Source organism: Dendropsophus ebraccatus, chromosome 5 (assembly GCF_027789765.1).
Source record: "Dendropsophus ebraccatus isolate aDenEbr1 chromosome 5, aDenEbr1.pat, whole genome shotgun sequence".
NCBI classification, from domain to species: domain Eukaryota; kingdom Metazoa; phylum Chordata; class Amphibia; order Anura; family Hylidae; genus Dendropsophus; species Dendropsophus ebraccatus.
In genome coordinates, this window is record NC_091458.1 from 58,560,190 (window position 1) to 58,626,430 (window position 66,241).

The 66,241-nt window shown below is 43.6% G+C and overlaps 3 protein-coding genes across 4 annotated transcripts; 1 reads left to right on the forward strand and 2 right to left on the reverse strand.

Annotated features, from left to right (window-relative positions):
• Window positions 1–17,378: 17,378 nt before the first annotated feature.
• GTF2H4 (general transcription factor IIH subunit 4) lies at window positions 17,379–37,545 on the reverse strand. The gene is made up of 14 exons (XM_069972225.1): window positions 37,454–37,545; window positions 35,809–35,928; window positions 27,711–27,815; window positions 26,159–26,290; window positions 25,573–25,669; window positions 24,506–24,594; window positions 20,888–20,996; window positions 20,331–20,399; window positions 20,148–20,231; window positions 18,926–19,058; window positions 18,601–18,731; window positions 18,421–18,468; window positions 18,265–18,343; window positions 17,379–17,964 (listed from the first exon to the last, which is right to left on the reverse strand). The coding sequence occupies exons 2-14, from the start codon at window positions 35,925–35,927 to the stop codon at window positions 17,795–17,797; spliced, it is 1,365 nt and encodes a 454-aa protein (XP_069828326.1). The 5' UTR covers window position 35,928; window positions 37,454–37,545; the 3' UTR covers window positions 17,379–17,794.
• LOC138793304 (uncharacterized) lies at window positions 30,591–34,405 on the reverse strand. Its single transcript, XM_069971827.1, has 4 exons — window positions 32,900–34,405; window positions 31,604–32,758; window positions 31,401–31,498; window positions 30,591–30,776 (listed from the first exon to the last, which is right to left on the reverse strand). Exons 1-4 carry the CDS (start codon window positions 33,954–33,956, stop codon window positions 30,591–30,593), a joined length of 2,496 nt encoding a protein of 831 aa, XP_069827928.1. The 5' UTR covers window positions 33,957–34,405.
• Window positions 37,546–37,586: 41 nt separating the features above from the next.
• Window positions 37,587–57,038, forward strand: LOC138792630 (E3 ubiquitin-protein ligase TRIM39-like). Of its 2 annotated transcripts, none has more exons than XM_069970273.1 (7): window positions 37,587–37,653; window positions 42,051–42,472; window positions 45,475–45,570; window positions 49,055–49,285; window positions 51,386–51,408; window positions 52,637–52,737; window positions 53,652–57,038. In XM_069970273.1, exons 2-7 carry the CDS (start codon window positions 42,053–42,055, stop codon window positions 54,170–54,172), a joined length of 1,392 nt encoding a protein of 463 aa, XP_069826374.1. In that variant the 5' UTR covers window positions 37,587–37,653; window positions 42,051–42,052; the 3' UTR covers window positions 54,173–57,038. The 2 variants fall into 2 exon arrangements, with proteins under 2 accessions (XP_069826374.1, XP_069826373.1); XM_069970272.1 differs by having other exon boundaries at window positions 37,617–37,653; window positions 42,034–42,472.
• The last annotated feature ends 9,203 nt before the right edge of the window (window positions 57,039–66,241 follow it).

The window sequence follows — 66,241 nt, forward strand, 5'->3', positions numbered from 1 at the left end:
GCCTCAAAATATACTCCTTTTAACTGTCTGACTGTAACCTAATACTAATATATCAGGAAGACACATGTTCCATCTGATTTTGACTGGCTTTATTAATGGAATTGTGTAGACATATTACTCTGGCTGTCTCCTAAAATCCTAATTTTTGAGTGTGTTTGGGGAAAGTATTTCAGATATTCCTGGCTTGGTCTATATGCACCAGCTTAAAGCGCTGCTTCCTGTGGCACTGTTCCAGTGAACTGACCCCTAACAACCTTTCCCTTCATAGACAGTAAGTTAAACACAACTATACACCACACTTTTTCCACTCCCACAATATGACTAAAGTTCTCTGCTCTTTTAACCAGAAGGCTTTTCCCAACGTGAAATTTCAGATATTCACTCTGGCAGCTTATTTAAAATCCCCAGTGAGTAACTTCTAAAAAAAATGAGAAGGTATGTCCAGCATCTCACACAATACTTACCACTGTGTAACCAGAGCTAGTTTATACAAGATCAGCCAAGCCCCTCGTACTATACATTTACACTCTAGCCCACAAAACGTCAATTCAGATAAAGAATGAATCACATCAGATACATTAGAGTGTTATTCTAGATGACTGATTGAAAACAACTGTTAGAATTTCATTACTTAATTGTATTCTTTTTTTATTATTTAATATATTGTTATGATAATGTTCAATATTGTGCAAAGTTAGGGCACAGATACTCTAGGCCACGGCCATTTGACACGGGGCTGCAAGTTTAAAAGTTATTTAGGACAATAACTGCATCACCTGTCGAACGGACCCCAGAACAGATCTTGGATTAAAAGCAGCTATCTGAAGGTACAAGTGGTTTGGGGGGGTCAGATTGTGGGTACAGAGTCGCTTTAAGATCTCAAAGCCACAATAAAGGCTGGCCAATAAGCATGCATGGAGTGAACATATTATGTGTGCATTGTGCATGGTGAACACAGATGGAGACAGACCGGGCCTTTCAGTACACTGAAGGAAGCGGAAGATACTGCATCAAATGCAGGTAGCCAAATCTCAGAGAAAAGCGGTCATGTGAGCACTGTACAGATAAAGGGAATGGCTGAGCAGGCATATCCATGTGCTGACCTCACACCCAGCAGTGCTGCACAGCTGGTACCAGAGCTCTCTCATACTGGCAGTAGGGAGGGGGACAAGAAAGGTGAGTACACCACCCCTAGACATCTCTGAATAATACAGCGCGTTCTATCTTATGCAGGATAATGAAGGTATTCTCACCTACACTTACAGCACTACCGAGGCTTGATACAGCATTATATGAAGTGCTCAAAGCTCTATAATATTGAATCATAGTGCCATGTACATAAAACCTTACACATACAGATTTCTGTATGCTGATTACACAGGTTTGTAGTTGAGCAGATCACCAGCTTAATTTATTCCACAAGGAACCCAATATTCTGCAGGCTTGCTAACAGAGTACCCAAAAAGTTGATTCAGTGATTACACACAGGTTTGTCTGTCAAACATTACACTTAAGATGAAAAGCCAACCAAAGGCCCTCCAGCTCCACCCAGTGCCCAGCTCAGGTGCCACACTGTTAGTATATGGTGGTAGGATATGGGCACTTTTTATCCCACTGCCTTTTCAGGTTAGTAAATGCTCAGATTTTTACATTATCAGTGTATAAATTCAATTTTTACAGTGGACTGTTTGCTTCAAGCTCGCTTCATGGAACTAATATGTACGCAGGTTCTGTGTTTTTACTTTTATGTTTTTAAAATTCTTTATAACTGTAATATAACTTTATATAAGAAAATGTCGTTTTGCTGCCACCAAGTCCTGTCCTAGCACAGCTACATTATGCTGACACTGGCACTACTGATACTGAGCCACCTTTGATATCTATTCTAATGCATGTTAGCATTAAAATAGACGTTAGATCTGGGATTAGGGAAGCAGCCCGTGTCACTAATGCTGCAGCCGCAGTACAGTGTATCAGAACAAGCAGGGACAACTGTCAATCACCGCTCGCTCTTCTACATGGTGCTGCGGCTGACATACACAGCTTCCACAAGTGTGATGTCTATTCTAATGCTAAAATGCACTGGAACACACATTAGGGAAGGTTCAGTATTGCTAGCAATATGTATGTGTGGTGTACCCCCGGAGATGTTATATCGGAGGGACGGAGGGTCACTTGCTAGGTGTTGTGGTGTGACGCCACTCCTGTGGTGGATGGCCAAGATACAGCCGGACCTTATTATGTTTGCAAAAGAACACTGCAGAGACACCATCACATGTCTTGACATCAGTGAACTAGCCAGACCTTCCTCCGGGAAGGAACAACCAAGCCAAGGAATGTCTCCAATTAAGTAAACCACCTAAGCAAGGTATCCATCCACAGACAGCTGTTTCGGGGTTTTTGCTCCTCATCAGTGTGGAGTAGGCTTCTGGCTAGTGGGAGCAATGACTAGTAAGTGCATGCAAAAGGACACTGGTTGACCTCAGAGAGATCAACCAAAACACCGCAGAGACACCATCACGTGTCTCAATGTCAGTGTATTCTAGAACATTGCCCCCTGGGAAATCAAATATGCAAAAGAACACTGCAGAGAAACCATCACGTTTCTCGACGTCAGTGAACTAGCCAGACCTTCCTCCGGGAAGGAACAACCAAGCCAAGGAATGTCTCCAATTAAGTAAACCACCTAAGCAAGGTATCCATCCACAGACAGCTGTTTCGGGGTTTTTGCTCCTCATCAGTGTGGAGTAGGCTTCTGGCTAGTGGGAGCAATGACTAGTAAGTGCATGCAAAAGGACGCTGGTTGACCTCAGGGAGATCAACCAAAACACTGCAGAGACACCATCACGTGTCTCAACGTCAGTGTATTCTAGAACATTGCCCCCTGGGAAATCAAATATACAAAAGAACACTGCAGAGACACCATCACGTGTCTTGACGTAAGTGAACTAGCCAGACCTTCCTCCAGGAAGGAACAACTAAGCCAAGGAATGTCTCCAATTAAGGAAACCACCTAAGCAAGGTATCCATCCACAGACAGCTGTTTGTGAGGTCAACCAGCGTCCTTTTGCAAGGACCTTATTATGTTGTCACATGACGCCAGTGCCTAGTGGGCACACAGGTGTGATGGCACAACTGCTTTTAGTTTGTAAGGCCGGTTGTACCCTTTTCCCCTGTGGTCAGTGTCCTGCCGGGCTGCTACCGGGTCTCTTGGGATAATGTCACAGATGATATAGTCACAGGTGTCGAGAGCGGTGTAATGACCCTCCCGGATAGTAGGACCCGCCACCCATAGAAAGGGGGAGTGTCCCAAGGTTGCGGTGTATATGCTGTGTGGGTGGTGACGAATGATCACAGACTCTTGAGATAATGTTGAGTTAATTTACTACTTAATTTACTATAAGTGTACAGTAGGAAATAGTCGTGTCGGTAGAGTTGTGCTAAGGTAGAATAGCAGAGAGGAGGATGCAGTAAGAGTCTCAACCCATTTAGTAGTGTGCTCTGTCGGGATGTTGGAGGATAAAGTAGAATACTTGTAGAAGAAGAAGAACACCTGTGCCTGTGTATTGATCCTTGCCTGTGTATTGACCGGTGCGAGATGGAGTTCATAGGCTTACTGCAACTTTTCTCTGTAGTGGATACTGTCCTGCTCTGTGACTTCTCCTAATCCACAGCATGGGTTGAGGTTGTCTGTTGGCTAGTCCTCTCCTGAGAGGTTTAACACTGTATAGTGCTTTGTGTGGGTACTTGTAAGAAGGTTGGTAACAGTGTGCTGTCCTGCATCCTATCCATGCGGGGTACTGGCTAAGAATTAACTTGTGGGGACCTAGCAGAGGGCCAGGGCCCGGTCAAGACCGCTGTGAGGAGCTATCTAGCTTGCATCCTTTCTCCACACCATCCCGAACGGAAAGCTCTTCCTCCTCCACCACCTATGGGACTAACTTCCTCTACAGCAGGGGTGGGGAACCTCCGGCCCGCGGGCCGCATCCGGCCCCTGACACCTCCGGATGTGGCCCGCGGCTCCCCTGTGACATGCGCCGCTCTGGAGGAGAAGGAGCCGACACACACGGCATCCTCCTGTGTCTGTGACAGCTGCCAGGAGGATGCTGTGAGTGCCGTCTCCTTCCCCTCAGAGCGGTGCACATCTTCTGACTCCTGCCCTCCTGTGACGTGCGCCGCGCTGGTGAGGCAGGAGCTGTCACAGACACAGGAAGATGTGTTGTATGCCGGCTCCTGCCTCACCAGCGCGGCGCAGAGCGGCGCACGTCTTCTCACTCCTGCGGGCAGCGCGCGATGAAGTCATTTCATCGCGCGCCGCCTGCAGGAGAAGACCGGCACAGAAGAGAGGAGGGAGAAGAGGACCTGGACAGCGTGGGAGCGGAGGAAAGGTGAGTGGGATGTTTATTTTTTTCATTTGGGGCAGACACTGGGGGTTAACTAGGCCACAAGGGACATGACTGGGGGGTTAACTAGGCTACCAGGGACATGACTGGGGGGGTTAACTAGGCCACCAGGGACATGACTGAGGAGTTAACTAGGCCACCAGGGACATGACTGAGGAGTTAACTAGGCCACCAGGGACATGACTGAGGAGTTAACTAGGCCACCAGGGACATGACTGAGGAGTTAACTAGGCCACCAGGGACATGACTGAGGAGTTAACTAGGCCACCAGGGACATGACTGAGGAGTTAACTAGGCCACCAGGGACATGACTGAGGAGTTAACTAGGCCACCAGGGACATGACTGAGGAGTTAACTAGGCCACCAGGGACATGACTGAGGAGTTAACTAGGCCACCAGGGACATGACTGAGGAGTTAACTAGGCCACCAGGGACATGACTGAGGAGTTAACTAGGCTACCAGGGACATGACTGGGGGGTTAACTAGGCCACGAGGGACATGACTGAGGGGTTAACTAGGCCACCAGGGACATGACTGAGGAGTTAACTAGGCTACCAGGGACATGACTGGGGGGGTTAACTAGGCTACCAGGGACATGACTGGGGGGTTAACTAGGCTACCAGGGGCATCACTAAGGATTCAAATCAGGTACAAGGGGCATCACAGAGGGTTAACTACAATAGCAGGGGCATTAGGGGAACAATACTTTGCCTTGTTCGGGTGCTGCAAACCCCCGCTACTAACTGCCGCGCACGGTATAACATTGAGTGCGGCCCTCAAATGATTTTATTAAGGCCCGACCGGCCCTCGACATGGAAAAGGTTCCCCACCCCTGCTCTACAGTTTGTAGGGTGCGCTGTGATTGGGTGAAAAGAGTGCAATAAAACAACAGAGAGGAGAGGTGATAAGAAAGAAGAAAGCAGAAATCCTACTGGTCTACAGATTCTGGTACACATAAACACAATAACCCTTTGCAATCCTTCAGCTGTGAAGCTTTCACACACTAATATATAATACAGCGACATCTAGTGGTCAACTCTTAATACTACTTTCACCATAATAAGACCACAAAAAGTACAGACTTTTGCAAATGGTATAGTGCAATAGTAACACCCCTAGTAGGACACCACATATGTTCCAGGCTTGTGCAGCTCTGCAGTTCCTGACACCGCCACTGGTGGGAGCAGAGGGGCCATGTCACTCCTTACTGCTGCCATTTACTGTAAAAAAAAATAAAACAAAAAAACAAGGCATAGACATTGTAGAAGCATACCATGTAGCCCATTGAGAGAGAGGTAATGTGCCAGGACTGGTGGTTATGGGACCATGTGAGGATAAGGGCCAGAGGGACCAGGTTAGTTCAAATTACAGGACACTGGATAGCAAGTATATGTGCAGGTGTAATAGACATATTTGCCAGCAATTCTGTGCTTCCAGCAACGGCCGGTAGCACAGAGGTTAATGTAGTTAACCTCTAAATCAGTGCTTCTTAATTCCAGACCAAATGGCCCAACAACAGGTCATGATTTGAGGATTTCCTTAGTTTTTCACAGGTGATATAATTATACTTAGTGCACAGGGGTTCTTTGTATGGGATATCCTAAAAACATGACTTCTTGGTGAGGTTTGAGGACTGGAATTGAGAAGCACTTTTCTAGATTTTACCAACAAAGGTAATATTTCTTTACACAGATGGCTTAGTAGTTGTGGCCAACACATATAAAGACTATTGGTGTTAAGAACTAGGGGGTCCTGTTGTTTTTACTTTCCTGGACCCCAAGTGAGTAAATTTTAGGGGCAAGATCAGTCCAGACAAAGCATACAACTGCCATACAGAAGTGCTATGCTTATAGTGTAGATTTATAAGAGTGTATTTTAAATAAAGTTAGCAAAAGAAAGACCCCCTCAGTAAGACTGCTAGATACTATGTTCACTTGAGACATAGGTAGTAAAAAGGGCACTATGAGTCACTTCACATCACTTACGTAGCTACTGCAATACATCCCAGGAGACGCAGAATAGGTTCTCCCAGAAAACCTTTAATTTGTTGACTGGATCAACATGAGTCTGCCTGTTCCACATCATAACAAAAACTTATGAGGTCCACACATTCTAAATTCTTAACCTTTTACACTTCCCTCATCTGTTCTTTCCGGTTGACTGAAATCTTATTAGTCAAAAGCATCATTGTTCTTAGACCTGGACTCTACACTAACCCTAGCAAAAACTCTGAAATCCCCGCACACAGGGTGGACACCTAGCTACTTTACATGGAAAGTCACAGATATGACACAAAATAATGGCCAAGAATTACTAAAACTGTCTAATTCTCAGGAACCCTACATACTATATAAGTAATTACAATGCATTCATAGGGTCAGATCAGAGTTAATCACTTTCCTCCATCCAAGAAAAATGCCCCATAATGACTTAAACCTTCGCATATGACTATAGTAGTAACCACAGATCCCTTAGAGTTTCCCAAGCCTCTTCCTGAAAAATTAAATTGAACATTTAGATTTTGAACTGAACCCCCCTCTACTTTTTTGGAAGAGTGGCTGCAGTCAAGATGACCATACATTCACGTTTTATGTCTCCAGGAAAAAGCACTGCTTTTTGCTTAAAGGGGTTATCAGGTGAGGGGAAAGTTGTAACATATTGTTGCAAGTAAACAGAAAACAAGAAAGAAGCTATTACCTTGCCACACTCCCCTGGGGTCTTCCTACAGGTACCCTGCTGAATGATTCTGCCTCCCCTTCTGAGGAAGTCTCAGTGGCGACAACCCACTCAGCAAATCACTGACTGAGACAGGACAACACCGCAGTAATTGGCTGAGCAGGTTGTCACCGTTGTCTCAGAAGTGGAGGTGGAGTCATTCAGTAAGGGACATGGAGGCCTGTAGGAGAACACCAGGGGAGCACAGAGAGGTTAGCATAGCTTCTTTATTGATTTCTATATAACTGCAACAATATGTAAAAAGGTTTCCCTTCCTGGATAAACCCTTTAATTTTGCTACCTACAAATATGTATTTTCAATTCATAATTTTATAAAATTTTACATCCCTTGTGCCTTTGAGCACATTTGCAAAGTCACTTGGCAAAAGTCTCTATTAAAGAATTCTCTCTCTTCTTCCAAGGCAAATTATTTATTTTGAGTAGCTACTGCCCCATTCTGTATATCCTAAAAAGGCAATCAATACAAAATTCTTATGCAATAGTACCACATGCCAGATCTGTTATATAAACTGTCATAAACCAGTGTCAGAGATGTCATACTGCTGTTGGGACCCTTCCCATATATTTTAGAGACCACACAAGTATAGTTTTTTTCTTAAACTATGAAACTCTTTCACCCGCCCTGGTTACTGTTCTTTCCTTGAACATAGTCACTTGTCTGCTTTTGGCTACAAACACACACAGGTTATTTTGAGAGAACTGCCACTGCAGTTTTTGTGCCAAAACCAGAAAAGGATCCAACATAAAAAGAAAGTACAAGTCCTCCCTTTATAGTGTCCATCCCATTTGAATCCACTTCTGGTTTTGGCACAAAAACTGCAGTGGCAGTTTTCCCAAAATAACCTGTGTGTGTTTGCAGCCTAAAGGGAGTTTGTAATCTAGATTTTCTTTTACTGGATTAGAGTAAGATACTGAAACTTGTTCTTTTTTTTCTAATCTTTTTCTATTTTCTCAGTGTAATTTATTAATTTCACTTTTTGTATATTGTTATGGGAGCTGCCCCCTTGAGTTATTTTTTACAGTATTTAGTGACACATTTTATCGCAAGACTCATGAACATAGAGTACAATAGACAGGAGCTTTATAAATTGCTCCAGGGAACCATACCAGCCCAATTGGGCTGACTGGTTCCCTTTAAAGAAATATGTCAACTGGAATATACCATAGATTGTGAAAAAACGACATGTCTACATACCCATGTTATACATTGATCTACTGTTTCCTAGCAAAATTTACTAACACAAGTTTGCAAATTTTTGATAAACTTATATAAGCCCTCTTGCCCCCTCACAGTTAACTTCTTCATGTAGTAGAAGAATTGATCCCGGCACACACCAAGTAGAGTTCTGCTTATTTTATTGGTGCAGTATATACAGGAGGATGCGTTTCGGCTAGATAGCCTTTATCATGGGAGCTGATGAAGGCTGTCTAGCCGAAACGCGTCCTCCTGTATATACTGAACCAATATAATAAGCAGAACTCTACTTGGTGTGTGCCGGGAACAATTCTTCTACTGCTCTGGGACGAGTCCTACCACGAGCACCACCAACCTTACAGAGTGCCGTCTTTCACTACTACAACTCCTTCATGTAGGTCCTTAATCTAAAAGGCACAGTAGTGCAGAAACCACTACACTCGCGCACACAGGGAGAGGCCAGTGGTTAGGCATCCCTACACTGGCTTTGGGCGTTTCCACCCCCCAGGCACAGCACTGCAGCAGCAATGGCTCCCGCACAAGTTAGGGTCCCAATTGTAATAAGGCAAGTAGGCTTTTAGGGTAGTATTCCACAGGCCGATGGGGGCCCGATCAATAATGTAAATGAGTGCCGGTCTGCTAGATCGGCACTCATTTACTGGGCCTATTACACGGCCCGATAATCGTTTAGCAAGGGCTGCAGGGACAATGTTACCGATGTTCTTGCAGCCCTTGTTTAAACACAATACTTTACCTAACCATGTTGCAGGTCTTCTCCTGCGCTCCTTCTTCCACCCAGTCCCACGCGCAGCAGCAGCTTCGGTGCAGCCTGTCTGAGCTGACAGACCGCTCAGCAAGTCACTGGCTGCGGTGGTCCTGGCCAGTGATTAGCTGAGCGGTCTGTCAGCTCAGACAGGCTGCACCGAAGCTGCTGGTGTGCGCAGGAGCGGGAGGAAGAAGGAGCGCAGGCGAAGACCTGCAACATGGTTAGTTAATGTATTGTGCTTGTGGAATCGTCAGTCGCCTGCCGCACATCACTATTCCACACAGTGATACACGGTCAATGCCCGATGATTTTAGGTGTGACCCTAAATAAACAATTAGCCGATGACACGGTCATCGGCTGATCGTTGTCTCTATTCCACGGGGCCATAATCGTCTGAATCAGGCCGATTCAGCCAATTATCGCTCTGTGGAATAGGCTCCTAACACTCCACTGCTAAGCAGTAGATAAAAGGGCCAAAGATTAGCCAAGGAACAAGAAACCACTTGTTCATTAGCCGATTGAATCTTTTATGCAACCATTTAAATTACTACTATTGGTTGTACATTGCCCTGTATAAACCTTGTGAAGACTGGGTAAATGATCGCCGATCAGTGAGATCAGCAATGATTACATGACTCCCTTCAGCCAGTGTAAAAGGGCTACCAGTATGCTTCTTCTCCTACCTCTATAAATGCAGTACTGTAATTTAGATTATACCATCTTAGGTTATACTACAAAGTTATACATAGTAATAGCCTAATAAATGGTTATTTATTACATCCACTATATAAATGTTTTACACACATCAATACTTTGATACCTTCTTTACTCTTTGCAGCATTATATTTTATTTTACAACAAAAAAAGTTAAAAAGCCAATGCATTTAAATATTCATACTTCTTAAAATAATATATACAGTATGTCTTATGTGTGCACTTTTAAAGGGCCTTGTCGGTGAGAAAGAATTCTCAATAAAGAATAACACTATGAAAGGGATTGCCCAGGGGACTCCATAAAAATCAAAAAGTCGTCACATTCTTCACCTCTGCTTCCTTGTTCCTATGATGTGTCTACCCCACAGGCATTGCCCTGCTCAGCCAACCCATACCTATCCTAGTGGGACTACATAAATGTTTAACCAAAAAGCAATGTCAGAAGTGCAAAAACAAGAATATACACAGGTCCATAAATGGAAGAATGAGGTGGTTATGGCGAGACTAACTAAAATGGTATTTTTCTTTAAAAAAGAAACAATTTTGCTGTACTCATACTGACCAGCCTTCATATGGCTAGATTGCTGGAAAGTTATGCCTATTGGAATGTAATAAAAAATGGTTGTTGAGTTGCTTAACTCTTGATTACTCTTGTATGGCAATTCCTGATGTTTTAAAAAATTAATAAAAAATTTGAATAAGAAAAAAAAAGGAAGAAAAAAAATCAGTTTTAAAGGAATAGGGATGTGTAAATATAACTTCTTTATCATGTTTCCACACACGCGGTACATTTTGTCCAGACTTTTCCTTTAAGGGATTACATGTCATGACCTAAAAGTACCACCAGATGGCACCAATGTCTTAATATCTTCAATAAAAAAAAGTAGCAAACAACATAACTACACATTGACAGTTTACTTTGATAACACTTGTGCATATGATTAAAGCTTGGCGATGGGCACTCTAATGCCAGTTCTTTGGCAGCTGACCACTAGTAAAGAAAAATTGGGGTGCCCGCTGTTCGTGATATGCAGGATTACTGTGGTAATGGGGAGGAGAGTAAAGGGTTTTTTTTGTGATTTATTTCATAAATGTTTTAATTTTTCTAAAACTTGGATAACCCCTTTAAAAATGTCCCTGTCATTTGTTAAAAAAAAAATTGACATGTCAAAAGTTTTGATCTGTCCAGAGTCTGAGTGTTCAGAGTGAGAAGACCAAATTAAGTGCAATCCTCTCCCGGATTTGTCATGTGATCAGTAGGGCTCCGTCTCATTGCCTATGTAAGGCTATAGAGCCTGACTGAAATCATGTGACTCAGAGCCAGGAGAGGACCACACTTAGTGCAGTCTTCTCCTGACTCGTTCTCACCCCAGACAGATCAAAACTTTTGACAGTTTTCACAAATGACATTTTAAATTCTATCTGGAAAATGTTGACATTTTAACAGTTTCGTATTACTTTTTCACATCTTGTATTAAAAAAAAGCTAAATAATACAAACGATGCAGCCTAATGCAACTCTAAGGTGATATTACTGTACTGTATGTTGAAGCTTAAAGCGTAACTGTCATTTCAGGGCCATTTTTCTGAAAACATTAAATATCAACAGTACAAGCGATTTTAAGAAACTCTGTAATAGGTTTTATGTACTAAAAGAGTTTCCTTCTGTAGTGAAAAAGCAATCTCCCAGCCTCCCCCCTCACATCAAATGAAGCAGGATTTCTGTCTCCATTATGTGGCTATGGAAAGGGGAGGGGCTGTTAGGAGTGACTGAGCACGGAGCAGTCCTGCAAAGCACAACACCCTGCAATCTTCTCTCAGTAAGTTCATAGATAAGCACTGACCTTTCTGACACCTGAATTTAGCGTTTTAGGTGCCCAGAGAGTCTACAAACAGCTGACCTTCATGTCACCTCTTCCTGCTCCCTCATCTCCCTCAGCCCCTCCCCCTTCATAGGCTTACAATGGAGAGAGCAGAGCCCGTCTTCACTGGCTTCTCTGTAATGAAGACGTGTTTGCCTGATAATGCACAGATAAGAAGTCAGGGAGGGAGGCTGGGAGATTGCTTCTTGAGTACAGAAGGAGGCTTTTTTGGCTGATGAAACCTATTACAGAGTTTCTTAAAATCGCTTATACTACTGATTTGTGCAATAAAAAAAAACATGACAGTTACGCTTTAATTAGGTTGACAACAGATTGACATTTAAAAACATCTAAAATATTGTAAAAAAACAAAAACAAAAAAAACAGCAACAAATATGAAATGACTGAATCATTGCCCTTAGCAGTCCTGCTCCATATATGCATGTATCAACAATAAGGTCAGCAACTAATTACAACATTGCAGCGACAAAGTAAGCAAGAAATGATGGCGACCACTGAAATGTTGGTGCATTAGCAGTGGGGAAACGAACTAGAAGTAACATTGTTCCCCACGCCCATCCAACCCACTCCGTCCCCAGGGACGGAGTGGGGACGTGATCCAGCAGGGACGTGATCCAGCCCCACCCCAATCACCCACCAATCATTCTTTATAATTTTAACAACAACATAGGCGCCCTGAGAGTACCACACAGGTTTACAACCCATCATGTTTGATATACTTATAGAGAGGTTCAGGTCAAGATGTAGACCGGACTGAGATGGAAGTGGTTAATCTTTTTTTTTTTTTTTTTAAGGTTAAGCCTCAAGAGTTGGAAGAATGTATGTGAATCCCACCTGTGCGGAGGTACCTTGTTGTCCATGATATATGGATGTTGGGGTTCATCGGGACAGGTTGGGGCTGGGGACTACTGGCCCTGGTGAAACGGTGTCGTGGTTTCCAGTATGAGTGTGGGTTATCTTTGTCTGCCCAGGGCATCCGACAAGGGTGTGTTGGGTAGGGAAGGAGACTGGAAGCATGTTGTGATCAATAAGAGGCTAAGAGACTGATATATGAAAATGTGAAAGATCAAAGAATGAGCTTGAATATGTTGGGTTGGCTTGCCCCTTTTCTGGCCTGCTCTGTCCTCCTGGTGGGGTGGGGACGCGGTTGGAGCCGTCACCTAGTTGTGTATGGTAACTTTGTAAATAGTTGCAGTGGGGGTGGAGGAGGTATAGCTTTAAGAGTTGGAAGGGTTATGTGGGCGCCCTGCGGGTTTTATCCATACAAGGGGACATACCACGATTGGTGATGTATTATTGGTTGGATCTGAAACTAAGATAAAGGTCATAACTTCTGGGCGGGAGGGAGGGGGGATTAGAAATGTTTTTTTGTTTGTTTTTTAGATATTACAATGTAATGTAAGGTGATACTGTTTCTATATGAAAATAATAAACTATTTAAAAAAAATAAAAATAAAAAAACATTGTTATTTGTTTTATTTCACTTCATTTCCTGCTGTAATACATTTTTTAACTCATGGATAAACCTTTTAACCCCTTAAGGACAGAGCCCAAAATGGCCTTAAGGACCGGACAATTTTCAATTTAGCGTTTTTATCTCCTCGCCTTCTAAGACCTATAACTCTTTTATTTTTCCACCTACATGGGCCATGTGAGGGCTTGTTTTTTTCAGGAACAGATGTACTTTGTAATGGCATCTTTCAATCTGCCATACAATGTATGACGGAACCCCCAAAATATCTTTTATGATGTGAAATTGGGGGAAAAAAAATACAATTCTGCAAATTGTGGGGGGTTTCCGTGTTTACGTAATGCACTTTACAGTAAAACTGACATTTTATATTTATTCTATAGGTCAGTCTGAATACAGCAATATGCATTTTCGTAGCTTTTCTAATGTTTTACTATTTTTATTAACAGTAAAACTTTTTTTATTCAAATAGGTGTGATTACAATGGCCCTTTTTTCACTACTATAGCGTTTCTATTTTTATACGTACGCGGCTGTATGGGGTGTCATATTTTGCGCCATGATCTCAGGTTTTTATTAATACCATATTTGTGTAGATTTTCAATAAAATGTAGTAAGAATAATCAATCCTGTTATTTTTTTACGCCGTTCACCACGTGGGAACAATATTGATTTATTTTATTAGATTGGACATTTACGCACGCTACGGTATATTATATGGTAATTTATTTTTATGTGTTTTATTTATAAAATAGGAAAGAGGGACTATGGTGTTTTTTAAAACTTCTTTTTACCCTTTTTATGTCCCCTTAGGGGACTTTAACCTTTTTACATTGGATTTCTTACACTCATCATTGCTATACCATAGAGTAGCATTGATAAGTGTAATCTGCGATCATTGCATAAAGCCTGCTTGTGCAGACTCTATACAGTGATCGCCGATCTGACTGCCGGGAGGAAGGTGAGAGACCTCTGGCAGTCAGATACAACAATCGGAAACCCCGCAGCGTGACCGATTGGTCAGTGACAGGAGCATAGCTCCTGCCACTGATATAAGTGCCGCGCCGACTTGTCATTAACATTAAGGACGTGGCTGCATATAGCAGCCGGTCCCCACATGCTTTGAAGTGAGCTCAGCTCCTGAGCTCACTTCAAAGCACCAGTGGACTACATGCCGTACGGGTACAGCGTGGGTCCTTAAAGGGGTACTCCGGGCTAGGGTTATCTTTAGGGTATGGCCGGGGAAGGGGTGGAAATAGAGGCCACCAGTCACTTACCTCCCCTGTTCCAGCGCCGGGTCCCGGATCTTGCTGCCCCATTCTTCTGTACCACAGCCGCTGCCTGGTCTGAGCTGCGGCTTGAGACGTGGTGTCTCTGAATAGCCGCTGAATAGCTGAGCTGTCTTGAGACGTGTCACGGCCGCTGCGGCGTCCCGTGCTCCGGGCCGTCGCCGCGACCTCCCTCTGTCCCGTGCAGCTGCCGGGGTCCTTGTGCAGGGACTCGGCGCTGCTACATGTTCGGCCCCGGGGGGAGCCTTACCTGGTCCCGCTCCTGTCTCCGTCTGTGCCGGCCCTTTAAATCTGAGACAGCCGGCGCGCGCACGCCCTAGGAGGCGGGGACGCGCGCGCGCCGACTGTCTCAGATTTAAAGGGCCAGTCTGCCCCTAATTGGTGTTGCGCTCAACCACTCCCTATAAATTCCTACCCTGCCCCACTACAGGTGTTGGAGCCTCTATATGCTTCCCATAGCGTTTGGCCTAGCTCCCTGTTGTTCCTGACCTTAGTCCTTGTCCCTTGTTCCTGTCTTCAGTCCTTGTCCCTAGTCCTTGCCCGCTGCCTTCCCATTGTTCCTGAGTCCTGTCCGCCACCTGCGAGCACGTCTACTATCCTCTGCCTGCACTATCTCCTGCCTACTGCTCCTGCCACGCCTCGCCTGCCGTCACTAGCAACCAAGCCAGGAGTAGCGACCTGGGGGCAGCAGCCACGGGACGGAAGATCCGGGACCCAGTGCTGAAACCGGGGAGGTAAGTGACTGGCGGCCTCTATTTCCACCCCTTACCTGGCCATACCCTAAAAATGACCCCAGCCCAGAGTACCTCTTTAAGTGACATGCCCGTACGGCATAGGTCCTTAAGAGGTTAAACTATTTTTTATGTCAGGACAATTTAAACTCTTTATGGCAGGAGTTGTTAGTTGCACAAGGCACTACTGCATTGCACCGACTTAATAAAATCTCTTAGGCTGCAAACCGGAAAAGCCTTCAACCTATGGGGGTGTAGTTAAAGCAATGCACAGGGCCAACAGCTCTCTACACCTCCATAGAATTCAATTGTTCTGATATCTGAAGGACACAGATGCAGTTAAAAGGAGCTTAAAGGGAGTAGTTAAAACATAAAACCGTTGCCTTGCATATCCTTGTGTGTGAGTGTACGGTTAAATGAAAAGATCAGATTCTGGTGAATAATGAAGCAAAGTGTGGACAAAAAAAGTAACAAAACATTTTTTGTTTGTGGTTAGGCAACCCTACACTGGTTCTGGGTGATGCCACCCCACTGGCACTGCAACAATGGTTCCCGCACAGGTTAAGGTCCCACTTGAATGAGGTGTAATGCGGCAAGTGAGCTTTTACACTTAGCTGCTAAGCAGTAGATCAACCACACTGAGCTGGAGGACCATGTCTATTTTTTTTAAATATGAAATCCTTATGCAGTTTTTAAAGCCATTTTACATGGGCTTATTATCAGGCAAAAGAGTGCTCCTAGGAAAGGATTCCCAATAATCAGCTCGTATAAAAGGGCCGAACATCAGCCACTTGTTCATTAGCTGATTGGAATTTTATGTAACCATTTAAATTACTACTATTGGTTGTACATTGCCATTGTACATTGTAAAGACTGGGTCAACGATCACCGGTGAGATCAGCAATTATTACTTCACTCTTATCAGCCAGTGAAAATATTCTTACACAAAGTACACCAGGGGAGGCTGTGTGGCAGCCTCTGTACAGTGAATGGTGTTTACCATCACCGCTCACTGTGCTAGAACCACTAGTAATGATAGCAACCACCACTTGCTGTACAGTGGCTAGACACATGCAGCCCTGCAGTTCCAGACACAAATGTTGGTGGCAGTAGAGGGGCCTGTGTCGCCCCTTACTGCTGCCACTCAGCGGAACTGCATATGTAAATAAAGAACTATACATTTATTTTGATTAAGTTATATTGCAAAGTGAAGGCAAAACTTTTTTTTTATTCTCTGTAGTACCCCTTTTTGACCCCACAAGGTGAACATCCTAAACAAAAACAAAAAAAAATACCAGACATGATGTTTTTTGGTCAACTCACATGACAGAAAAAATAAAAAGAATAAAAAAAAAATCCCATCTGCCGCAAACGGTGGCAAGAAAAAATGACAGATCACGGGGAAAAAAAATTGAGCTCTCACACAGCTCTGTAGATGAAAAGTGAAAAAGTTACAGGGGTAAGAATATGGCAATGTAATGCATTTCTGTAAACCTATGTAAACTGAGAAAATAAATTAAACCAATGGCAGAATTGATGTTTTACATTCACCCCACACAACGGGGGTAAAAAAAAAATATATATATATATAAAGTTTAGTTGTTCTTGTAAAGTTGGTGCAGGTTGTTAAAAGCATACGTTTTACTTGGAGACTGTGGCAAGCCACATTGAAAAAATTCTGCGGGTACACTGTCTCTTGACACAGGTGGTAGACAGAACTCCCAGAAGCGCCATTGTGCATTGTAAATGTATTTCAATGTAGTGTACAGTATGGCACTTCCAGGAGTTCCATACTTACATCAGAAAAGCCAGCGTACCACACCATGTACCCCCTTAAATAGCAAAAGTAGCCTATGTATATAGGGGGCCATACTGTGCCTCTTATGTGCTTCAGTTTCGCAAAGAGGTGTTTTTTTTCTCTCAAATATACTGTAAGAAAACACGTAACATAACCCATCGCACAAAATATTGTTCTTTGGTTTCTAGGGGAAAATACTGAACTTTACAAAGCAGCGCAAATTAAAGATCCATAGTCTGGTATATTACATAGAGACATGCTAAATATCAGATACTGATAGTATGACCTGTCCATAGAGAGTGGAACATAAATACCTATTTTTATTGCTGTAATAGTTATCTTTAAACAAACGCAAACGCAGTATCTTCTGTGGGAAAGAAAAAACACAGTATGTCTCCTGTACATTTTATTTGTGAAGTGGCAATAAGTGAGCGATTACAGGGAAAATCTGCTGTGATCTTCAGAGATCCCCTTCATTCTTCGCTCCATTTTTCAGCCTGCAATATTGATGACTGTAATTGTTCTGTAAAAGTCTGTCATGTCTAATAAATAGTAAAAACTTTCTACATCATAATATCATTGAATTTATGTAGGAAACAGATGTGTCACAGCACTCCAGCTTGACAAACATTGAGATACCAAAAATAGATGTACAAGCTTTCCTTAAAGTCGAGCAGCCCTGTGAATGTCACTAGGTGTGCAAACTAAAGGTAGTACAAAATATGTAAAGTTTGCACATCAACAGTAAACATGGGTCCACTAGGAAGAGAGCAGAGATCACTCATAAGCTGTATATCAACTGTATTTCACTAACTGTGTTTCTGTCTCTTCCAGAAACGTTTCACATCTGAATGGCCTCCCGGTGTAACCACCATTACACGTCTTGCTGGGTTTTCAAACACAAGTACTCCAAGATCACGGGCATAATTCCTCAGTAATTCAAAGTCCACCTGAGAGAGGAACTGATTGTACAGTACACCTAGAAGACAAAAAAGACAAGAGCTCTCATCACACTAGTCTCAGATCTGTTGGGATTCCAAGTTTTTTTTTCATTTATTTACAAGAGCACAGCTGGCGCCCCTGATCTTAATGCCTTGACGCAACGGGGCAAGGTCACAAATCATGATGTGCCGGGATGTTATAACGAGAACTGCAGTATGTGAAAACACAAATGATAATCACATTATTGCAGATCCATTTCAAGGGCCTGCTAATCTGGACAGTAGCAATACACTAGAAAAGCCTGGTGTGTTCTTCTTATGGCCTTAAATTTCCTCACCTTCAGAGAAACGGAGGCGATCTTTCTCAAGTTCCCAAAGACGAACCTGGTCAGTGATGGTCGGGGGAAGCACAGGATTCTGCAAAACATACAATGTTAAATCTCCACTAAACACAATACTCAATATCTAAAGATTGATGAAAACTTTAATATTACCTGCTGCAACATTACTGGATGGGCTCTGGTCCGAAGGAAATGGATTATCTAAGGATTTGGAAATAAAAATGAGTAATTTTGTTCCGAATATGATCCAAATGCTGTGGAAACATGCTTTAGTATCAATCAATGAACGTGACTGCCAAATGGTATCTCTCACATCCTCTCATCTCCTCTTACCTGCTCAGCAGTGATGCCATTTCCAATAGCTTGCTGAACACTTTCTCTAGTGACCTGTGCAACCACCAGGTTAGGAAACCGATAAAGCATTTCAGAGAAGAGAGCAATGAGGGCGATCTGCAGTTCTGAATCTGAGAATATATAATATATTCAATTAACAGAGGGAATGGATGGCATACCTAAATTCAACCAGTGCAAAAGTTCATTGTCATGTGTTGCTGGGGGACAAGAAATCTATGGTTATTGTAAACAGGAAAACTGACAGAAAAGTCTGACAACAAGGACATCTGTTATTGGGAGGCTCAGCCATATACCAGTTACTAACCTGTGTACGCATATATTCTGTAGTTAGTCTCCACCACAATAAATCCCTGCTTATGGCTGTCAAGCGAACTCCCAGAGATTCCAGAGGCCAGGTTTATCGCCAGACGAGTTGGATAATAGCGACGAGACTTCCTCTAAAAATAACATGAGAAAACATACTTTAGTTTGTAAACAATAGATTTAGCAGGACAAAAAAAACTAATGCATTTTTAGGGTACATTAACACATACAGTGTTCTTAGCATGTTTGATACCATGCAAAATGAAGCTTCTAGAAAATAGACTAGCCACTGTAGTTACTGCTTTAGTACAAATGGACCAGCCAGGTTTCATGCCCAACAGATTCACATCTATTAATCTCCTCAGACTTCATGTAAATTTAGAGCTTCACAGACGGGGAGATGGTTGTCCAGTTGTGGTTTCACTCAATGCTGCCAAGACCTTTAACTGCGTCAAGTGGAACTTTTTGTGGGCTGTTAAGAGTTAGCTGGGTCTTGCAACTGGCTTTATGAACTGGGTGTAATTGTTCTATAGACAACCTGGTGCAAGTGTAAGGGCTAAAAAGAGAATGACATCCAGCTTTGCATTGGGGAGGAAAACACAGCAGGGTTATCCTCTGTCCAACCTCCTCTTTGCACTAACCATAGAACCTCTGGACTTAGACTTTGTTGGTTTTCAAAGAGGGAGGAAAGAATATAGCTATATACCAATTACCAAATGTGGAACGTACCCCTTCCCCGAGCCATGTCCCTTAACAGGGAACACAGGAGGTGGTCAGAACTATCTATTAACTGGATGAAATTGGTGGCAATGCACTTGGACACTGTCCCAGAAACTTTGAGGTTAGAACTACATTTAAATATCTCAGAGTCATCACAAAGATTCCCTTTCACAGCATTGGGAGTTGGTGGCCTATACTGGGCTGGGCACTCACTCTCTCTAGGAATACTGGTAAGGGACAGAGCTGAAGAAATACTGATCTCTGGGTACCTGAGATTCTTGAGGGTTTCTCTTCATGGGAAGCCCAATGTTTTGTTGTTTTTATCGGAGTTGTGTGAGGGTAATGCTTTTATGTCTTTTAACGCCCTGCAGGGACAATATAGTCTACAGGTTCTTCTGTCAATTTCTCCTATTAAGACAAGCTTACAAACCCAGGCGAGGACACAGTCCCTAGATATCCAATCTTATTTCAATCCAATTTGAAAGAAATACAGAACTGCTAACCTTTCTCTGAAACACTAGCCCAAATTCTCGTAGGTGCTGTAGGAACGTCAGCAGTGAATCACTCATCCCCTCCACAGAGTAGTCCTTATGCGAATGAAACAAAAAAAAGCTGTTATATATACTGTTATATATTTACCCAAGCAATATTTTTGAACAGGTTTTCTCTTTACGGTTGCGATTTACCTTTCCAAGAGTAGAAAAGCTTAGCTGGAACATGAAGGACAGTATTTCCACCAGATTCATCCCCCGAGACTGAAGGATTTAAAAAAAAAAAAAAAAAAAAGAAAGTTTATAAAAGGAGTACTAGTAGAATACTTTTCTATTATAAGAATCCACAATTATAACTTGGTCTTGACTGGATGTTATTCCTGGGGGTCCTTCTGTTGTTGTAGGAAGCCTGATTTGATGTGCATATTGCATCCAGCTTTTAATCCTGCCTAATCTCAGTACACAGTTCTATACGTCTTTGCATGTCATGCAGCTATCCAACCACATGGTGGCAGTATTTTACAAACCTACAGAGGACATGTAAAGGCATGAGCATCAGAAAAGAATTGAGAAAATAAACGTTTGTGGGCAGTAACAGAAGATACATGAATATGCAGTATAATCAATGTACCAAATAATTCTAAACAAACAGAAGAGATTCTAATATGCAAATTTATAGACACAAACGCTATACTGATTAACTACATATTCAGTTTATATACACAATACTGCAATATACTGTTTATACTTGCCTCTGCTGACTTTAGGTACTGAAGCATAAAATACCAGAGCTGAGAAGCTGTGTCCAGAAGCAAAAACTGAAATCCAGCTGAAGAAATGCTAGGTGCTTCTCCAGCGTCACTGCAGAATTAATACAAAACAGAGAAAAGTTTAAAATAAATATATTAATTAAAAGGTGCACAGTAAAATAAAGTCAAGAGTCCCATCTGTGCATTCTGCATGTTTTCTACATAGAAAAATATCATAAGTTAAAATAAATTATTAAAAATATGCAAAGTTTCTGTCCAGCTGACTGCTGTTACTGGATGTGGTATGTAATGAGACACATACACCTGGAGGGGGCAGTCTTTTGCCTAAAACCTCTTTTAGGCTGGGTTCGTATATTTCAGTCAGTATTGCAACCAAAACCAGGAGTGGATTAAAAACACAGAAAGGATTAGGGCTGGGCGATAATGGCCTAAATCAATATCGCGATTTATCGTACATGTAGCCGCGGTAACGATAAATTGAACGATAATTATGACACGCCCCCTTTAAAAGCCACACCCCTTTGAAAACCCCATTTTCCGATGGTAATACAAACGTGAATTTACTCCATAGAACAATGTGCAGCAAACTTCACAAGTAATACACAATATTTTGGCACCTCCTACACCATTTTCAAGTGGCACTTGTAAATGGCATAGGAGATGCCAAAACATTGTATATTACTTGTGAAGTTTGCTGCACATTGTTATATGGAGTAAATTCACGTTTGTATTACCATCGGAGTATTTTTTACTAGCTGACTTGATCCAAGGTCTGGGATTCGTCTGCTGGCACCCACAGTTCGTTTATTGTGCTGCCTATATTTTTTGCTATATCTATCTTTATACTGTGGGGAGATTTATCAAACATGGTGTAAAGTGAAACTGGCTGTTGCCCCCGGCAACCAATCAGATTCCACCTTTCATTTTCCAAAGAGTCTGTGAGGAATGAAAGGTGGAATCTGATTGGTTGCCGGGGGCAACTGAGCATGTTTGATAAGTCTCTCCGTGTGTGTGTGTGTGTGTGTGTGTTATATATATATATATATATATATATATATATATATATATATATATATATATATATATATAATATTATATATACACACACACGTCCAAAATTAGGGTACCGGCACTCCAAATGAAGAATAAGTGTTTTATTTCAGCTCACAGGAACAAACTAGCCTTGGCTAGTTTGTTCCTGTGAGCTGAAATAAAACACTTATTCTTCATTTGGAGTGCCGGTACCCTAATTTTGGACGTGTATATTCTGCACTCGAGGATCCACAGTGCAGGGGTGGCACCCACTCTCCTTATTTACTGCCCGGGAGCCGTGGACTTTTGTTGTTTGTGTAGGAGATAGGAGATAGATAGATAGATAGATAGATAGATAGATAGATAGATAGATAGATAGACAGATAGATAGATAGGAGATAGATAGATAGATAGATAGATAGATAGATAGATAGATAGACAGATAGATAGATAGGAGATAGATAGATAGACAGGAGATAGATAGATAGACAGACAGACAGACAGACAGACAGACAGACAGACAGATAGATAGATAGATAGATAGATAGATAGGAGATAGATAGATAGGAGATAGATAGATAGGAGATAGATAGATAGATAGATAGATAGATAGATAGATAGATAGATAGATAGATAGATAGATAGATGGTAGATAGGAGATAGATAGATAGATAGATAGATAGATAGATAGATAGATAGATAGGAGATAGATAGGTAGATAGATAGATAGATAGATAGATAGATGGGAGATAGATAGATAGATAGATAGATAGATAGATAGATAGATAGATAGATAGGAGATAGATAGATAGGTAGATAGATAGATAGATGGGAGATAGATAGATAGATAGATAGGAGATAGATAGATAGATAGATAGATAGATAGATAGATAGATAGATAGATAGGAGATAGATAGATAGAAGATAGATAGATAAATAGATAGATAGGAGATAGATAGATAGATAGATAGATAGATAGAAGTCCTATCTATCTATCTATCTTTTTCTACCCAATATCTGCCCCCAGTCACAAGCTGTTCTGGACCCCCCCACCCCCTCTCCAGCACATACACTTGGGGTCAGGTATAGGTCGGCACCTCCATGCTCCACCGGGCACCGCTCTCTCTCTCTCTCTCCTGCACAGCTACTTTGCATATCCTTTCTTCTCTCCTGCACAGGAATCCTCTGCCCCCGTACCTCAGTGTTGTAGCACATATATCTGCCGGCAGCGTCACCGGCAGAGCGTCACACACGGCTGCTTCCAGCACTGCCAAAAGATAACGGGACGCCGAGGATTCCTGTGCGGGACAGAGTGCGGTGCCTGGTGGGGGGAGGATGTGCCGACCCATACCTGACCCCAGCAGCCACTTTATGTACGGGAGAGGGGAGGCAGGGCACACCGTGCAGCTTCCAGAGCCGCCCGGAAGCAGCGGCAGCGCTGAGCACACAGCCTGTGCGCAGCCTGTCACATCTCCAGTCTTCCTCCTCAGGAAGATTAAACGAGTGGAGCAGAGCATGCGGCCGCCGGTGAGGAGGAGGAGGAGGGAGGGGGAAATACCGCAGATACCGTCCTGGCAGAGTTGAGGTCGGTTAACCGACGCCAGAGACGGTATCGGTATTTTTGCGGTATACCGCCCAGCCCTAGAAAGGATCTGTTCACACAATATTGAAATTGAGTGGATGGCCGCCATATAACAGTAAATAACTGCCATTATTTCAATATAACAGCCGTTGTTCTAAAATAACAGCAAATATTTGCCATTAAATGGCGGCCATCCACTCAATTTCAACATTGTGTGAACAGAGCCTTTCTGTGTTTTTAATCCACTCCTGGTTTTGGTTGCAATACTGACTGAAATATACTGACTGAAATATACATATACTGACTGAAATATATGTAGTGTGAACGCAGCCTTAGGGTAGGTTCACACATAACGTTTCCACAGCAGACTTCACGCTGCAAGTTCACAGTGAAATCCGCTGTGGATGGCTTCACTGTTACTTTCAATGAGATTACATACTTGTGCATGCAACAGGCAGCCCCCCTTAACCTCTCATGGCCTGGTACATACAGTACCGGTCCACGCTCTTCCTTGCTTCGGACGTCTGGATGTCCCACTCAGCCAATCAGAGTGATGTCCCACCGCAGCCACTGACTGGCTGAGCGGGACATCCAGATGCCTGGAACTGAAGCAAGCCGGAGCGCAAAGCGGTAATGTATGTACCGGGCCGTGGGGGGTTAAGGGGACTGCCTGTTACATACTAACAGCGGGATGACAATTCCGCTGCGAGTATGAAATTGTATTGACAGTGACAGTGAAGATATCGGCAGCTGCTGCAAACTCACAGCGTGAAATCCACTGTGGATACGTTTTGTGTGAACCCACCCTTAAACAAATATTCCAAGCAAGTCAAAGATGGAGCTTGCTCTTTCTGTTCAGCGGGAGTCTGCGTCATGCAAATAAGACATCATGTAATACATCAACCTCATCTTTCTTCCTCCAAATGGTAGGATAGGCCACATGTAGAGATGCGTTAGCAATGTACAAAGCCAAAATATAGTATTACCTTTTCATGAGACCGGCTTGAATAAGAAGCTGTGCCAGATCCTGGCTGACAGTAGCACTAGGTGACCCGACCATAAACTGCAGTATAACCTACAAATAATACAACCGAGCTGTTAGACATTTTTACTCCTACTGTCATTAACGTTGGATGTAGACGCTTTGCCCATACACTCTGGTTTTGCCATTAGCAAACAGACGCCTGGACCAACAACATTCGGTCTGAAGCGGAAATACGTCAGCGGATGTGACGTCGCAGACTCATCCTGTTGATGCAATGGACGCCGGACCGCGTGGCAAGCGCCGAAACGGTAAACAAGTAAAGATTAGGGAAAACAACTATGTGAACAACCAAGACTCACTGGTATATACATGACTTACAACTGGGATAAGTGGTAGCAAGCGGGAATACCTCACCGCAAAGAAAGGTGCAGACTCGGGGCCCAGCACGTGATACCACCGTGAAGCTGAACAATGAAAAGGGCATAATATATTTCCAATATAAGAGAGGGATAGAAATTGACAAGCAGGACTACTCACTGCAGTAAATATCATTTCTAGAGCCCAGACAGGATACCACTGTCTAACAGGAAAACACAAAAACATGAAAAAAACAAAAACAAAAATAACGATTAAAAAAGGACCATGTCAACTACCTCTGTTTATGCAGAAGAAAACTGCAACTCAAGTGTCTGGTCTTTCCTGCTGTCCTATACAGGTGATCTCTGCTTGTTCTAATCTATGCTAATTAACATGTCTTCTGCCTCGTTTCTAGAAGGAAACTTTAATCCATTCAGTGCTGCCGTAGGATGACCAGGAAAAGCAATTTCTCCACACCATTATTTGTATATGGTTTCAATAGTGTAAGCTGCTGGACAACATCCTATTGGTCATTTACAGAACAGATTACAATGAGTATGACCACAAAACAGTAAATTTTCACTATAGCAACAGTAGGTTTCCATTATATCCAGTCCTGACTGCATCTGTATAGATTCTCCAGAAATGAAAAATTGACTGTTCAGTTGGTGTAAGGTCAGCAGAAGTATATTTTTTAGCATGTCACCTCACCTCCCATCTGCTCTCTGCATATTTATCCAGTGAGAGCACATCCTTTCCATGTTTATCAGGACCCAGTAGACTGCCATCATCTGCCCAAGCTTTTCCTCTACAGAAAAAAAAGACACTGTAAAAGAGACTTTAGATCACTGGTCCTCCACATTTTGTAAAGTACAAGCCACATTCAACTTTGAACTTTTGAGTGGTGGTTGAAGAGACAAAAAAAAATTAAAAATTTAAAGGGAACCTATCATCACTTTTGTGTTGCCCAAACCACCAGTTATCTCCAGTGGCCTTTCTTGTGCTATACCCAGTTAGACATCTCTCCCTGTTGTATCACAATTAAAAGCGTTTCCACACCAAATAAATACTTTTGGTATTAAATCATTGAACATACTCATAAATGGAAGGAAAAAGTTACGCACTCTCAATAGTCTGTACAATACAAATCTGAATGTTATCTAATAATGTGGGTCTACTGTAGAATGTCTCATCCATATCAAAACAGCTTTAGCTTTTAGCCCCTATAAATTTTTTTGCCAGGATGTATAAATTTTCTTTGTACTGAAGTGAATAAAAGGAATAGAATTTTCCTTACCCGCCTAGCAGAGCAATCTTCAGATTTTCTCTAAAAATTTGGTTTAGAATAAATCCCTGCAGACCTCCTGGAAGTTGTTGTGTGTGCCACAGTCGCAATCCGGACAAAATCTGTGTGTTCTCTTCATGTTCCCTTGTAAATTAAAGCACTGAATTATTACTGGCAGAAGAAAACGTCTCATGATTAGTCAAATCACATCTTCAAACTTGTATTTCCCATGGTGTGACATGGTAAACAACAGGACAAGTTGTATTCAAAAAGTGTGTTGCCCAGGATTAGATTTTGTGTTAGGGCTCAGCCACACTATCGTTTTTCTTTGTTTCTAACGGATCCGTCTATATTAAACGGATGAGCATAAACTGATGAGCAGACTGATGCAAACTGATTGCAAAATGTTCATCTTTTTTTAATGGTCCGTTTGTATTTTGGCTAAGAAACATCCATTTGCATCAGTCAGCATCCGTTTTTCTATCCGTTTATTTTTCTTCTTTGGTTTTTTACTGCTTCTGCGCATGCTCAGTGCAAAAACGGATGAAAAAAAAACGGATGTGAACGGAAATACCTCCCGTTTTAGATCCGTCCTCATTGACTACAATGTGAAAAAAAACGGAAATGCACTTTCCGTTCGTGATCAGTTTTTTTAAGCGGAAAGAAAAATACTGCAAACACTATTTTTTTCTTCCGTTCAAAAAAACGGATCTTGAACGGATTGCATGCAAACGGAGCACAATTAGGGCAAACGGAGCACACTAATATATCATGGGAATCTATGGGGATTTTAACGGATCCGACAGTTTTTGTTTTGCTTACTCCAAAACGGAAAAGGTAGACGGAATAGTGCCGCATGGTCAAACGCTGATGTGAACGTAGCCTTACTAGTGTTTGTGATTCTATTTGTACTGTGATTGTAGTGATTTACATCACAATACTCACATCCCTTTTCCCTACATCATTACCCACAATTCCATATGACTCAAGCTGTATTACTACTCATTGGTTAATAAATCTTGTCCTACTTCTCCAATACAGAAAATAAATAAAAACTTCAATAAGCTCCATCCCCGGCCAAACTGCACATCTGGATCTATCACTTTATAGATTGTTGCAAAGCAAAAATGGATTTGACTTGACATCCGGAGAGAGGCGCACATTGCCGAAAACTTTCCGCAGCTGTGTCTCGGGACTGGCATAACAACTGGGAAAGTCCTAACCAAAATACAAGGTCTTGTTCTGTGCTGTATTTCTAAAAAGTATCTGCCATTACAAAGGAGTTATAGACCATCTGGAAGTCTGGCACCTTTCAAAGCCCAAATTAATGAGTTTGCCTATCAAATAACTTAAGAGACAAAACTATTCTTATGATCACAAGCTTACTATTGGAAACATAAAAAAAAAACAAATTATGGACCCCAATGGCTCCCATCAGAGTTCAACGGGATCTGTCCGAATACAGATTTGTCCTGCCTATGTTGTCATGCATTTCCATGTCCTTCTATTAACACTAAAATCTCAGAGGTTTGTTTCACCTATACAATCAATATACATTTCTTACTTGTGATTTTCCTTCTTCACCCACAAAGCAACAGCTGCTTGGGGCAATGGCTGTTCAAGAAACAACATACGCATCACATAGTTCTTGGCAAGTCCTGGGAGTTCCCTGAAACAGAAGTGGAAAGGTGACAATGAAAAAGTTTTAATAATCAAAACCAGTGAGAATAATTACAAAAAAAAAAAGTTACCAACTGTGCAGGAAGGTAACAGAGGAAACTCTGTTATACAAAGAAGGGAATCCAAATGTAGGAAACTGGTTATTGATATAGCTATGGTCTGTTCATTAATAAGGTTATTAGCAGGAAGCCACGTCTATAGGATATTCCCCCACCTATAAGAACTTGTGTTGTTTCACCAGGTGAGGCATTATCTACATTTAATGTAAAGGCCATATAACATGGCACAATAATCCGGGGTAAGCGAGTGCCAACCTTTCGCGCTCCTGTTGTTCTTTCAGCATGTTAAAAGACCAGTCAGCCTCCATTGTGCATGTCTGCTGATCATGGCCTTTCAATAGCCTTTAGGCTGCTTTTACTTGTAGTACATTGGTTGCAGGACCACCATTAGATGTTGAAAATTTCCTGAGACCAAAACTCTATGGAAAACTGGTAACTGGTTCCGATGCCCAAAATGTCATCCCAAGATGAGAAAAATAAGCAGATAACTAATATGGGTAAAGCCAGTCCTTACATACAACAGCCAGAAAGATGTAAATTACTTTCTATGTAGAAGACATGAGTGTTTCCAGGGTCCTGTACAGCTAATACAGGATCCCAAAAAAACAAAATGAAGCCGCCCTTACCTGGTGCAGCTCATTCCTGACCCAGGTAAAAAGCAGTATAGGGCATGTAGTATACCGTACTGTGGAGAGGCAATACTAGACAGCCAATCACTCCAGGGACTACACTAACACTTGGGTTTACTAGTAAAATGGTCACTTTTATTGGTTAATCATTAGTTATTGATGTGCCACAGATCCAGAATGTCTGAGGCATTGTATATTGAGTCTGGTCTCAATTTACAATAATCTAGAAAGAACCATTGTATGCTGAAAATATTGTAACCTCACACACCACTGTGTTTTGATCAGTAGTGCAGCCAAAATGTGGATTGGAACTTGTAATATTAGAGTAGCATAATGACCTGTAGGTAATAATGGTAACAACCCTTCAGCCACAGAGAAAGCATCTGCCTCTATCAAGGTGCCAAATCCCCTTAACAAAGGGTAAAGACAGCTCCTCCCTTATGAATACTTGTGCGGCACCGAGATAATATTCACACCTACACTAGAGGCACTGATTCACACCTTTGACACTCACACATTCCTGGGATGGCTGATATGAACTGTCCAGACTATAACAGAGCTAAAGTTCAAAGGGAAAAAATATGTATCAAAGCAAAGCCTGTCATACTTGATACTGGGAGTGACCCAACTAGGTACTTATGATCAGAGAAAATACCCTGTTTACATACTTTCAAATCTTTGAAATAGACCAATAGGAACCATGTGACATTAGATATCCACCGATAACATGAAGATAACACAATCATTTAATATCAAATGGTTGTTTAGGAAATGCTCAGGTGATTGCCGGTTACATCTTATCTCTAGGAGGTCCCTATCCCAATAACTGGTAATTTTGTGGGGGGTATCTACAACAGAGGAGATCCATAGAAAAGGGAGTGTCCCCTCATTAGCGTGTGGCCGGCCTCCTCTCAGTGACATCATCAACTGGTAAATTGGGAGATCAAAAATGGGTTTAGAATCCCTGGACAAGTAAGGACCTTTGTCAGTCTTTAGAGGATTTATACTTCACTTGGAGGGGCTGTCCATATTTCCAGGATATTACTACTGTTCACCAGTAAGCTTTTATTCTGTTTTTATCCTTTTTCTTTTCGTAACTTTTGAATTGTATGTGTGTGTAACTTTTAATCTTTTTGTTTTATCTGACAATTATTGTTTGTATTGCACTGCACTGTTGTATATTACATATAAAATTATTAAGTTGCTTCCTTGTAGTCTTACAGAAGTTATGCTTCTTAAAGAGGATGTACCACCAGGTACGGGGAAGCCGGTGCCGCGGTCCGTTTTCCAGACGCCGCTCCCTTAGAATGAATGGAGCCGCGTCATACAGGGTATGGAATTCCCTCCCACTGGGGGCGGCTCGGCCTACCTCCAGTGCTTGAGCACCGGCCGGTTACGGTTCATTGAACGGCGCCGTGTACGGGAATCGGGCCTCCGTCCGGAAAACGGACTGCGGCACCAGCTTCCCCGTGCCAATGCCGTTCGATCCGTGGGTTCAGGTTAAAGAGGATGTACCTGGTGGTACATCCTCTTTAAGGGAGACCATGTTACCTGTGTTATAGTGAGACTAATTTGCTTTTGGGGTTTAGTGAGATATCCATAATAGGAAACTATTGACTGATAACTTGGGTGGTGGCAGCAACTAGTGCTGGGAAAGCCGGAGTTACTCACCGGTAATGTAGTTTCCCCGAGTACATGACAGCACCACCAGAGAGAGGGACTCCGCCCCCCAGGGACAGGAAACCTAGAGAATAAAAGGAAAGGCCCTCCTCTCCACCCTCAGTGAATATCCGAGACTGAAGAGAGCCTTATAATTTTTAATCATGCATATACACGGTGTACAAACATATAATCATAACATAAATTTATCCATCTTGCTTTTAGAATAGGAAACACGTCCTTACCTATGAACTGTCAACAGAACCCCCTAGGTGTTCACCCAGTGAGAAATAGAGTATTAAGGGGTGGGAATGTAATGGTGCTGTCATGTACTCGGGGAAACTACATTACCGGTGAGTAACTCCGGCTTTCCCCATCGACATGACAGCACCACCAGAGAGAATACCAGAGAGGAATTCAGGGTGGGACTACAGCTTGCAAGACCCTTCTACCAAAGGAAATATCAGAAGTAGAAGACAGATCCAAACGGTAGTGACGAAAAAAAGTGTGAGGAGAAGACCAAGTGGCAGCCTTACAGATCTGCTCTAGAGAGACATCTCCCTTCTCTGCCCAAGATGTTGACACTGCACGTGTGGAGTGAGCCTTAAGAGAGAGAGGAGGCGAAAGACCAGTGGAAACATAACATAAACTTATGGCCTGTCTGATCCAGTTTGCTAGCGTACCTCTAGCCACCTTGTTCCCTTTATTGGGACCAGAAAATTGTACAAATAAATTTTTTGACTTCCTAAATGGTCTAGTGATGTCTAAATAGGCAAGGACTGCCCTCCTAACATCTAGACAATGATACTCTCTCTCTTCCTCATTTGTGGGCTTATCAAAAAAGGAAGGCAAAACCACTACTTGGGACCTGTGAAAACTTGAAGCAACCTTCGGCAGGAAAGCTGGATCTGGGGTAAGTATAATTCTATCCTCTAGAACCTTTGTATAGGGTTCCGAGGCCGAGAAGTGAATCATCTCACTTACCCTCCTGGCCGACGTAATTGCCACCAACAGGACAGTTTTTAGAGTTAGCAATTTTAGAGACGTCTCTGCTAGCGGCTCAAAAGGGGCTTTTATTAGGGCTGAGAGAACTATATTAAGATCCCAAGGGGCCACTCTATTAGTAATCTTAGGACAGAGTCTAGTTAAGGCCCTAAAGAATCTAACAATCCAAGGGTGTTTTGCTAACGGGTGATTGTATAATGCTCCTAGAGCCGAGACCTGTACCTTAAGAGTAGCTGCTTTTAGTCCTTTCTCAAGTCCTTTTTGCAGGAAGTCCAGAATCGCAGCCAGGTTCGGTTTGTCAAGGTCTATTGTCGTGGTGCCTATAAAAGTAAAATATGCCTGCCAAATCCTAAAATAAATTTTACATGTTATAGGCTTTCTACTTTTTTGCAATGTCGTGATGACTGCATCCGACAACCCTTTACCTTTCAGGATTAACCTTTCAAGAGCCAGGCCGTCAAGTGGAGCTTGTCCACTTGTGGATGCTGCACTGGCCCCTGAAGAAGAAGATCCGGACGGTCCGGGAGAACCCATGGGTCTGATATGGACATCTGAGTTAGGCAGGAAAACCACGCTCTTCTGGGCCAAAAGGGAGCCACTAGAATCACCCTGGCCCTGTCCTGCCTTATCTTCCTCAGTACCCTTGGAAGAAGAGGTAACGGCGGAAAGGCATACATTAGCCTCCACCTCCAAGTCTGTGACAATGCGTCTATTGCTAGAGGCTGGTCCCGGGGAGACAGCGAACAGAACTTTGTCACCTGCCGGTTGGCTCTTGTGGCGAATAGATCCACCTCCGGTATTCCCCATAAGTCCGTGATCATGTGAAAAACTTCCGGGTTTAGTTGCCATTCTCCCTGGTGCAGTAAATTCCGGCTGAGGTAATCTGCCCTGATGTTTTGTGTTCCTTTTAGGTGAACCGCTGATAAGGATAGTAGATTTTTTTTCTGCAAAGGAGAATATTTTGTAACAGAGGTCCAGCAAAGCCGTACTTTTTGTGGTTCCTTGCTTGTTTACAAGTGCCACTGAGGTGGAATTGTCTGATAATATTTTCACGTTAGAGTTTTTAACATAATGTTTTGCCGATTTTAGGGCTTCTAATATTGCTGCTAACTCCCGATAGTTTGAGGATCTATCCCTGAAAGATCCATCCCAACTACCCTGGAAGTCCAACTCCCCTAAGTGTGCTCCCCACCCCCTAGGGCTAGCATCAGTTGTGACCAAAATTGGAGAATACATATTCCAACCTAAACCTATTGTGAGATTTTTCTCTACTAACCACCAGGAAAGACTATCCGTGACTTCATGGGGAATGACTGTCTTTTTGTCTAACCCTTTGGGAGACCCATCCCACACCTCCAAGAGGCGTCTTTGTAAGGGTCTACTGTGGATTAGGGCCCAAGGTACTGCTGGGATGGCTGCAGTGAATAGACCTAATAGAGACATACCCTTCCTTATGGTTATTCTGGGGTTTTGTAGTACTGCGGTTACTGTATCCCTTAGTTTGCGAATTTTGTCTTCTGGTAGGTAGGATTTTTGAGAAGATGAGTCTAAGTCTATTCCTAGGAATCTTTTCTGCTGGGCTGGGGATAGAAAGGATTTTTCATTATTTACAATCCATCCTAGCTTATCTAGAATATCTAGGGTTCTCACTATTTGAGTATTTAGTTTCTGCTCTGACTCAGCTACCAGCAAAAAATCATCCAGGTATGGAATGAACAAACCTGGACCTTCCCGAATGTGCGCTGCCATCTCTGCGATTATTTTGGTGAAAACTCTCGGGGCTATTGCAATTCCAAAGGGAAGGGCCTGGAATTGAAGGTGACACAGGTTATTATTAATCCGTATAGCAATCCTCAAGTATTTTTGATATTGTTTGTGTATGGGTACATGCAGGTAGGCATCTTTTAAATCAATGGAGGCCATAAAGCAATTTTTCTGTAATAAATTTATTGTGGACTTAATGGATTCCATTTTAAATCTCTGATACTTTAGGAATCTGTTAAGGGGTTTTAAATTAATAATGACCCTAAAGGATAAATCGGGTTTTTGAACTAAAAAGAGTGTAGAGTAAAACCCCTGTTCTATTTCACCGTGTGGCACCGGGACAAGCACGTCCTTATCAATAAGAGAAATAACTTCTTTCTCTAGAGTCTTAGCCCCTACTTCTCCCATTTGGCTCTTCGTTATTACGAATCGTGTGGGGGGTCGGGAGATAAAGTCAAAGTCCACACCTTCCTGAATGTATCTCAGGACCCAGGAGCTGCCACAGATCTTCTTCCACTCCTGGGCAAAAAATTTTAATCTACCCCCCACCCTGATCCCAGTATTACTGGGTAGATGGCTTCTTATAGGTATCGGATTTTTGGTTGAAGAGGTAGCCCCTAGATTTACCGTATCCTCTACCTCTTCCTCCTCTGTCCGATCCTCTTCTACTGAATCCACCCCTACTTTGGGGACGAAAAAATCTATAGGCGTTTGGTTGAAAGGAGGAGGGAAACCCCTTCTTTTTATCTCCTGCCTTCTCCAATAATTTGTCCAGTTCTGACCCAAACAAAAATTCTCCTTCACACGGAAAACTGCAAATTTTTGCTTTTGCAACTGCATCGCCAGACCAGTTCTTAAGCCAAATAGCTCTTCTGGCTGAGTTTGATGATGCTGCTGACCTGGCTGAGAATCTGAGCGCATCGGCTGAGGCATCTGCCAAAAAAGAGGTAGACTTCTTAAGTTGAGCCAAGGAGGATAGAATAGTCTCTTCTGACTCCTTGGCCTTAATTGCATCCTCCAGTTGTGTTAACCAGACTAACATTGACCGGGCAACACAGGTACCAGCTACATTAGGTTTAAACGTAGCCGTAGAAGACTCCCAGGCTTTTTTAAGGTAACCATCCGCTTTTTTGTCCATGGGGTCTTTTAACGTGCCTAGGTCTTCAAAAGGCAGCTGAGACCTTTTTGAAACCTTTGCAATAGCTGCGTCTATCTTGGGGGGCCCTTCCCAAGATGGGACCTCCTTTTCGTCAAACGGATACTTCCGTTTTACGGCACGAGGAATAAAGCCTTTACGGTCAGGTTTTGCCCATTCTCTATTAATCAGTGCTGATATGGTTCTGTGCACCGGGAACACCCTTCTTTTCTTGGATTCTAAGCCACTGAACATGATATCCTGCACGGATCTCTGTTCCTTCTGCTCCTCAATCTCCATAGTGGAGCGTACCTCCTTAACTAGAGTATCCACATCTTCCACTGAGAATAAAGGCTTCCCGGAAAGTTCATCATCTGAATATTCCGCCTCTATCTCATCAATAACCCCCTCTTCAAACTCATTGTCTGCAAGGGCTACTGCTTCCTGAGAGGTACTTGGAGTAGCGGGGTTAGGAGCAGAAACAGGTGCAACCGCAGGAGATACCTGCACAAGGGATTTTTGGATTTCCTCTTTAATTAAATCCCTAAAAATAGAAAAAAATAATTCCTGAGAGAGCTGCCCTTATTATATTATTTAACATAATAGAGAAACAGAGAGGAGAAAACAAGAAAAAAGAAACCGTCTCACTTCATGGATGATAGAATAGAGGATATATTAGGTGTTTCTGCAGCCACCATTTTATCAATGCAGGATTCGCATGTTGGTCTGTCATAATCTGCAGGCAGTCTCCCCTTGCAAATTCTACACTCCTTCTTTGCAGGCCTAGACTCCTATCAAAACACACTTCATTCAGTAATGTAACAAAAAAATACAGACAGATACTGCTCACCACTCTGTGCCTCCGTCTGTTACCCTGGATTTCTCTGCTGGCCCAGCAGCATCCTTCTTCCTCTCGCTCATGCTGGCTGGCACACAACAAACACTGTGAGATGCTGGCCACCACTCACTCCGGCACGATGTGCGGCTTTTGAATTCCCCGCCTCGCTTCCTGGTGCCCGGCGTCTGACGTCACATCCGCCGCGCGCTCCGAGAATCCCGTGACGCGTCACCGCGCGTTACTTCCGGGTATTCTCCCGCCGGCCGGATCAAGCTCCACAGCCCTGCGATGAGGCGCACGAGCGTCCGGCCGGCCTCCAGGACTGTGAGTGTGGGCTTATGAACCCAACTAGGGCCCGTTTGAGACTCCCCCTCGGCCGCACCGAGCCACCAGGGATTAGAGGGAGCTCCAGCATGCTACATCTCCAGGCTCCCTGCAGGGACAGGAAACCACTGAGGGTGGAGAGGAGGGCCTTTCCTTTTATTCTCTAGGTTTCCTGTCCCTGGGGGGCGGAGTCCCTCTCTCTGGTGGTGCTGTCATGTCGATGGGGAAATACTGGGGTTCCGGAAACCTATGTGGGTAATTTAGCATAATCCTGTCACCCATAGGTGATTGTACATGGATTTATGTGGTAAATTGATAGGCTCAATAGTGTAAATCACCCCAGTGATGTGACCTGAGAGCAATGATTGTCACAAAACTGTAATAGGGTAAAACTGTGAGGAAAGGATTTGCACTTTTTTCTGTGTTTTGGACCCACTGCAGAATGAATGATGAGATCCTGTTGTATTGATTCATTTACTGCAATGTAGTTCTCTATAATACGCAGACATGGCGGACACCAGTGACTGTAAAGACAGATTGCAGTCGCCTACTTATCCTTCATCATTCACCTAAAAACAGCGAGGCATGTAGCAGGATGATTGTACAGCCGATCAAGGACACCTGGGCTCAGTTCTTGAAGGAATTCATGCAGATTCTTGCACTTCAGTTGCACTCGCTGTAGCTTCATTCTAAGAATGAAAATGATGGAAACACAGTATTAGGTGAAGTACATTTTAACAAAATTGCATCATATGCCAAAGTGCAAAAACAGGAATTTCCTATAGGGCTCTCTGCTTTAAAGGGTATCTGTCACAATGAAAATGGCGTCCAATCTACAGGCACCATGTTACAGAGCAGGAGGAGCAGAGCAGACTGATATATACTTATGTGGAAAAGGTTCCAGGATAACTTTTCATTTATTTATCTAAATCTCTGCTCATTGTGGGCTAAATAGTCATGTGGGCGGCCCTACTCAGTGATTGACAGTTATATGGTAAGATGGGCATATAGAGCTGTCAATCAGCTCAATCATAAAAGTATCCCCACACAACTATATATCCGTCTAACAAAACACAGCAATCGCTAAGCTCAGGGAGACCAGCGACAAAAAAATCAAATGGAGGACTCACTGAAGAGTCTCCACTGATGCATTGCATATAGTGGGGGGGCAGGGACATACATCTGTGACATATAGTGGGGGGCAGGGACATCTATGTGACATAGTGGGGGGGAAGCAGGGACATACATCTATGTGACATATAGTGGGGGGCAGGGACATCTATGTGACATATAGTGGGGGGCAGGGACATCTATGTGACATGAAGCAGGGACATCTATGTGACATGAAGCAGGGACATCCATCTATGTGACATATAGTGGGGGGCAGGGACATGTATGTGACATTAGTGGGGGGGAGGGACAGCTATCTGACATATAGAGGGGGGCAGGGACATCCATCTATCTGACATATAGTGGGGGGGCAGGGACATCCATCTATGTGACATATAGTGGGGGGCAGGGACATCTATGTGACATATAGTGGGGGGCAGGGACATCTATCTGACATATAGTGGGGGGGCAGGGACATACATCTATGTGACATATAGTGGGGGGCAGGGACATACGTCTATGTGACATATAGTGGGGGGCAGGGACATACATCTATGTGACATATAGTGGGGGGCAGGGACATACGTCTATGTGACATATAGTGGGGGGGCAGGGACATCCATCTATCTGACATATAGTGGGGGGGCAGGGACATCCATCTATCTGACATATAGTGGGGGGGCAGGGACATCCATCTATCTGACATATAGTGGGGGGGCAGGGACATCCATCTATCTGACATATAGAGGGGGGCAGGGACATCCATCTATCTGACATATAGAGGGGGGCAGGGACATCCATCTATCTGACATATAGAGGGGGGCAGGGACATCCATCTATCTGACATATAGAGGGGGGCAGGGACGTCTATGTGACATAAAGCACAATGCTATCTCAGTGCTGTACTAACCGCTCACGTGGATATACAGAGCAGCACAATGTGAGCTATAACCTAACTGCACACACAGACATCACCTATACAGAACTGATGCTCTCAGTAGTAACATATATTCAGAAACGTGATCCCACCAATACCCGGAGAACCCCCGCCCACCCCGTACACCAGCCCCCGCTTCGCCCCCCACATTACACCGCAGCACTCACGCCACTGCAGAAAACAGCAGCAGCCACCGGAACACCGGCCAGCTTGTGATCCTGTACCACGTGACTCCCTCTGCATATCACGTGACCCAAAGGTCCTTCCTGCTAACGCACGGAATAGGACAGAAAGGAAGTCACATGGTCACTTGTCTAGCACGTGACTCCTACGTCATCGTATTTGCAGGAGAGAACGGTGTGCAGAGGTATAGGACCGTTTTAAGTTTTAAATTGTCTGACTACGCTGCGTTATTATTGGCAACAAAGGCTGTAGCCGCTCCTTGGGGAACACTTAAAAAAAAAAAACCGTTGAGTGAACTACAATTCCCAGCAAACCCCGACGGAGTAGTATCTGTATGATTGGTTGTATGAGTACGAGTGCTCGTACAACAGTGACCTCCAACATGTGGCTCTTTCTCTCCAGCTGTCAAACTACAACATGCAAGGAGTTGTAGTAGTTCCACAATCATAGGAGAGCCATTGCTCCACATTGTATAGTAGTATGACTGGCTGCTATACCGCACTATGGGCATATACCGCACTATGGGCATATGACTGGCTGCTATACCGCACTATGGACATATGACTGGCTGCTATACCGCACTATGGACATATACCGCACTATGGGCATATGACTGGCTGCTATACCGCACTATGGACATATACCGCACTATGGGCATATGACTGGCTGCTATACCGCACTATGGGCATATGACTGGCTGCTATACCGCACTATGGACATATGACTGGCTGCTATACCGCACTATGGACATATACCGCACTATGGGCATATGACTGGCTGCTATACCGCACTATGGGCATATGACTGGCTGCTATACCGCACTATGGACATATGACTGGCTGCTATACCGCACTATGGACATATGACTGGCTGCTATACTGCACTATGGACATATGACTGGCTGCTATACCGCACTATGGACATATGACAGGCTGCTATACCGCACTATGGACATATGACTGGCTGCTATACCGCACTATGGACATATGACTGGCTGCTATACCGCACTATGGGCATATGACTGGCTGCTATACAGCACTATGGACATATGACTGGTTGCTATACCGCACTATGGACATATGACTGGCTGCTATACCGCACTATTGATATATGACTGGCTGCTATACCGCACTATGGACATATGACTGGCTGCTATACCGCACTATGGACATATGACTGGCTGCTATACCGCACTATGGACATATGACTGGCTGCTATACCGCACTATGGACATATGACTGGCTGCTATACCGCACTATGGACATGTGACAGGCTGCTATACCGCACTATGGACATATGACTGGCTGCTATACCGCACTATGGACATATGACTGGCTGCTATACCGCACTATGGGCATATGACTGGCTGCTATACAGCACTATGGACATATGACTAGTTGCTATACCGCACTATGGACATATGACTGGCTGCTATACCGCACTATTGATATATGACTGGCTGCTATACCGCACTATGGACATATGACTGGCTGCTTTAATCACCCGGGCGCGTGACAGGCAGCGGCGGGGAAGTAGTCATCTGGGCAGTTCCCAGCCGTATCTAGTCACCGCGCTCTGCCTGTCAGCGCACTCCGAGGGGATGATTGACAGGCAGAGAGGCCAGTAAAGGACCCTCCAAGTGCGCTGACAGGCAGAGCTCGGTGACTAGATGCGGGCGGGGAGCCACCCAGATGACTACCTCCCCGCCGCTGCCTGTCACATGCTCCGGGGGATTAAAGTCCTTTTTTGGGGGGATACAGCTCCTGCGGGAGCTGTATACAGCAGTTCAGGGAACCATATCAGTAATAATGTAGAAAAACCAATATGGAGGACAGTGTGTTTACTGTGGTCATGGCAGGGTGACAGCTATAGACACAGTACTACAAAGGCATGTGTGACTTGCTGATACATTGTGACAGGCCTTTTACACTAGAAGTGAATGGGGCTGATGTGATCACACCTTCTGTGGGAGTTATGGCGCTACTGTGATTTCAATGAACATGTTATACAGACATACCAAATAGCATAGAAGGTCCGACAGCCCCGTAGTATAGAAATTGGTTACTTCCGATAGAGAGATGGATACACGCTAGAAAACCAACTATCCCAATTGAAGGCTGTGATCATGCAGAGTCCTACAGCATCCAATGTTGGAAATATCTTCAAAGTTTATTTAGTTTTCCAGGTTTGCAGAGATGTATTTGTAAACCTAAATGTACTTTGAAGATATTTCCACCATTGGATGCTGTTGGACCCTTTTAACCAATCGCTTAGGTATCTTTTACGTAAACGTAGTTGTCCAGTATGTATCCTATGGGATCACTTTATGCCATATCAGGCTGTTTGCCCAAGCGTAGTATGCGTAGTTTATTAGAGAAGTCCTATTAATGAATGTGGGGTCCACTTGATCCAGGGTCCGGGTCAAAATGTTCACGTTCAGCAACATGTATGTTTGCCGTTTGATTCCCTGCAGCTACAGAAGATGGATGCCGCCCTAGTTTGGCCAGGAAAACACAGATACAGCCTATGGCCAGATACATGTTCTTCAGGACTTCCTAGGGCAGCATCCATCTTCTGCAGCCAAAGGAAATCAAACATTGAGTTTTCAGTTTTGAATAATGTTGCTGAACCTGAACATTTTGACAGGTTTGCTCAACACTACAAAAGATCAGTGCCTGATATGGTTTCCTGAACTGATATGGGCTGATATGGTTTCCTGAACTGCTGTATACAGCTCCTGCAGCAGCCGCGGCACGTACCGGCCGCAGCTGCAGCAATAGCTGTATACCCGAAAAAAAGGATCTTAATCCTTCGGGCGCGTGACAGGCAGCGACGGGGAGGTAGTCATCTGGGCACCTCCCCGCCCCGTATCTAGTCACCGCGCTCTGCCTGTCAGCTCGCTCGGAGCGATGATTGACAGGCACAGAGGCCAGTCTCGGTGACTAGATACCGGCGGGGAGCTGCCCAGATGACTACCTCCCCGCCGCTGCCTGTAACATGCCCCGGGGGATTAAAGTCCTTTTTTTCGGGTATACAGCTACTGTTGCGGCTGCTGCAGGAGCTGTATATAGCAGTTCAGAGAACCGTATCAGTCCAATTGGGCTGATTGGTTCCCTTTAATCGCGCAGCTGGGCCAACAATGTATTGACAGTGCAGCCATTTAAATTGTGTGCACATCCCGTGGGTGGATAAAGGCAACGACGTCCACTTACCTTCCCGGTTCTGGCACCGGTTCCGCATCGCGCTGCTCCCGTCTGCGGTGCCTGGCCCCTTCCTGGTCTGTGACGCAGCTTGAGACTTGACGTTTCCATCCAACTCAGCCATTTGGTGGCAGAGGTGCGATCCCATTCTGCTAAATGGCTGAGCGGGATGAAAACGTCACGTTTCAAGCCGCATCACAGACCAGGACGCTGCCAGGCACTGCAGACAGGAGCAGCGCGATGTGGGATCCGGCGCTAGAATTAAGGAGGTAAGTGAACCTTGTTGCCTTTATCCACCCCCTCCCTGGGCATAGCAAAAAAAGCCCTCCCGCCCGGAGTACCCCTTTACTGTCCCCTGTGGTGGTTCTGAAGGGAAATTTAAAGGGGTATTCCCCCCAAAAAATTTTGTTAGCATTAATACGTTGCCCACCCGTAGCTTTCCATCTTTCCAATAAAAAGTTATTATGGATTCTGCACAGTTTTGCAGATACATCCACCCCCACCAATTGCATAGAATCATCAGCTCTCAGTCCAACCCGACACGCTCCCTGCTCCTGGCCCCGACCCTCCGAGACGGCATCACATGTCCTCACTCTCTTTAATGGGCCAGGTTGGTGCTTCTAACCCAGCACACTGAAGTGAGTGAGGACACTGACAGCTGCTGATCAGTGTCTCTTGACTCCCTTCCCCCAGGTTACCTTTGTGTCCCCCCACCTCTGAGCTCACCTGTGGCCCCCGCAAGCAGTCCCGGTGATCGGTGCAGATCGGCACCAAGCCCCCCGCCCCCCCCCCCCCCCCAGAACCCACCCGCTGCGGCGGCACCCCCACCCCCCGGGACTCAGCTGCACCGGCACCTGCTCACCTAAACCCCGGGGCCTCAGCAGCAGCGGCGGCGACACTCCTTCCCCCCCCCCCCCCCGGGACTCAGCGGCAGCGGCGGCCCCCGCTCACCACCCATCCCTCCCCTGGAATAAGCTGCAGCGGCACCCGCTCACCACCCATCCCCCCCCCTGGGAATCAGCTGCAGCGGCACCCGCTCACCACCCATCCCATCCCCCTTCCCCCCCGGGAATAAGCTGCAGCGGCACCGGCTCTTGGGGGGAATACCCCTTTAACACTTACTGACAGATATCCCCACAGATCACAGCTGATCTTTTGTGCCTACCACAGGGCCTTTCTAATTCAGAGTACACCCACACAGAATGAAAGTGCTGAATAGTTCCCATCCAGAATGTGGGTGTGAATATACCCTTTATTGGCTTACCCCTTTAAAGCGTTTTAATATAAGATTTTGAAGTATTAGATATAGAACAGTATTTTATTACTTACATGGTTTATACTAATAATATGTAACACATTGACAGGTATTTCTTTCCTCCAGCAATGGCGAATGCACAAGACAATCATGTGAAAGACCTCCAAGATGAACTGACTTGTCCCATTTGCCTCGATAACTTCACAGACCCGGTCTCTATACAGTGCGGTCACAACTTTTGTCGAGAATGCATATCCCGAACATGGAAGGGCATTCGCAGCAATTTCCCATGTCCTCAGTGTCGGAAAGTGTCCAGATGGAAGTATCTGAGACCTAATCGTGTTGTGGGGAATGTAATGAAAATTTCAGCTCAACTGATTGCAGCTAAAGAAAGTGACGTGGATCAGAAACAGTGTAAAAAACATCAAGAGCCACTCAAGCTTTATTGTAAAAATGATGCAGAAGAAATCTGTGTTGTGTGCAGAGAGTCAGTCTACCACAGGAGCCATACAGTGATACCCATAGAAGAAACAACCAAGGAATTTAAGGTAAAGTTGGTGAGGTAAAGAGAAGCAATGTATTAGGGGCCCGATAACAACTGTAAACGAGCGCCGATCTGCTAGATCGGCGCTCGTTTACTGGGCCTATTACACGTCCCGATAAACGTTTAACAAGGGCATTCTTACCAATGTCCTTGCAGCCCTTGCTTAAACGGTATACATTATCTATCCACGTTCTAGGGCTACTGCTATGGTCCGCTTCTTCCCGGTTCCCGCACGCTCTAGCTTCAGAGCGGCCTGTCAGCTGACAGGCCAGTCAGCCAATCACAGGCCGCGGTGGTCCTAGCCTGTGATTGGCTGAGCGACCTGTCAGCTAACAGGCCGCTCTGAAGCTAGAGCGCGCGGGATCCGGGGAGAAGTGGACCGCAGGATAGGCAATGTATATCGTCAGTCGCCAGCCGACAATTATAGGTTCTAACCTATGTCAACGTTGTCATCGGCTGATCATTGTCTTTATTACACGGAGCCATAATCGGCCGAATTGGGCCGATTATCGTTCATTGTAATAGTACCCTTACACTTATCCTCTGTGCTGTTAGTAGGGGATAAGTGTGGTGGGGCACCCCCTTAACAGTTATTTTATCAGAAAATGCCCACAACTAGCAGATTTGTTGAAGAAATTTCTGTGATGGTCTTATATATGTGTATTGGACGACCTATATTATAATCTCGTAGGCCACAGGCAGTTTTTAGCCCGTGGCCTAGAAGTATCTCTGTAGTGCCCAAACGCTGGCAATGTGGTGAGGTCATTGCGCGCATCCTCCGACAGGCGCTTCCTGCAGCCTCTGGAGCCGCAGGAATGTTGAGTCCAAGCTAAGGGGGCAGTCATAAACAACTACAGTAGGGGCTGGCTTTTATTTTAGAGACTATTCTTGAGGACTGGCTTCTACATAAGAGACTGTTAGGGAGGGCTGGCTACTACATAAGACTACTGGAGAGGGCTGACTACTATAAAAAAAAACTATTGGAGTGGGCTGGCTACTATATAAGAGACTATTTTAGGGACTGGCTTCTATATAAGACACAATTGGGGAGGCTGGCTACTATATAAGAGACTAAGGGGGAGGGCTGGCTTCTATATAAGACACTATTGGGGAGGGCTGGCTTCTACATTAGAGACTATTGGGGAAGGCTGGCTACTATATGAGACACTATTGGGAGGGCTGGCTACTTTATAAGAGACTATTTTGAGGGGTACCTACTATAGAAGACTCTACTGGGAGGACTGGCTACTATATAAGACACTATTGGGATGGCTGGCTACTATATTGGGCACTATTGGGGGCTAGTTACTATATGGGACACTATCGGGAGGGCTGGCTACTATGTGGGGCTCTAATACACTCACCGGCCACTTTATTAGGTACACCTGTCCAACTGCACGTTACCACTTAATTTCTAATCAGCCAATCACATGGTGGCAACTCAGTGCATTTAGGCATGTAGACATGGTCAAGACAGTCTCCTGCAGTTCAAACCGAGCATCAGTATGGGGAAGAAAGGTGATTGGAGTGCCTTTGAACGTGGCATGGTTGTTGGTGCCAGAAGGGCTGGTCTGAGTATTTCAGAAACTGCTGATCTACTGGGATTTTTACGCACAACCATCTCTAGGGTTTACAGAGAATGGTCCGAAAAAGAAAAAACATCCAGTGAGCGGCAGTTCTGTGGGCGGAAATGCCTTGTTGATGCCAGAGGTCAGAGGAGAATGGGCAGACTGGTTCGAGCTGATAGAAAGGCAACAGTGACTCAAATAGCCAACCGTTACAACCAAGGTAGGCAGAAGAGCATCTCTGAACGCACAGTACGTCGAACTTTGAGGCAGATGGGCTACAGCAGCAGAAGACCACACCGGGTGCCACTCCTTTCAGCTAAGAACAGGAAACTGAGGCTACAATTTGCACAAGCTCATCGAAATTGGACAGTAGAAGATTGGAAAAACATTGCCTGGTCTGATGAGTCTCGATTTCTGCTGCAACAATCGGATGGTAGGGTCAGAATTTGGCGTCAACAACATGAAAGCATGGATCCATCCTGCCTTGTATCAACGGTTCAGGCTGGTGGTGGTGGTGTCATGGTGTGGGGAATATTTTCTTGGCACTCTTTGGGCCCCTTGGTACCAATTGAGCATCGTTGCAACGCCACAGCCTACCTGAGTATTGTTGCTGACCATGTCCATCCCTTTATGACCACAATGTACCCAACATCTGATGGCTACTTTAAGCAGGATAATGCGCCATGTCATAAAGCTAGAATAATCTCAGACTGGTTTCTTGAACATGACAATGAGTTCACTGTACTCAAATGGCCTCCACAGTCACCAGATCTCAATCCAATAGAGCATCTTTGGGATGTGGTGGAACGGGAGATTCGTATCATGGATGTGCAGCCGACAAATCTGCGGCAACTGTGTGATACCATCATGTCAATATGGACCAAAATCTCTGAGGAATGCTTCCAGCACCTTGTTGTATCTATGCCACGAAGAATTGAGGCAGTTCTGAAGGAAAAGGGGGTCCAACCCGTTACTAGCATGGTGTACCTAATAAAGTGGCCGGTGAGTGTAGTAGGCCTGGCTAGTATGTGGGGCCTTATTTGGGGTGGCTACTACATGGGGCAAAACTATGGGATTACCTACTGCTTGAAGGATATAATGGGTAACTTTCATGTCGGGAAAATTATTTTAGGATAGGCAGTGCCAGGAAAGCTGCACACTGCTCTGACAGTGCCAGAAACGCTGCATGCAATCTTCATTAGATATCATGGTTGGCCCATGTCCAATTTTTTAATTTTGGCCCGCTGTGTATTTGAGTTTGACACCCCTGCCTTGGAGTGTTGGAGTGCTGGGTTCCTTTGGCCTTAAGCTATTAATATAGACACTCATGCTATAGGATTCATTGCTGCAATGCAGTTTAGCCTCTGTTCAAATGCTAAAATAATATTATAATTATAAAGTTTGTAAAGCATCAGCCTTATAAATTTTCCTCAAACAGGGTGAAGTTCAAGATCGTCTGGAAGAATTGAGAAAGGAGCTTGCTAGTATTAAGCAATGTATAACTGGAGAAGAAAAAAGAGCCGTTGAACTTCAGGTATATCTGAAAGCTGTAGGGCTGGGCGATAATGGCCTAAATCAATATCGCGGTTTATCGTACATGTAGCCGCGGTAACGATAAATTGAACAATAATTATGACGTGCCACTTGAAAATGGTGTAGGAGATGCCAAAACGTTGTATTACCATCAGAGTATTTTTACTAGCTGACTTGATCCAAGGTCTGGGGTTCATCTGCTGTCACCCACAGTTCGTTTATTGTGCTGCCTATATTTTTTGTTATATCTATCCATCTATCTATATACTGTGGGGGAGATTTCTCAAACATGGTGTAAAGTGAAACTGGCTCAGTTGCCCCTAGCAACCAATCAGATTCCACCTTTCATTTTTCAAAGAGTCTGTGAGGGATGAAAAGTGGAATCTGATTGGTTGCCGGGGGCGACCGAGTTAGTTTCACTTTACAGCATGTTTGAGAAATCTCCCCCAGTGTGTGTGTATGTGTGTGTGTATATATATATATATATATATATATATATATATATATATATATATATAATACATACATATATATACACACATGTACATACAGATAGGAGATGGATAGAATAGATAGATAGATAGATAGATAGGAGACAGATAGATAGGAGATAGGGTGCGTTTACACAGAAAGATTTATCTGACAGATTTTAGAAGCCAAAGCCAGGAATGGATTTGTAAAGAGGACTGATCCCAGTCTTTCCTTTATGACCTGATCCCTGTTTATAGTCTGTTCCTGGTTTTGGCTTCAAAGATCTGTCAGATAAATCTGTTTGTGTAAACGCACCAATAGATAGATAGATAGGAGATGGATAGATAGGAGATGGATAAATCATTACATCATTTATCTATCTCCTATATCTCTCTACCTAATATCTGCCCCCAGTCACTGTCACATGCTGCCCTCCCCCCCTCTCCCGCACATACAGTTGGGGTCAGCTATAGGTCAGCACCTCCATGCTCCCCCGGCCTCTCTCCCGCATAGGAAGGAATCCTCTGCCCCGTCACTCAGTGCTGTAGCACATATATCTGCCGGCAGCGTCCCGGGCAGATCGTCACACACGGCTGCTTCCAGCACTGCCCAAAGATAACGAAGCGCCGAGGATTCCTGTAGGGGACACAGTGCGGTGCCTGGTGGGGGGAGGATGTGCCGACATATACCTGACCCCTGCAGCCACTTCATGTACGGGAGAGGGGAGGCCGGGCACACCGTGCAGCTTCCAGAGCCGCCCGGAAGCAGCAGCAGCACTGAGCACACAGCACGCCTGTGCGCAGCCTGTCAGATCTCCAGTTCTCCTCCTCAGGAAGAACAGAGGGGAGCAGAGCATGCGTCCGCTGGTGAGGAGGAGGAGGAGGGAGGGGGGGAAATACCGCAGATACCGTCCTGGCAGAGTTGAGGTCGGTTAACCGATGCCAGAGACGGTATCGGTATTTTGACGGTATACCGCCCAGCCCTAGAAAGCTGTCTGGTGAAATACAATAAAATCTTTTAAACGCATGGGGCCTCAAAGCACTGGTGTTACTAAAGTCCTATGGGTCCCAGGACAAATTTTAAACTGGGCTCTTTCTCAGCTTAAAGGGGAACTCTGGATAAAGAAAACTTGTTTCCTATTAAAGTACATTAAAAGTTATATAGATGTGTCTATATAATGTATTACCATATCTGTACAGTTCTGCCACACTGGTAGCTGATAGAAATTCAGGAAGTGAAGAAAAATGGCCTCTGTGCCAATCCACATTGTCTCCTGCTCCTTCTGCTCTTCCCCCTTGGGAGACAAATATTCCATGCCTCTGTCTCACATTGTGTGTGTCTGCTGAGCACAGGCTGATGATGCAGACAGGGGGCAGGGCGTGATGTCCCAGGAGGTTTGCTGGATGAGTGATTCACCATCTCTGGCGGCCAGAAGCAGGTGTTGCACTGATTTAGCTGATTATGCAGAAGTGTGCAATGAAATTAGGGCTGTGTTCACACATGTTGGAGTGTCATTGCAGTACTGCAGTGTATTCACAAAAATGATGCAGTAACACAAGTAAATTATGCTAAACGGCAAAGTGGATCAGAGCCATATTGTGGGGCTCAACATCAAAAATAAAAGATGCTTGATCAAAATATGTGCATGGAAATGAAAATTAAAAAAAAAAAAAAAAAAAAATGATTTACTTCATTTCAATATCAGCGTTACAGGTAGAGAATACAGCGTGCTGTGTGGTGTTACTGGTAGAGAATACAGCGTGCTTTGTGGGTGGGACAACAATGAAATGATAAAGTCCTGCAATAATTCAGTAACACAATGAAACTGCAATGTGTGAACACAGCTTACATGTTCTGCAACAGATTTGGGCGGGGAATGTGCAGGGTGGGGGGCTGTGATGAACAGCTGAAGGAAAGCATTGCATTTTGGAACCTGTAGTACTGTGTACAACTGCTCAACCAGGATGTGCAGAAACACTAAACAGAACAAAACCCCCCAAAACAAATGGATTTTTGGTACTTTCAAAACTGGAATAGATAGGTAAGCAATGCTTTATGCTTCTGTAGAAGTTTAAATTTTTTTTTAACCTCTACCTGGAGTTCCCCTTTAATGACAACTGCGCAGTGTAACTGAATAATAGCACCATACTGTTAGTGACACCAACACTATACAAAGACTAAAGTTACTCTATACAGTGACCATACAGTGGTAGATAACAGTCCTAGAAAGACAATCTGCACGGATTGAGTGATTACAGTGCAGTTACATCCAGTGACCCACAGGTGGCATTTTCTTTAAACCATGTTCTTTGCTTCTCCATTTGGCCCAGAGCGTCTTGAATATTTCTTCTTGTTGTAACTTGTATTCATAGAATATGCCAGACAAACATCTTAGGCTTTTTACTTTTCTAGCACCATCCTCACTTTTTCTCCACTCATAATCCCCCAAACAGCAATAAAGCCCCCCCCCCCCCCCTGGTGTCCCAACAGTTTGTAGCATTCTGTATATAACATTATTTTTTATTTTTGCATCCCATACAGTTACATTGCCCTCTCCAAACAGTATACCCCACACAATAATAGGGCCCTTTGTGTCCCACACAGTAATAATGCCCCTCTTAGTGCTCCCACACAGTAATAATGCTCCCTTTGAACCTCCATGCAGTAATATTATTTTCTTTGGACCCCCACACAGTAATAATGCTCCCTTTGTACCCCCACACAGTAATAATTCCTCCACATACTAGTTAGACCCCTTTTATATCACCACACATTTGTTAGCCCCCAGAATTTGGCTTATTGGCTGTAGTCCAAAGGTAAACATGCTAATTCTGTTTTGTAATTTTCTTATTACTTTCATGATATGGAGGTACATATCCATAATTTATAAACAGTCGAACATATAAAGCATAAATTAAAAAAAAATTATTTATTCAAATTTTAAAGTAAACTTTTTTGAGTAAGTGGGTGATTATGTTTGTCTTTTTTCCACTTGTTGCTTTTTTTATTTAAAGGCTGAAGTTTCACAAAAGCGTAAAATGGTGACTGCAGGTTTTGAGGGTTTACGTCAACTTCTGGCTGATGAAGAAATAACTATCAATCACCGTTTGGAAAACCTTGAGAAAGCAATTAAACAGAGGAGAGATGAATGTGTCAGCAGGCTTAATGACCAGCTCTCATCCCTCCAAAAAGTCATTCATGACCTTGAAAAAAGTTTTCTAGTTTCAAATGGCCCTGCTTATCAGGTGAGAAAAAGTAGTGGATCTAAGTTTTCCTCCATCATTCTTTACTCAGTTACTCATAATGTAAAGTGAAAACAGAACTATTGCACAACTGAAGTATTGCATCGACATAAGTAGTCATACCCTTTACTTAGTACTTAGTTGAAGCACCTTTTGCAGTGATTTCAGCCTCCAGTTTTCTTGGGTATGAAGCGACACGGTTTGTACACCTGGATTTTGGGCATTTTCTGCCATTCTCTGCAGATACTCTTAACCCCTTGCCTCTTCAGCCTGTTTTGGCCTTTATGTCCAGGAGCTATTTTTCAAATCTGACCTGTCTCTCTTTATGTAGTGATAACTCTGAGGTGCTTTTAACTATCGTGGTTATTCTGAGATTGTTTTTTCGTGACATATTCCTCTTTATGGTTGTGGTATACTTTTGTTGGTACACTCTTTGTTGATTTTCGCAAAAATTAGAAAAATGTATGTTTCTTTATATTCAAAATTCTCTTTTTCTGAGAAAAAGTTATGTCACAACTAATTATTACTGAAACATCTACAACATGTCTACTTTATGGTGACGTCATTTGGTGAACGTTCTTTTACTTTTCAGGATGTCAGCGGGCTTCGAAATTTTGCAGCGATTTTTCAAATTTTCAGGAAAATTTCAAATTCTAATTTTTGGGGGGACCAGTTCAGTTCTGAAGTGGATTTTTGGGGCCTGTTTGTTAGTTACCCCCATGAATCCCTCCACTGTAAAAACTGCACTCCTCAAAGTAAAATTTCACAAATTTATTAACCCTTTAGGTGTTTCACAGAAATTTAAGCAAGTTGGAGGGAAAATTTTAAATGTTCATTTTTTTGGCAGATATTCCATTTTAATCCATTTTTCCTATAACACAGCAAATACTTAGTGAGAAATGCAACTCAATATTTATTCTCCTTATTCCAATGTTTCTAGAAATTCCCCATATGTGGCTGCAGTGCGTCACCTGACTCAACCACAGGCAGCAGACATAAGAGAGACCTGGGGAATTTTGGGGCCTTTTTTCTATTTTAGGGGGGGGGGGGTTCCATAATACCATGTCACAGAGCCTTGCGATGCCAAAATATTTGTGTAAGACAAGTTGACGTTTCCATCTATACCATTCTGGGGGACATGTGACTCCCTGATCATTTTTTATTTAATTTCTTATGAGGTGGTACGAATAAAAAACACAATTTGCAGCTGTTTTCTGCGGGAGAGGCAGCAGATCTCTCCATAGACGTTGCGTTCGCAATGACCGCGGCGTCTATGGGGTTAACTGCTTGGGGGGAGCACGGCTCCTCTCCGGGCATTGGCGGCAGGAGGAGGCTATGTGTGGCAGCCTCCTCCTGCCGTAGATTACAGCCAGAGACAGAGGGGGAAGCAGGGAAAGCACAATGTACAGGGACGTCATGATGCAGTCTGGCACTGCTTTTCATGACGTCCCTGGACGTCATTTTGTGGAAGGGGGTTAAGCTCTGTCAGGTTTGATGGGGGCCATTGTTGGACAGCTATTTTCAGGTCGGAAATAATGTATTAGGAAAAAAAATATTTTTAGCCTCCAGTAATTGAAGGTATTGACAATGTTATCTGAACCCGAAAGCTCGACATTTGATTACTGCCCTAGGGAGTCCTGGAAAACATGGAAACAGCCATATGATCAATCTAACAGTGTTTTTATAATATTGTATAAAAATAAAGGGAATCTGTCAGATGGCTTCACACAGCGCAAAAAGGAGGGATTAAAAGCATCTTCACAGGTGTTCTTTTATATTTGAAAACTTCTGCTTCTGAGCCGAGCAATTTGTGTTGTTGCATATATGCAAATGAGCAACAAGTGCCCAAGGACAGGGCCAATAACTTTGTGTCCATTATTTCCATCCCCTACAAAGAGCTGTCAATCAAATGCAGGAGGTTGAGCAAGTGGAAGAAAGGATGGAACAGATGGGCATTTGAGGGGATTAGCTGCACCATATAGACACATGCTCATTTTCATAATGCAGTAGAACTTTACTTAAATTAGTTATATTGGACTTCTGCATGGATCAGGCATGAGAATGTATAATTAACACTTTTCTTTCTTTCTTTAACCATGACAGGACCAGAAAGCCTCTGCAGACAGGTACAGTTTTGTTGTTGTAATGTGGGCATTTAGATTTTGAGTTATATCTTCAGCCATTTCACATTTGTCTAAAATTCGGATAATTCAGCATCCTCTAGATTGCCAAATAGTTGAGTTTCAAACAATCCAATTAAACGTAGGGCCACACTTTATTGAAAACACTTATCTTATGTGTCAGTAAAGTTCCGCTAAGATTTAAAAATTTTCTCTACTCCTGGCATCATATTGATACATGACACTGGGAGTTCCCGCTGCCAGCCTGCAGCTTTACGCTCCATAGCATTTGTGATCTACGGAGTGTGAGAATTATCTCTAACATTTTGCAAGGACATAAGTATTCAGAACCTATTTCTAGTACACTTGAAATTTAGCTCTAGGGGTTTCCCACTTTTGTTGATCATTAGAGATGAGCGAACCTCGAGCATGCTCGAGTCCATCCGAACCTGAATTTTCGGCATTTGATTAGCGGTGGCTGCTGAAGTTGGATAAAGCTCTAAGGCTATTTGGAAAACATGGATATAGTCATTGGCTGTATCCATGTTTTCCAGACAACCATAGAGCTTTATCCAAGTTCAGCAGCCCCCTCTAATCAAATACCGAACGTTCAGGTTCGGATGGAGATGTTTCTCAACCTCAATCGGAGTCACCTGTGATAAATTTAGTTGATTGGACATTATTTGAAAAAACACAGCCCTATAAGGTCTCATAGCTGACAATGTATATAATAGCAAAAACCAAGCCATGAAGTGGAAATAGGTGCCTGTAGAGGTCAGAGACAGGGTTGTGTGGAGACCCCAGATCTGGAGATACCAAAAAAAAATGTAAATTGCAAACTTGCTTTATATCATATCTACTGTTGATTTTAGATTTTGAAAGATATAATGACAGTGACACTTTAAGAGGAAGATGGTATGTGATGTGGGAATACAGTGGATCTGGGCTTTGGTCACTGTCTTTACAAGCCTGCTACCTTTTATTACTCTTGCAATACCTCTTTTCTTATACAGAGACAGAGTGCCTGTTTGAGTGCTAATGCTGCAGTATTATAAGACTTTATTAGCAGCAAAGCCTGCAATGTTTAGACAAGCTGTTTTAGAAGTCATGCTCTAGATTAAAAACTTTTTATATGCTAAGATATATGTGCTTTGAATGGCCATATAGATATTCTGTACATAAAGCATTCATTTAAAATGTCTGTATTGTGTAAAATATATTTATTTCTTTTTAGACACTCTCCTGAAGTTGCTAACCAAAGACCCAGAGGTAGACCCAGAGTATCCAGAAACGCTGGAAGTGGAGCAACCCTGGACTATTTCTATTCATTCCACGGTGAGGTTATTTCATGGCTTGCATGTTCTTCTGTTGTGATTTCAGTAAAGCCTTTAACCCTTCCCAATCCCCTAGAATTTTAATTTTTGGCTTATGGTTTCTTCCTCCTCACCATCTAAGCCTGGCTTCACACTGTGTTTTCTCATCTGTTTATTTCCATTTTAGTATGTTTAATTTTAACTTACAGAAAAAATGTGGACAACCATGTGGTGATCCATTATGATCCTTTTTTTTAATATAATTTTGGACAACAAACATGCAGTGTAAATCTAGTCTTCGTCATATAACGTTTATATTTTTGCACAAACACAGAGTTGTATGAGGGCTTATTTTTTGCGGGGCAAGTAAAAATTATACGTAGAGCAAAATGCATGATTACAACTGGGAGTACCAATCAGGCTGCTCGACCACCAGCTGCCACAATTGCTATTGGTTGCAGCATTTTAGGGTCCATTTACACAGAAAGATTATCTGACAGATTATCTGCCAAAGATTTGAAGCCAAAGCCAGCGACAGACTATAAACAGAAATCAGGTCATAACAAAAGCCTGAGATTTTTCCTCTTTTCAAATCCATTCCTGGCTTTGGCTTCAAATCTTTGGCAGATAATCTGTCACATAATCTTTCTGTGTAAATGGACCATAAGCCATTAAATGACTGGAATCAAAGTGATCTGTGGTGTCAGCAGTTAGCACCTACCAGGTATGACATTGGTCCAGCACCTAAGCACAAATTATGTGGTAGTATGTGATATCTCTGTAGTATCCTGCTGTTAAGAGTACATAGATAAATTATTTACATTTTAACTATCCCAAGATAGTTCAATGGATTTGCAGTTGGCTGAAGAATAGATATAAGAGGGCTGTTGATTTCTTTTAGGTTAACAGTATTCTCTTTTTACCTTTTCTGCTTAGTTCCATTATCCTTGGATCTGAAAACTGCCAACCCAAATCTCCTGGTAACCTGCTACAGAAAATGTGTGCGATATGAGGAAGAGGCTCTGAATTTGGCCCCGTGTCCTGAGAGATTTGACTCAAAACCATGTGTATTGGCAACCACTGGATTCAGATTAGGGAAATATTACTGGGAAGTGGATGTAGGAGGTGGTATATACTGGACTATAGGCATTGCTAAACAGTCTGTATGCAGAAAAGGAATGTTTAGAATTGAACCAGGTAGGGGGATATGGGCAATTGGTTTACTTGGCATGTATACAGATAGATACTATGCTTTTACTAACCCTGACACCCTACTAAATCCTAAGGAGCAACCTGAAAGAATTGGAGTCTTCTTGAACACTGATGAATGCTTTGTTTCCTTTTACAATGCTCTGAGTCTTGAGCACCTTTTCACATTTAATTTTGTGCAAATGTCTGAAAAAATCTTTCCCTTTTTTTGTGTAGGCGCCTTGGGAACAGAGCTTAAACTTAACTAATCAATTGAAAGTTATTTGAAATAGTAAAGTTAATTACATTTAATAAGTTCTTATTGAAAGTGATTTTCCCATCACACATATAAGTGATATATATATTCATTGGATATTCCATAAATGTTTGATGGGAAAGTGGGTTAAGGTGGCCATTGGGACCCCTCATTGGTATGGGATTCTTATTCTCCATAGCTGGTGCAGCAGTGACCATGTATTTGTGATCACTCTCCGATAAATCGCACCTTTACTCAGTCTGACGTCAGGTGCCGAAAGGTGCCACCTCAGGTGCCAGTATAGTTACCAAAGCTGCCATACCATGCCTTTTGTTAATCTTACATGGGTCCTATTCTGATCAACAGAGTTTTTTAAAGTCTGACAGATAGGGAGACAACAAGATTGTCTGACTGCTCTATGGGAAATGGGTACTAGAAGTGTAGCTGTCATTTTTTTATTTTTTTTTGCAGTGATTTAATAATAGGTTTTATTAAACAAAAGAGTTTCCTCCTGTACTTAAAAATATGTTTTGCAGCCTCCCACACACACACACTTCTTATCTGTTTATTATCAGGCAAAGTTTACTTCATTACAGAGGGGCAAAGTTAAGATGGGTTTGTTGTGTCCATTATAACCTATGGAGGGGGGAGGGGCATGAGTGAACAGGAAGAGGAGAGAAACAGCTTTGTGCAGTTTGGAGACTGTGTGTCTGGGCACATAAAACACTGGATTCACAGGTCAGAAAGGTCATTGATTATCTGGGAACTTGATGAGATAAGATCGCAGGATGATGTGTTTTGCTCTCTGCTATTTGTTTGTCTCCTCTCTGTGCTCCCTCATCCCGTCAACCCCTCCCCTCTCCATAGAGCTTGCTTTTACAGAGTTTCTTATATTCGCTTGAACTATTGATTTCTGCAAAAAAAAAAAAAAAAAATGTAAATGACAGTTACACTTTAAAGTTCCAGTGGTGGTATCCCAATGAATTAGACTTTTAAAGCATAACTACTATATAAGCAGTAAATATTTGTAATATAAACTACATACATTTTTACCAATGCGTTTCTGACGCAATGTTGCGGTGTCATCAGTGGAGAATTACACAAGAAACACATTGGTGTATTTTGTATGTGATTATTAAAAGTTACGTTTTAGGTACTCCCACTTTCTAGATTCATATGCTTTAAATAGCTAAAATGTGAGTAGGAGTGTCAATAGCTGTGAATTCGATGTTGCAGCTAAACCAATGCTGTCAGTAGAGTGCACTGAAACAGCCCCCTCTGCTTTCTCCATTCACATCTGCTGCAGTTTTACCCAGCAGTGAGTAAAGGGGCGATGCATACAATGGAATGTTTCGTTATAACTTTCAAAATCTAAATCAACAATAAATGTGAAATAAAGCAAGTTTGCAATTTTCATTCATTATTATTTGTTGTTGTTGTTATGCTGTAAAACAAAGCTTAACTTACCAGAAATCCAGGTCCAGTCTCCTGAAGGCAGATTTTCTGACTGGTTGAAAAAAACAGACTAAACACAGGAATTCTGGCCAGTACAGAGAGTCACAGCTCAATATGTCTGTTAAATCACATGACTGCCTTCTCTCTGTGAGCTCTCAGATGGCCTGGGATACACAGGGCTTCCTGTTTTCTGTTTCCTGTTTTTTGAGAAAAAAAACAAAGAGTCAGAAAACAGGAAGTGCCATGTTTTCCATGATAACTAAAAAAAAAAAAATAAAAATAATGAAAGTAAATTGCAAACTTGCTTTATATGACATCTATTTTTGATTTAGATTTTGAAGATTAAAACGACAGTGACACTTTAATCTTTCTGTGAGTCCAATGCCACTTTTGCCTGGAAAAAAATGCATTCAGACCTGCATTATATGCAAGCAGCACATTAAATGTTCTTTTATTTATCAGAGAGCAGTGAGAGATAGCAGCAGGGAATTTTAGTTAATTTTTTATAGTGTTATATTACAGTAATCCCCCTCTTTTTAAAGGGGTTATTCTAACATTAAAATTAACCTGCTTATAGATTTTAACATGACAGAGGACAGGGAGGGCAACCATACTTTTCTGTGAGATGTAAATGAGGTGGTTTGGTACACTGGGATTGTCCTTCAGGCCACCAGTCTGCCTGCCTGCCTGCCAGCTCCTGCAGATCACCTCCTTATGAATGTTCATATTGGCGCTCTCCTGTGATGTCACTATCTGCCACAGTTCACTGCTATTCATATAGAGGCATGGTGCACTGAGGGCTATAGGAGTGTCCCCAGTGTACCACACCACCTCATTTATATATTTACATTGGCACAGGCGACCATATAAATAAAGGTATGCTTGCACTAACCTGCTTTATCGGCATCCATCAGCAGGTTTGTCTATATATATCTAAACTGCTGATAGATTCACTTTAAGGGTACAAACCCACACACCCTATTGCAGCGTATTTTCTGCTGCGATACGCAGCAGATACGCAGCAGATTAGATCTAAATAACTGAACACAGCATCAAATCTGCACCATCAAATCTGCTGCAGATATGCTGCGTATATGGTGTGTGTGTTTGTACCCTAAAGCTTCTGCAAGTTGGAGCATTGCTTTAATACAAATATATTTTATACTTGTAAATACTTTTAGGTAATTGTTATATAGGTTAAAAAAAAGTTTTGCATTTTATTTTTCTCATTTAATGCTTTAACCTTATTTTTAATGATTATTTAATTGGAAATATGATAACATCTATCGCCCAAAAACAGGTGTAAAAATTGTGTTCTTTATTACATGCAGTTGAGATACCTAAATGTCTGCATTTGTCCACAGACTGTAAAAATATATTATGCATCTTTTAAAAATTGAGAATAAAAGCCTGATTGTTACATATTTCTGACTCCTTCAGTTAAAGTAACCCTCTAGATTCTTCTTATTAAAGTGAATCTGTATCTCCTGACACCACCCTCAAACCATAAGGAGGGCTTATAGCTAAAGGGCTTGGCACAGCACCTGGCATCTGAGCGGGTAGAAGCCCTCTCATTTTATGTATATCAGATAAGACATTCCTTGCATTCTACTTCCTATTTTATTGTATCGTAAGATAAATTGAATTCAGGGATAAACAATCCTTGAACTAAAATAAGACATTTGGACCAGTTTAGCTGGTCCAAACTCCCTGTTTGTCATACATTTTACATTGTTACATTCATATTTGAAAAGACAATTATGTTCGGGGGGGAACCTTATTAGCACAGATCAGTTATGTCATTGCTGTATACCCAGGAGTAATATTTACAATGTAATCTTTACATTTAGTCCCTTTCACATTAATTAGCCGCACAGCTTCTAATTATTTCATTTTAATGATCAACAGCGCCCAATATCTCCAGAGATGAAGACCTCTCTGTCATGGGAAATGATGCTTTGGGTATTAAGTTTTAATTACATAAGAGTATGAGAAACCTCAGCTCTCCAGGGGTCACACAGTCTTGTTATCTGCTGTAGAACATTAAAATCTTTAATTTCGCTGTGTATTTATATTATTAATAGTGTATTTATAGTTTAGAAACTGGTGCTGTAATAACAATGCAAACATTACACTTGATTTCAATATTAATTTATTCATTGTAAATACATTACAACTTTATAGTGTGATCAAAACCAATAATGTTCCAAAACAAAGTTAAATATCCGTACAAGGAGCTTTTAGTAAGCAGAATGAAAATGGAAACCCTGTCGCATCAGGAGGGGTACAGCGAGACCGGTTCTCTGTCCCTGCCTACTTGAGATACTGGCCTAGGCAGCGGACACTAACTGGGTGACGGTCCCTACACTGCTTAGTGCTGAGGCTGTCAGGAGAAAATAGTAAATTGTCTGCATCATAATCTACTAAAAACAGATAACCACGTAACAGAACCAGGAGTCACGTAACAAGCCAAAGGGTCATAACCAAAAGAGCAATAAACAGGATCAAATCAGAACCAAGGAGAAACCATTTAACAAGCCAAAGTCAGAAATACAGACGGAGTGAAGCACAAATTCAGCTAACATGCTAGGGAGACACAAAGCATGGGTCAGGTGCACCACAGAAATAGCAAGGTTATAGAAACATTAGTGAAGTAGGACAAACCAAAACTATCACAGGCAGCTATGGTAGACAATTGCCCATTAAAATATCCTGCTCTTGATTTGCATAGAGTTGGGTTCGTGATTGGCCTGACCCTCCTACCTCAGTAATTGGTGTGCTGGCACCCCCATCAGTGGGGCTGGCTGAGACCACCCACCTCCGGCTGGCTGGTATCAGCAGGCCAGATGGATATAGATATCTCGCCGCTGTTAGAGCAGAGAGATACGTTCCTGACAAATCCCTTATAAAGCCATGAAAGTTACCTCTGCCCCACAGATTTTACCTATTCCTTTGTTAGGTTTATGTGGGTTTTGGTAGTGCTGTCAACATAAATCATAGCATGGGCAGAAAGGTTATATACCCTGCTCCACCATCATTAAGGGTCTTTGCCACATATTCCACACCCTATAGTGCCCTCTAAATTTTCACCCTTTGCCATCTCACATTATGTCAAGTTGCAGGCTATAGTTGTCAGGACTGTGCGCTGACGCTCCACGGTTCGGGCTGTGCCGTCGAGAAGGCACTGAGTTGGTGCAGTTCCAGAAGAATGCGCTGAGTTGGTGCAGTTCCAGAACCCTGTCTGAACACAGGTTTATTTTAGGTTTGTTCAGCCCCACCAGTCTTGCTTATTATGCCTTGGCAGCTTGTTGGTTAACCTGCTGCTGTGCAGGTGAGCTATGTGGAGGATCAGGGGCAGGTCCAATCAGCTGCTGGACTGAGTTCCTGATCCTTCATAAATAGTTAGTAAGCCCAGCAGACAGTGCTGGCTATGAGTGTTCCTGCTAGGCTAAATGTATTCTTGCTGTGACTTGTAGCTCTTTTGCTTGTTCTTTGACTTCTCTATCTGCTGCCTGCCTTGACCTTTCTGCTCGCCTTTTGACCTTTTGTCTGACAATTTTGTATCTTTGCTGCCCGCCATTGCCGACCTGGACGGTAACCCTGAATTATTGTGTTTGTTTGTCTGTCCTTGTTTTGTGTTTTCACTTGTTACAGAGCAGGGACCGCCTTCGTGGTTGTCCACAGTCGCCTTATGATTTAAAAAGAGAAAACACAGTAGTTGGACAATAAATGGCTTCAGCCAACCGTTAAACTATGAGTGGAAAAAAAGTTTTCGTGTTATCATTCATGGAATTAGTAGTTGAAGCTAGATAGAGAAGCCTTGTTTGCCTCCAAACATTCTGGGGGCACCTAAAGTTATGACCCCCCTCTTAGGATTGTATAGGTTTCACTTTCAGGTCAAGGCGGAGGAACTTGGGGTCTGTCCCACAGGGTGGGAGGGGGAGTGTCTGGCAAGAAAATGTACTGAGGCCTTGGCAGTTAGGAGCACGAGCACCAGCGGTTAATGCTCCAGATCAAACTACAGCTCCATCTGCCCATCCCAGCCAATCAAAAGCCCCCTGAGATCAAGGTTATGGGCAGAGGACTTCCCCCTGCTGGACAAAGGTGGGGTCTTGAACACCTTTTAGCTGGCATTTGAGAAGACGTGCTAACAGTACCACTTGCCTGCGGACCAGTTGGTCCAATTCCTGTCCCCCACCACGACCTTAGGGGCGAAACCCTGAAAATCTTCTGGTACCTGCCTATCGAGACTGAGCTCTGAGGATATCAAGCAGGCATTGGTCCAGACTGTCCTGCAGTACAACTTGACTCCCGAGACGTATGTGAAGAAGCTCCCAAGTTTTTAGCAGGATCCTACTGACAGCTAGGCCGATCACATGCAGGCCCTACTGAGAGCAGTCGACTACTGGATCACGGGATTGGAGCTAACCACTGTCCAGCAGCTAAAGGAGCTCATCACAACTTAGCCATTTTTGTGGGAATTCCCAGAGGACCTTCAGCAGTACCCAGGTAACCGGAAGCCAAAGGGGGCCTCTGCATCATCGACACTTGCCGAGTACACCAACAATAAGACTTCAGAGGCCAAGAAGCCTGCCAGCTGGAGAGGGGGTAAGTGTGATGCCAACTGTACCTGCCCCTAACCCCCACGGGGGCCCTGCCCAAGCTCCCCTGTCCGTGTTGGTAGAGGAACTCCGACTGTGCCACCTCTGCAAGCAGCTGGGACACTTCAGGGCTATGTGTCTCCAATGCTAGAAGGGCCCATCCCAGAAAGCATCCAATGTTTTGTCTGTGGGTGGGGGGAGGTCCCTTGACAACCTTCAGCACATCTCCATGGGCCAAGCTGTGGCCATGGGACTTTGGGACACAAGCGCTGAGATGACTCTTATGCGGCCTGAGGTTTCCCCACTGGATTTGGTAGATTTGAACTGGCAGTGCCAGTCGCCGAGGGGAAGCGGGGAATACCAGTGGTGGCAGCAGTTGTGGTGACCGTTACATGCAGTGGGAGTGCCGGGAGCCCAGGGGTCCCTTGTGGGGTCCAATGGCAGTAGCCTTGTCCTCCATTCGTGCTTACAAGTGGACCACCACATTACTAGAGATGTGGGTTTACCCCAGGAAATTTTCAAATAAATGGGGTCCCAGTACATGTCAGAGTTGATGAAGTCCCTCTGTAAACAGATACAGGTGCAACATCTGGTGAAAAGCCCTTACCATCCACAGACTAATGGTCTGTGCGAACCTGCTGTTTGCCTACATTGGAGTTTCCACAGGACGTAATGGGATTCTCCCGGTTGAGCTACTGTATGGGCGACAGAGCCTCTGCCTCTGGTGTAGGCCATGCCAATCAGCTAATTACATGCTGAGCTTTAGCTTTTAAGTGATTGAGGCAACTGGGTCTGATTTTAAAGTGTCACTTTCATTTGATTTTTTTTTTTCCAGAAATCAATAGTACAGTCGATTTTAAGAAACTTTGTAATTGGGTTGTAACAGGGGCTCTCCCCCCTGTGATCATGGTTCTCTTATGGAGAGGGGAGGGGTTGAGGGAGATGAGAAACCAAAACAGGACAACAAAGAGTTAATTTTCAACTACATCACCTGGCTATCTCCTCTGAAGTGAGCACTGACCTCTCTGACCTCTGAATATGGGCTTTCACACAGGTCCCGCTGTGTAATCCTTTTTTCTCTGCTCTCTGCTGCCAACTAATCTCCCTCCTCCCCCTTCCCTCTCCATAGGTTACACAGGGCTCGACTGATGTAAAAGAGTCGAGAATTCCTGATAATGAGCAGTGAATGAGAGAGAGGGGGGGGGGACCTGGGTAAAGTCTTTTTGATTGCAGATAATGGCATATTTGCCTAATAAACCCAATTACATTTTATTTTATTATTTTTTTAAATCGCCAGTACTGATTGATTTCTGCAAAAAAAACATGACAGTGACACTTTTACTCATTTACCCTGGAGGTAGAAAAGTACTGTAACACCGGTGAGTGTTCCTCATGATGATTCCTAATGATTCCATAAGCTAAAGTCCCTTGTGTGGAGTCCCACCAATGGTGCTGTTATAAATGCACTTTAGTAAGTCGTGCAATCAGGTAAAAATGGGTGATGAAGTTTGTAGTTTCCTAGGTATCACTGTTGTTTTTATGTCTTATTTACAGCTGATGGTCATGGGTTAAATATTTCTCTGTCATGTGTTTTGTCTTTCTTGTCTATCCTATCTTCTTCTCCCTTTCTCTCACCCACACTCAGTCCCACCACTCACAGGAGGCTACACAAAAGCCCCTGTAGGAGGAGTTACACTGGTGGAGGAAGTGAGTTTAGTCTAGTCCTGGTTTCTAGACAGAGAGGACACACCAACCAGTTTCTGCAGAAGTTAAAGGAGAAGTCTGGCAAAAATCTTTATTAAAGTATTGTATTGCCCCTAATTTGCCATGCACTTACTACTGCATCAAGGCTTCACTGCCCGCACAGCTGTGCGGGCTGTGGCTGCTGGAGAGGATGATGGCAGGGGGACACTGAGGGACACAGGGCACTGGAGGGACACTGAGCATCCCTCTGCCATCATCCTCTCCAGCAGCCACAGCCCGCACAGCTCTGGGAGTCAGGTTGTGACATCACCATTTTATCCAGGAAGTGAAGGCTTCATGCAGTGCAGGGAAAAAGCACTTTTTAAGCATTTACCATAAAAAGTATATATTGGGGATTTGTATAACTTTTTGGGGGCAATACAATACTTTAATAAAAATTTTCGCCAGACTTCTCCTTTAAGTTAGGGCCTGGCTTCGGACAGGACCCCTGACAAGGAGTTGGTAGTTGGAGGCTCGTGGGGACGGATGTGTTGAGAGACTAGTTCTGAGGGAAATTTATTTTATCCTGCCGTAGGAGAGAGCAGCCACTTAGGAATACCCTAGCCCACACCAGGAACCTTTCAAAAACATGCATGGCAATATCCTGTTAACAGAGGAATTGACCCCAGTTGGACAAAGCTATCGGAATAGGTCTACGTATCCTACTGCACAGTGCAAGACAACCGGGTAATCTTGCAAGACAACCGGGTAATCTTGGAAGACTGCTACACCCAAATAAGCAATGACTAGGGTTTGTGCTACCCACCTGGGACAGGTTCTACGATACCAGGGGGCAGAAGGCAGTCAGAAATAGGTCTAAACGTGAGTACAAATATCACTTATCTACTTATATATACTCTTCAGTCCCGGCAGAGAACAGGATCTACATTGGGCAAGGGCTCCTCTGGCAACTCCTCTCCCCTTCTCTCTACTTCTACAAAGCACTACTACTATTTCTACCAAAGCTTTCACTCTCTCCAAGCACCTACTTCTAAAGCAGTAAGTCAGCATTTGAGTCTTTGTCAAGATTTGCACTACAGAGCGTGTACTGTTTATGTATGGAACACACAGAGCTCTGTCTTCTTCTGTCTTCACCTGCACCCATACACACGCCACCGTACAACTTGGGTAATTTTTCCCCTTTTCTGTGGCAGTACCGACATCCCGGGTGGGTCAGTTACCACTCCAGGATGCTGTGACAAGAGCCCAAGGGACCTACAACAAGCCCAAGAGGGGGACATACATAAAGCAGGTATCAAAGACCGGCCATACATAAAGCAGGTATCATCATCACACCTGTGTGCTGACACAGCACTGGCGTCACGACAAATAACATCTACATCACTGGCCGGCACCCTCCCCTTCCCTGCTGGCCTCCATAGAAAGAACACCGGAAGTCCTTATGGTTATCAGAGAGAGAATTCTCCCTCTGTAGAGGGAGAATTATGTCTGAAGCCCTATAGATGCTGAGGTTGCGCTGACCGCAGTATCTATAGCAGGGGTGGGGAACCTCCGGCCCGCGGCCGCATCCGGTCCCTGAGACCTCCTGATGTTGTGCGCCGCTCTGGTGGGGCAGGAGTCAACATACACAGCATCTTTCTGTGTCTGTGACGGCTGCCAGACACAGGAGGATGCTATGAGTGCTGTCCCCTTCCCCACCAGAGCGGCGCAAGTCTTCCTTCTTCTGCAGGCCGTGCGTGATAATGTCACTGGGGTTAACATCAGACACCAGGGGCATCACTAGGGGTTAACATCAACCACCAGGGGCATCCCTGGGGGTTTATTAGGACTACCACGGGCATCACTGGGGGTTTATTAGAACTACCAGGGGCATCACTGGGTGTTAACGCTTGCTACCGGCCATCACTAAGGATTCACATCAGGTACTAGTGGCATCACAGAGGGTTAACTACAATAGCATGGGCATTAGGGGAACAATACGTTGCTTTGCCCCGGGAGCTGCTAATGCTAGCTATAAACTGCCGCGCACAGTATGCGGCCCTCGAATGATTTTATTAATGCCCGACTGGCCCTTGACAGCAAAAAGGTTCCCCACCCCTGATCTATAGATTTAACCGTTAGCACCGAAGCGCGGCTCCGTTGCTAACAGTTGCAGCTGGTCCCCAGCCATCACTGACATCCGGGACCTGCTGCGGAGGACACAGGCACAGCTTTGGTGCCTGTGTCATCTTCCATCGCAAATTACGTTGCTGCAGCAACATTATTTACTGCAGGAGGGGGTTAGGAACAGGGAGAGGGTTGGGCACAGTTCCAAGAGAAGGCGTTCTTTCCTAATCCTGATATCCCATGTATTCTGAACTGTTTCTGTTTCCCAGTTTCCAATTCTGGGTGAAAAACAAGAATATACTTAGATTAAGGTGTGGCCTTCCCAGATGTGGGCCTAAGCCAAAACAATATGTTTTATTAAGGTTTGTCATAGTATTTGAGAAAATATTTTATTTAAAAACAAGCTAGTACAGACCTTTGTCCTGGTTTAACTGCACATATGGTATAGGTTTTGTTTCCTGCAAGTTTCCCCCTTCCCACACACAGCAATGGTAAGTAAAAGCCTTTCTACTGCCACTATTAGCAGGAACTGCCCCGTTCCCCACCGTTCCCTCAAATCTTGGGTCGATGTCCTCAGAGCAGGGGGCGGGCCTGGTCTCCTTCCTTTTCGCTGTCTTCCACAGCAGTGGAAGCCCTGATTAGCTGAGCAAGCTGGAAGCCATGTGATGCGCTACAGCCAATGAAAAGGCTGCCAATGCACATCAACTAATCCATGTTCAATAAATTCATGAGCTCCCCCTAGTGGCTACTGCAGGCTGAGTTTTATCATTTATTTTAGGTGAATAACAAAAAAAAAGAAATAAAAAGGTGCATGTATTTAAAAAAAAGTAGGTGTTCTTTATGAAAGCTCTCTTTTTCAAAAGAAATTTTCTATCATAGCAAAAATTTATCTTTTGCACCCCAGTTCGCTGAACTTCAGATATATAGGAAGGGATTAAGATGTGGTCTGTAGATGTCATGTTACATACTTAAAAAAATATATAATTAGCTTCAAAAACAAGAGTAGCTTCAAAAACAAGGGTTACACTGGGGCATAAAAACTCAGAGGGAGGAAAGCCTCAAAGGACTCTGGTATGATATATGTACAACCATGAATCTAGTCTTCCTTCATAGAACATAACAACTCATCAGGTAGGTCTGCATTATCATTTCAAGCTAACATAAAGTAGGGTTGTAATTGATACTACAATCACTGCACTCACTTTACAATATATACGCCAATCAGCCATAATGTTAAAACCACCTGCTTAAAGTGTTTCAGGACTCAGACCTGCAACTATGGACAGGATTACAGAAGTGTGTCAGTAACTGTCTGCATTTGCACAGACCCATTGTTAAACTGGGTGATCTGTACCCAGGGGCGTAGCTAGGGGTTCAGCCTAGGGGGGCGAGCAAGTCTGAGTGGGCCCCCAACCGATTATGTTACCCAAAGGGAACCTCACTTGACAACAATGCTTTCTAAATAATAAAGGGTATATTCTGCTCCATTACTCAGAGTGAATTAAGATTAAGAGCAGTGTTAGAGGCTTCTACATTTACATATATAGACACATAAAATGAAACAGTGACTTACAAGGGGTGTCTTCTCATCGGAGTCGCTCACTATCCCAATGTCATGGATGTATGGGCAGTAGAGGTTCACCTTAGATCTGTAGTTAAAACTGTAAAAAAAAAAAAAAAAAAAAAAACACATTATTTTCCCTATACACTGACCCATAAACCGTACAGGTATATACCAATGGTACAAAGGCATTGCACACCATATAAGTGACTACAGTGTAGATAAATACAGTGACTTACAAGGGGTGTCTTCTCATCGGAGTCGCTCACTATCCCAATGTCATGGATGTATGGGCAGTATAACAGGTTCACCTGAGATCTGTAGTTAAAACCGTAAAAAAAAGTTAAATCCATTATGCAAAGAATATTATTTTCCCTATACACTGACCCATATACCATAGAGGTAGATAATTTGCATTCTGCCTAAGACAGGTGCATCACTCACAGGGAGGTACCGCAGGCTCAATCACTAGCTAACTCGGGCAGCCACTACAATAGAGCTCAGGCTGCTGCACCCTGCTCTCTGTGATCCGAATCACAGCTTTCTGATTTAAACATACTTGTCCCTTATCCTGTAAGAGACTGGGGGGGGGGGTCGGACCTCTGCCCCCATTCCCCCCAGGATCTCCAGATCAGCCCCCCAGCTCCTCTATGAA

Coding starts and splice junctions, on each gene's coding strand:
- GTF2H4 (XM_069972225.1), bottom strand. CDS start 35,927: ATGAAGCTACAGCGAGTGCAACTGAAGTGCAAGAATCTGCATGAATTC. Junction 24,595..25,572: donor ATGCAGAGAGCAGATGGGAG/GTGAGGTGACAT, acceptor TATTATTTGTAG/GTTATACTGCAGTTTATGGT. Junction 20,997..24,505: donor CAAGCCGGTCTCATGAAAAG/GTAATACTATAT, acceptor TTAATTCTGCAG/TGACGCTGGAGAAGCACCTA.
- LOC138793304 (XM_069971827.1), bottom strand. CDS start 33,956: ATGCAATTAAGGCCAAGGAGTCAGAAGAGACTATTCTATCCTCCTTGG. Junction 31,499..31,603: donor TGAAAGGTTAATCCTGAAAG/GTAAAGGGTTGT, acceptor TTACTTTTATAG/GCACCACGACAATAGACCTT. Junction 30,777..31,400: donor TAAAAGCAGCTACTCTTAAG/GTACAGGTCTCG, acceptor CTCTCTCTTAAG/GCTCACTCCACACGTGCAGT.
- LOC138792630 (XM_069970273.1), top strand. CDS start 42,053: ATGGCGAATGCACAAGACAATCATGTGAAAGACCTCCAAGATGAACTG. Junction 49,286..51,385: donor CAAATGGCCCTGCTTATCAG/GTGAGAAAAAGT, acceptor TAACCATGACAG/GACCAGAAAGCCTCTGCAGA. Junction 51,409..52,636: donor CAGAAAGCCTCTGCAGACAG/GTACAGTTTTGT, acceptor ATTTCTTTTTAG/ACACTCTCCTGAAGTTGCTA.